At 33.7% G+C, this 72,089-nt stretch overlaps 2 protein-coding genes and 1 long non-coding RNA gene across 4 annotated transcripts; 1 reads left to right on the forward strand and 2 right to left on the reverse strand.

Moving 5' to 3' along the window:
• Window positions 1–3,471: 3,471 nt before the first annotated feature.
• On the reverse strand, window positions 3,472–6,108 carry LOC145031534 (putative Histone-lysine N-methyltransferase ATXR5). Its single transcript, XM_078980110.1, has 6 exons — window positions 5,479–6,108; window positions 5,304–5,384; window positions 4,350–4,579; window positions 4,165–4,265; window positions 3,874–4,086; window positions 3,472–3,796 (listed from the first exon to the last, which is right to left on the reverse strand). The coding sequence occupies exons 1-6, from the start codon at window positions 5,783–5,785 to the stop codon at window positions 3,637–3,639; spliced, it is 1,092 nt and encodes a 363-aa protein (XP_078836236.1). The 5' UTR covers window positions 5,786–6,108; the 3' UTR covers window positions 3,472–3,636.
• A 21,595-nt stretch (window positions 6,109–27,703) lies between these two features.
• On the forward strand, window positions 27,704–54,143 carry LOC145031535 (callose synthase 5-like). Of its 2 annotated transcripts, XM_078980113.1 has the most exons (36): window positions 27,704–27,943; window positions 28,224–28,500; window positions 28,683–28,783; window positions 45,632–45,753; window positions 45,849–45,945; window positions 46,029–46,139; window positions 46,312–46,446; window positions 46,527–46,622; window positions 46,723–46,941; window positions 47,052–47,189; window positions 47,272–47,427; window positions 47,526–47,654; window positions 47,724–47,838; window positions 47,931–48,274; window positions 48,376–48,428; window positions 48,511–48,571; window positions 48,660–48,741; window positions 48,828–48,877; window positions 48,984–49,070; window positions 49,181–49,303; window positions 49,386–49,476; window positions 49,571–49,659; window positions 49,749–49,909; window positions 49,990–50,113; window positions 50,193–50,492; window positions 50,573–50,724; window positions 50,798–50,907; window positions 50,988–51,113; window positions 51,208–51,276; window positions 51,364–51,553; window positions 51,648–51,759; window positions 51,860–52,095; window positions 52,191–52,274; window positions 52,375–52,487; window positions 52,569–52,798; window positions 52,878–54,143. In XM_078980113.1, exons 2-36 carry the CDS (start codon window positions 28,293–28,295, stop codon window positions 54,141–54,143), a joined length of 5,880 nt encoding a protein of 1,959 aa, XP_078836239.1. In that variant the 5' UTR covers window positions 27,704–27,943; window positions 28,224–28,292. The 2 variants fall into 2 exon arrangements, with proteins under 2 accessions (XP_078836239.1, XP_078836238.1); XM_078980112.1 differs by lacking the exons at window positions 27,704–27,943; window positions 28,224–28,500; window positions 28,683–28,783; ... (2 more) ...; window positions 46,029–46,139; window positions 46,312–46,446 and having other exon boundaries at window positions 46,530–46,622; window positions 50,193–50,287; window positions 50,381–50,492.
• LOC145031536 (uncharacterized) lies at window positions 52,467–53,011 on the reverse strand. The gene is made up of 2 exons (XR_013676967.1): window positions 52,892–53,011; window positions 52,467–52,810 (listed from the first exon to the last, which is right to left on the reverse strand). It is a non-coding gene; the product is annotated as an uncharacterized LOC145031536 (long non-coding RNA).
• Window positions 54,144–72,089: the final 17,946 nt, after the last annotated feature.

The following is a 72,089-nucleotide window of genomic DNA, read 5'->3' on the forward strand; positions in this document are numbered from 1 at the left end:
TGCCCACACCATGGCGATTCTGCATTTGATATTACTCTGATTTTGATACATTTGATACATTGATTTTGTTGAGATGTATGGATTATATTTGAAAATACAATTTCATCCAAGGTTATAAATAACATAAGGCGTGACTTAGCGGCAATGTCAAGCCTCAAGTTTTTTTGAGTCTTGGCGAGCCATGTCATTTGTAAAGCATGACATAAGGCGACAATTTTTTGTATAATTAATACTTTTATATGTATTTTCAACTATTATTTATTCTTATACATATATATGAGTTAAGGCGGCACTTTGGTAAAGATTGGTGGCAGGTACAAGCCTTGGAGTCATGACGAGCTTTTTAGAACCTTGATTTCATCTATTATAAAAACGAAAATTTTGGGACCATATTTTTGGATGTTACATTTATCCATTCCAAGGGATAGAGATTGCAAAAACTCAAACCCTAACAAGATTATGTCCATTAAAGTACACAATGCTCAGCCTAGTCATACTCATAGGCCACACCTGCACCAATTATGAAAGAAAATTACTAGAATGACGTGTGTACTTTGAATGAAACTCAATAATACGAATACTTCGAAAATGTAAAACAATCATTTTTATATAATGTTTTCTTGGAATAGATGTATTTACATTGTAAGATACTATTGATTAATACGATCATAATAATTCGCATGTCTGACTTTGTTCGCAAAATGCGTATTAAAATTTATTTGTAGAATGCTCAAAGAATATAGCAGGTGAAGACCCGAAGGTCTAAGCTAGCTTGTTTTAAGAATAAAAAAAAAATATAACTTCCAAACTCCAAGATTCCAAGCCAACTTAGACAAATGTTCTTCAGATGCTACGTTCTTCGAGCATCGTGTAAATAGATTTGATATGTATTTTGCCAAAAAGAATGAGATACAACATCCTTCTCGTTGTTTTGAAAAGAAAAAAAAACAAATACCTCCTTCATATTTTAATGTTGAAAACAATAAAAAATACCATAAACAATAGCAACATAAAAAACAAAAGAATTATGAAGCACAACAAAAAAAAGACCCAAACAAAAGATTTGTCAAATGTAAGTTTTTCTAAAAAAAGTTTGAGTTTTTTTTTTTTTTTTTGGAAAAAAGTTTTTTTTTTTTATATAAATATAGTGTAAAACTGGGAGATTATTCATAAACATGATTTAAGAGCTAAGATGAAATATATAAAAAAAAAAAATTTAAAAATTTTAAAGGTTAAAAAACCAATGTACATGGTCTTTTATGTAATAAACCATTTCTATTGAATGCATGTTTAGAATTTCCATCAATTAATTATACTCAACGATTTTAATACAAGAAACAAGTCATCTTAGGTGGGCTAGGTCAAAACCTAAATGTAGGGACCAAGTATGTTAAGTAGTAAAACTCAAGATAATATAAACCCTAGGGTTTTCCAAACCATTCTTCAATTATCTTTTGAAGAAGAAAAACAGAGCTAAACCATAGAATGTGAGCTAAAATCCAAAATCAAGCATTAGATATTGAAGATTAGTTGATGCACTTTACCAATCTTATCAATGAAGATCACCTAAGGTGAGCATCTTCTGTTGTAAGTGTTTAGTTTAAGATTTTGAGGTCCATTTGTGGATATTCTCCTTTGATCTCTTGAAAATGAAATTAGATGGAAAATCTAGTGTTATTAAGGTGTTAGGACATAAATTTTAATGTCTTGTATTCATTTGAATGAACATAAACCATTATAATAGGTCAAATTGATTTGAATGATAAAGTGGAATTTAATCATTTAATTAATTTTGAATTGAATTGCTATTATTTACGGAATATTTTCTATGTTATAACATTATTTTTAACACACTAAATCAATACTAAGTCATTAAAAGTCTTTCTCCAAGAGTTTGAACTAATTTGGAAATGTTTAGACGTTGTTTTGAGGTTTTTGCATGAAATTGGGTGAGTTGTGTATTTTACACGATTGTGTTAAATGAAAGCATTAAATGACACGGACGTGTAATTCCCATGTTTCACCCTTAAAATACAAGGTTTTCACCTTTGGTTCTCTGAAGGGTTTGGTTGCTTTCATTGGCGTCTTATGAATATATATATATATATATATATATATATATATATATATATATATATATATATATATATATATATATATATATATATATATATATATATATATATAAGAGTGTTTAAAAGATTTTTGGTACTAATTATGTTATAAGTGACCTTAATTACTATTTTGTGGTTAATTGGTGATGGTAATTTGCTTAATTATCAATTATAAGTATCATTTTTAAGAAGACGTATTGAGTTAACAATATATATGAACAAAGATGTGTGTGGAATGATTGTCACTTCTTTCTTGTTTTCCCATACATTGTGTATGTAGATAACTTTGTAATTATAGTGTGCAATGTATGTGTAGATTTGCTGTCCCTTTTTCTTGTTTCTCTACATCATGTAACTTTTTAATTATAGTGTGCAATGCATGTGGAGATCTGTTGTCACTTTTTCTTGTTTCTCTACATTATGTGCATAGATCACTTGGTACTTATAGTGTGACATACATGTGTAGATTGGTTGTCACCTATTTGGTTGAACCATACTTTCCTTTATACATCACTTGTACCATTGTCTGCAACATATGTGTTGATCGATTGTCATCAACGAGGTTGGACCCTACATGTGTGATTAGATCATATATTCATGGTGTACCTTGTGTGTGTAGATCACTCGTTGCCCATGAATTTTTAGTTGATTTATTCTTATGATGCTAATTGTCTATGAAACATTTTTGGTTTATAATTCGTTGATATTTACTCTTCCAATATTTTCTTTCAAACTCACTAGGTTTTTTCCTACATAACCTTCTATATGTTATGTCATGTGCTAGGTGAAGAATACACGGTTGAAAGAAAGAACTCTTCAACGATATTATTCTTTAAATCATGGTGTATTAAATATCTATGCAAGATGTGATCTCCAAAAAATTGCTTTGATTTTAATAGTTGCAACAATCGTATTCTTTAAATCATGGTGTATTAAACCTTTGTTTCTTTCTTCAAATTATAACCTCTATAAATTTTATTTATATATCTTTATGTCATTATTAAACATTGAATATATGAATAATCATACATTAATATTCACATTAAAATTTATTGTAATACTACAAATATACAAAATTCATAGCATAATAATAAAATAAAATTAGTGTTTTCATGTTCTCATTTTATTTAATGTTTTTATTTGAACAAATTTGATTGGTAGTTTTGAACTCAACCAAGCAACCTTACACGAATCTAATGATTGACTTCAAGTTTAGTGCCTAAACTCCAAATTCTTTGTCGATTTCGTGACACCCAAACAATTCAAGGTCAAAATACATTAATGACCATGTTATATGGTAACACTTAATAACAACAATATGTCATACCATGTAACAATTAAAAGTCGAATGTGTGCCTTAAAAGAAAATTCTGATAAATATAGATTCTTTTGATGACTTAAATGACAAAAATTCATCAACTGTTTACAAAGTAAATCTTTGGATTCTGAGAAAAAAGGGTCATATAAATTAATATATATATAATTTAATCGATAGGTTAATTAACCAGTGGAGATCATATTCCTATACGAAATGATGAGTTGGGTATTCATGTTCATACCCATTATAGTCATAGTATAACCTCTCACCCTTTGCAATATCACGAGTAGCAACCAAAAGGACCCTGCATTCTCCATTTACACTGTATCTCACACATTTCAGATTTTGCTTCTTCTTTGCTTCCCTGTAATATATCATATAAGTTTAAAAAAAAAAAAAACAATTAATACAATACGAAGAAGAAAAAAAAAAAAAACTTACGATGAAAAGTTATTTATTCCATTAATAAACCGGGCAATGTTGCCCCGTTTATCCGGGCAGATAACAAGACTCTTTGAAGGATCAGAAGCTAAAAGAAGAGTCATCATGCTATCACAATCATCAAGTTGGCGATTCTTTATATAATCAACATCACCAATGTATTCAGTTATCAATGTCATGTCCTTTATAACCCCATCAGCTTCCACAGTATAACTAAAAAAAAACACTTGTGTTACAACACATACTTCATATCCATAACAATCTTGGTTTTTAAGTTATTTACTTAATTACCCTTCACAAGAATCGAATACCACAAGCAATGGAGCACATTCACCTCTCTTCAACATACCCCTGCAGTACTCCAAGGTTTCTGTGTCTTCTTTTGAAAGAACCTTACACATGACCGATATAAATAACACAAATGATATTAAATGAAATTGAGATTTTTTTTATTTTTTTTCTTATCGTTTGAATACCTGCATTCCACCGTTTTCAAAAGATGACATATTTGCCCCTCGAGGAGCCATGTCAAAAGAGTAAGTGAGGTCATCACTGTATTCCATGTTGAGGGAGGTTAAAGCACAAGCTAGAGAGCGCATTTGTTCAAGCCTTTTGTCAGTATCATTGCTTGGAGTATATGGTAATAGTCTCCTCCTTTTTTTATGATGAACAATTGGACATGTTCTTCTCTTACGTCTTCTAGAATCTGCTAATGTTGTAATTAATATAGCAAAATCAAAATTCAAAAGCGATTGATAACAAATAAACAATAACATCTAGCTGTTTTGGGCTATGTGAAGAAGTGGTGAACCAATATAAAAGGTGCAAGAGTTTGAGAAGAGTTTACATATTGTATCATTATATAAACCTATTATCATGTTTATGATTAAAACAGTTGGGATAAAAGATACCCATGAAAATATATTAGATAAAAGGAGTTGTTTGAGTGAAGTAGTCTAGAATTATAAGGATAAAAAGATGCCCCCTAAATGCAAAAAAATAGTTCACTATCTGTCTAATATACATATTGTGTGAGATTTGTTTATGGAAAGGTTGAATAATTTGGGCATCCAATTTATGATGCTTACCTTAGGGAATTTGCAATAGTAAGCTGCAATCAGTTAATAGACATTGTAAATCTTTGGTTAGGTTTCAGATTGTCACTCCAAAAGGAAGAAAAACTTGTTGTGAGGTGATCTAATCACTGATGAACAAAATGTGTTTATAAAATCAAGAATAGTGGGATTGAAACAGAGTAGTGGTGCAACCCTAGTTGTTTATCGAATTCAAATAGTCTCACGATTTTTTCTGAGTAGGTTGGAAGAAGGGGGATTTGAAATCTGAACTTGCAGCGACCTCCAAAGTAGATGTTTGATCGATCGCTTCTAAGAGCATAGAGTTTATTACAGAAGCTGAAACAAAAAATATACCTTGAGGGGATATTCTCTTCACCGATGAAGCTGTGCATTTCTTTATCTTAAAGAAATCAAAAATTTTAGTCTGAGAGAAGCCTGAATTTATATCGGAAAACAAAATTAAAATCGCATTCATGCATACATACAATACAATGTGTATATAGAAAGAGGGAGGAATTGGATCAATTACTTTTAAGCGGCGGAGGTTGATGGGAGGAGCAGGCAGGGCAGAACCAGGGACCAATAGGAACACGAACAACGATAGGGCGGAGACATAGCATGTGGTAAGCTTTATCACATTTATCGCAGAGGAGGAGCTGGTGGTCACGGTCACCGGAGCCGCATTGATCGCAAACGGCGTCGCTGTAGTCTTCGTCGTCCGGCACCACCGCGTACTTGGCGTTGTTGATGATATCCTTTATAGACCTGTATTTCTTCGGTCTCCGTCGAGACGGAGATGGTTGGATTGAAGCGGAGCTGGATTCGGTGTCGGCCATAGCAATCGACTTTTTGGGAAAAATTGGGATTTTGGGAAGGGATTGGAGGGTTGATTTGGGAATAATGAGGATGCTGGCAGTGGAAGATTAGGAAGAAGAAGAAGAAGAAGAAGAAGGAGACGGAGGACTGTATCGCGGGGGAATTAGTTGAGGACAGAGATGGAACGACGTGGCGTATGATAATTCTTCATGTTAACGTGCGCCGACGGAAAACGCCGTGTACCACCACCGGAAAAACCGGGATGCTTCCAGCCATTGCGGCAATTTTACATGCAGAGAACGGTAAGTTTTTTACTTTTGCAAAATGCGTGTTGTCCGACACTTTTACCTAATTGGTAAATTGCACTTGGCAAAATATAATCATTTGATTTCAATAAATTTCATTAAATGAAAGTTGAAAATGGAAATCAATTTTTAAAAAGTTATGATCTACAAAATAAAAATACTAAACATTTAAAAAGCGTCTTTACTTCGTTAGGGATAATCGTAAAAATACCCAACTTGGTCCGATAGTATTTTTTTATGGGAAGTGATTCGTATACAACACATTTTTGTCATACACAACAATTCATGCATTATATAGTTGTTCAATACAACATTTTAAAGCACAAATTGTTGTATATGGAGAAAAATTGTTGTGTACGGATCAGTTTCCTTTTTTTATAGAGAATATGACTTATTAAGATAATTAACTTTTCTGTTTATTCATATTTGGGTAAAACAAAATTTATACACATCTTGGTAACGAATTTTTAGTAAGTGTTCACATATAACCATTATGACCTGCTGTGGCAGGTTACAACCGGTTATAATAGTCACATGTGAATATTTTCAACATGTTATTTATCTAGATGCATACAAAAAAAAATTACCCAAATATGAATAAACCAAAGGTAAGAGTAAATTATACGAATGACCCCTGTGGTTTGGAAATTTGTGTGTTTGTTCCTAAATTATTATTTTTTTAATTCGGATGGTCCCTACTGTTTATTTTTGTTACACGTTTGGTCCATGTATTACCTAAAAAGACTATTGTGTCATTATTAATTTTTTAATTAATTTTCTTAGTTATGTATTTATTTTTTATATATTTAAAAAAATTAATAGACCCTACATATATGTATCTCCTCAATCTAAACCTAAAACTACATTTAAGAAATTTAATCTAGGTCCCACCGGTCACCATCTCATCTCTCATCCTCCCCAACTTCTATTTCCTTTACATCTTTAGTGACATCGACGTCTTCACCATCATTTTTTTCGATTTTTCAACTCCGGCAAACCAACACCACAACCTACTGTCTCTTCATCGAATTTTCCACCACCGCAATTCAATGCATCATACCTTCTATTTCCTTTCCATCTTTTGTGGTGTTGATTCGTCAAAGATGAAGGATCGAAAAAAGAATAGATCATGAAAACGTCGATGTCACTAAAGATAAAAAGGAAACAGAAGTTTAGGAGGATAAGAGATGTGATGGTGACCGGTGGGACCCATACTAAATTTCTCAAATGTAGTTCCAAGTTTAAGGTGAAGAAGATATACAGATATGTGAAGTCTATTAATTTTTTTTAATATATAAAAAAATAAATACATAAATTAGAAAATTAATTAAAAAATTAATAAGGACACAATAGTCTTTTTAGGTAAGGCAGAAACCAAGCACGCAACAAAAATAGTAGAGATCATCCAAGTTTAAAAAGAGAGGGAGAGAGAGAGAGAGAGAGAGAGAGAGAGAGAGAGAGTTAGAGACCAAACACACAAATTCCTCCAAACCACAAGGACCAATCGTGTGATTTACTCTTACTTTTGGTTTTGTTCATATTTTGATAAATTTTTTTTGTACGCATCTAGGTAATGAACTTGTTGAAAATGTTCATATATGATCATTCTAACTGAATGCAACATGCTATAGCAGGTTATAATTGTCATATGTGAACACTTCCAAAAAATCCGTTACCTACATATATAAAAAAAAAAAATAGTTATCTAGATGTAAACAAACCGAAACGTTAATTACATTAATAAGTCAATAATCAATTTTTATATATATTTGAACAAAAATAAGCATTAATGTAGTTGATCTTACTACACTCGGATCTATTACAAAAAATAAATAAATAAAAAAAAATAAAAAATAAATAAATAAATAAAATTTTGAAATTATTTTATTACAAAATATACAAATTTTCTTTTAGTTTTCTAACATTTTTTTTTGTAAGGAATCAAAATAATGTAGCAATTCGTAACTAGTCATACTAAAAATTGGTAGTTATTTTATTAAAATGGGGGTGAACATAAAGTTAGTGGGGTAGTTTATTATTAAATGTATTTACGACTAATCTTTATAGGGATAATGACTTGAAAGGGTAACAAACTTTCGGTTTTTGTCACATTTAGTCACTAAACTTTTTTTCGTTATGTATTTGCCATTGAACTATTGAAACTGTTCACATTTTACCTTTATGACCGGCTGCTACCGGTCATAAGGGTAAAATGTGAACAGTTTTAATAGTTTAGTGGCAAATAGATAATGAAAAAAAGTTTGGTGACTAAATGTGAACAAAATCGAAAGTTCATTTCCCTCTAAAAAGTTCAATGACTAAATGTGAACAAACTTCTTATGTATTATGTTTTAGCAAAATTATTTATTTTTGTTTAATTTTAGCAACATTTGTTGATGAAGAAATCTATGAAATAAAAAAACAAAATGTAACATCCGGATTTCCAGGTATCATCATTTAAGTATTTTTCTTTTGAGTTAAGAAGAGAGACTCGACTAGTTAACGCCTCAACTCGTCGAGTAAGGTCGCGACTGATGACTCGGATTAATGAATGGACTCGACGAGTCGGTGAGGCGACTCGACGAGTTCGCGCTGTTGGCAAAAACCCTAAATCTTTGGGCTCGAGCCATATTTAAAGGCATTTATGGCCTTCAATTGCGACTACCTTTCCCATAAGTGAGAACCCTAGCGAGCTTGAGTGTGTAGAGTGAGAGGAAGAGCTATCTTGAGCTTTTTGGTGTGATAGATTTGGACCCTTCTAGGTTCAGAGAGCCGAGAATATGAAGTTTTAGTAGAGTAAACCTTGGGGTTCAAAGTTAGGAAGCATTTATGGTATATATAGTTACTTTCATCTTACACATAGATATAAAGTATTTTATATAAATTACATGTTATGTGTGTATATTATTTGAATACTTGCTATCTATACTGGATGAACGATTTTATACATGTTTTAAAAGATTTAAACGGTATATTTATTTTATATCTACAAATATGATGCGGATGAAACATGGGTAGATGAAATAGTTGGTGTGTGATGAAATAAAATGATGAGAGATAGGTGATGATAGAAAGGTGGTGATAATTAGGTAAATAGATGATGATGAATATGTGATGTAGAATGAAAGGAGATACCATAACCTTTACCAGCAATGTGGCGATGTAGTCATCTACTAGAGTATAGATGGCGACCACGGACTATTCTAGCCAACCCAGTGGAAACACCAGCAGACCCATAACCTGCAGGTGATGAATTACGAGTTCATACGATGTTGAAACTACGTATTCATGTGGTGATACTCTAACCCCTTACTATGAATTACGATTTCAGACGATGTTGTAACTACATATTCATGGGATGTCACAAATTTCGCATGCCAAACCAATGGTCATAATTCACATCAGTGAGAATGGTTCATTTTTTTTAACCAAAATCAGATTGGAAATTTTGATTTTTTATTTTGGAAAATGTCAAACCATTGGTTTTTTATTTCGGTTTTGGTTTTTTGTTTTTTTTTAAATATATTTTCAGGGTTTTGTTTTGTTTTTTTTTATTTCATAGATTTCTTTATCAACAAATGTTGCTACAATTTAACAAAAATAAATAATTTGCTAAAACATAATATAAGAGGAGGTTTGTTCACATTTAGTCATTAAACTTTTTAGAGGGAAACGAACTTTTGATTTTGTTCATATTTAGTCACTAAACTTTTTTTCGTTATCTGTTTACTATTGAACTATTGAAACTGTTCAAATTTTACCCTTATGACCGGCAGCCGGTCATAAGGGTAAAATGTGAACAGTTTCAATAGTTCAATGGCAAATAGATAACGAAAAAAAGTTTAGTGACTAAATGTGATAAAATTCGAAAGTTTGTTACCCTTTCAAGTCATTATCCCATCTTTATATGCATGTTAATATATGTTGTCATATCTTTTGTCATTGATTTCTACCACTATTTGTTAGTATGGTTATTCTTGAGTATCTAAATAGTTATAGTCCGAAGCTTTTTCCGAATCCGAATCATGATGTTTTTCAATATTGGATTTAAGAAAACAATTATACATATATAGAGAATTATAATTAATCAAGGAACCAATCTTTTTTCAATTTTTAGAATTTTTTTTATCAAAAAAATAAAAATACAGAAATTCATATTTTTTTATCATTTTTCCAATGATATCAAATTCGAAAAAAAAAATCATCAAATTTACAATGTGAATCTTTGAAAATTCACAATGTGATTCTAAATTCACACGGTGAATCCAAAAAAATATATTTAACATTCACAATGTTATGTTATGAATTTAAATATTTTTAATTTTTTTTTCGATAAAGAATAAATTCTAAAACTTAAAAAAAAATTGGTTCCTTGGAGAACCAATAATTATGGTTCTCTATCGAATTTTTTTTTTCCTTTCTCTTTATATATATATATATATATATATATATATATATATATATATATATATATATATATATATATATATATATATATATATATATATATATATGGTTTTATTCCCAATATGAAAAAGTCAAATAAAAAATTCCCAATATGAAAAAGTCAAATAAAAAATCTTTTGAAAAAAACTCCGTGACCCGGTTTGTCACGAGCCACACTTAACATCGTCGCCATAAAGATTTTTGAGCGTGCTTAAATATAACAACATGTTTATTATCCTATGTGTGGGAAACGAATACAATTATTGTTATTGTTGACTTTGTTGTACCGAAATCAATTTTAGATATACTTATTGATACAATATAACATTTATTTTCTATATATTTGATAAAAAATAATATGTTTCTCAAAAGTTGTTATTAGTCGATTCAAACAATGAATAACTCAACGTGCGCGTTTGGAAGACCGACTTTTTATGTTAACTTTGTTTTGTTGGTATTTAAATATCGATTTTAATTATGAAAAAACATGTGTTAAGCTAACCATTAAACTTAATAATAATAATAATAATAATAATAATAATAATAATAATAATAATAATAATTAAACGAGACCATTGATTATAGAGTTGATTACATAAATTGTCACTATGGTTGAAGTTATGCGATTTTTTCTCTTTGCGTTTTAATGAAGGACTTAAGCATGAGTATTCGCATTGCGGTGTAGTATGGTTTAAAGGCAAAACCATAATCTCACCATGAAAATTATAAACCGTGTTATGCAGTGTGGTTTGATGTTGGCAATTTGTACGGTTTATGCAGTTTGATGAGTGTGTTGTTATCTTAATATTCATATAAAGTTTATGGTGTCTCCAATTTGAGCAAGTTAATATGAATTTTGCAACACATTGCCTACATGTGAAATAAGATACACTTAAAAAACTCAAAATATTTTTTAGTGTCAAAGAAATAAGACAATGTTGAACATAAAATAATGCTCAAAGAGCTTACATAGTTACACTGAGTACTGGTGTACAAAAAAAAAGTTTTGTTTTACCAAGTGTGGACGAGGGAGCCCTACTTAACAATTCAAAATATTATTATGGTTACATACATAGATTTAGGATAATTGTTTATATAAGCTATGTTTTAAATAATTAATATTAATATGCGTTGCGGTGCGGTGTGGTTTGAACCGTGGTTATGAAAAACCGCAAACTGTACAACAAATATTTAAAATCGCGTTATGCAGTGTGGTTTGGTGCGGTTTTATGTGGTTTGATGCACATACCTAGACTTAAATGTGTGTTTTTGTTGCTTAACCATTATGAAATAACTTAAATATTCTTTATTTGAACTTTTTTAATTAATAAAATTAAATTATATATATATATATATATATATATATATATATATATATAGATAGAGAGAGGGGGGGGGGGGGGGGGGGAGGGAGGGAGAGAGATATGTAAGTTCAATTAAGAAAATAAAAAAAGTTGAAAAATTAATGAATCATTCTCAACCACTCATTTATTTTTGCCGCAAAAGTCTATATGGTACGGGCAGAAATGAGAAAGTAATACACATGTGTTTTCCAACAAAACATGTTTTCTTAAATTATGTTAATCATTATCTTACTATATACAAAAACATAGTTTTTTTTTTCATTTTAAAGAGTTATTTTTATCAAAAAATGATTTTAAGTATATCAAAATTCATAATTTTTTATTCTCTACAAATAAACATCCATATTGATATAGTTTTAAGATAAAATAAATTTTTTGTTTTTTTATAGTTTCAGTTATAGTTAATCATAAGTGAATAAAAATGCATCAGATTTTTACTACGGTACATTCGTTATTCAATTATGAACAAAAAATATGATTAATTATTTTTTACAGCTTAAGTATCATTCATATATGAATATAACATATAATAAACTTTTTACAGTTTACATCAACTCTCGTCACATGTTATATTAAAATATGAATAAAACACGTATTTGCTTTTCTTACAAGTTATATTCATATACGAAGAACACATTTATCATGATTTTGTTACAGTTCATTTGTTATTCGTATATAAATAAGAAGTTCATTTGTTATCATAATGAGTAATTAATTGACCATTTTCCATCAAATCACTTACAATGATTCCTTATATACAAATCGACCTTAGGGTTTCACTAAGCATGTGCTCCTTTTCTGTAATCTACGTCAAAAGAGTTTAGAAACTCGCATTGCCTATTTGTTCTTAGTGTACATTCTAATATTCAAATAACAATGGAAGTAACATTAATATGTTGTATATTATTCACATAACTCAAAGAATCTCTCACATGTGTGGGACAAAAATACTATAATGATGACATGGACGAAAAGCAATGTCTACAAATGCGTCAATGCTGCCCAATGTCAACCTGAAAGACTACCCATCAAGGTTTTCCATCAATGAACCATTTAGTATGAAAATTAAGCTTAAGATCATTCATCTCTTTTGACGTGTGAAGTTTGTATAAAGGACAAGACATGTATCATATCATCCTTCAAAAACCCAATAATTATGTTTCTTGGTCAAGATTAAGAGTCTCAATTGAAAAGTAACAAATTTAATATTCTTATCTTATGTGCATAAACATAACATACTGAGATAACTACCAAGTTTTCAACTTGAACATATTAGAGATGCACAACATGAAGCATTGCGTACGATATGATCATTTTCTTGATTAGAACAACACTTTATAAGGAGTTATAAAGAACATGTACCTAAGGGCTAGAGTACGAACACACTAAGAATATGTATATTAGACCACAACCTTACTAGCATTGTAATATTGGATTAAGTGTCTAAACCCATTACTATAATTGATATAAACTTGAATTGATAGTAGCACAATCATTTTCGGTTGCCCTCAAACCTAGCATTTACACATGATGATTTTTAGAGATAGAGGTTGATTTATTATTTGATTAATAAATTGAAATAAATAATTTACTAATATATTATGAGGATAATATATTAATTAAAAATAGTAATATTTAATTAATAATTAATTAGAATTAATTTCGGGATTAATGGAATTAATTAAAAGTGCAGGGTTTAAAGTGTAATTGTTCAATAATTGAACAAAAGACTCCAGAACCTTCCACTAAGAGGGTGGATGGTTTCTAGGGGATAATTTAGGGTTTATAGATTATCCCATGTGGATAAATATGAAACTGGATAATTTCCAATTTGAAATATTATTATTATATTCAGATTAGAGTTATTCAGGTTTTCCTTGTACCATTATATAAAAGACCATAGCCCTTGTATTTTCGGCCACTCATTCTCTAAGAGAGATATCCAAAATTTTGTCCTCCCCCTCCTCTCTTAATAATCTTCCTTCTTGCTACCTTGGGTATGAACCACTAAAGGCACGACATTTGTGTTGCTTGCTTCCAAAGCTTCTACAAGCCAATGATCATTATTATTTGCTATAATAACAATAAGATATGTGATCTTATGTTGGATTATGCATCTAAGTCCATAACTATAATTGGTACATACTTGAATTGATAGTAGCACAGTCCTTTTGGGTTGCCTTCAAATCTGGCAATTGAAACGAATGATTGTTATAGAGAGACAAATAATTTATTAATTTTTTACCTGGTTAATAAATCAATTAGAAAACAAAATAAATGATTTATTAATGTATTATGGAAATAATATATAAATTAGAAATCATATTATATAATTAATATTTAATTAGAAACTAATTTGAAATTAATTTTTGGATTAAATGAATTGGTTAAAACTGCAGGGACTAAAGGTGACAATGTTCAATAGTTGAGTATTGGGCAATTCTAGAACCTCCGTAATGAGGGGGAACGAAATCTAGAGTATCTCTAGGGTTGCCTTGGGCTCTAAGGGTGCCTTGGTGTAACATCCCAAAATTTAAGGCCAAAAATTTCATTTTTAATATAAGAAAACCTTTAATAACTTTGTTCCAGACATTGAAAACAATTCAATTAAAACAAATATCAGAGTCTAATCCCAAATATCACATAATGCAGAATAACATGGGTGAATGCGCTGCGATCATCCCAATATCCCTTTTCTTGAATATTGAAGATACCTGAAACCAAAATTGTAAACCGTAAGCACGAAGCTCAGTGAGTTCCCCATATACCACATACCATACATATCAATTGGGCCATACATGTCATATATATTGTGATCCATACATATCAAACATATTCATAATCAAGTAAGGTGCTATGTGCCAAACATAGTCTTGTCATTATGTCACGGGCCGCACGTGGTCTTTCTTGCCAAGCCTGGGGCCACCCCCTCGGTCTTACACACAAGAGCCAAGAACCACCTCCTGGTCTTCCATGCAAGCATCACAAAGACAACTAGCATGCATACTACTCTACTTAACTAATCAGCATACAGTATGCCAACAGCCACCTCCTGGTCTTTCATACATAATAGCATATAGTGTGCCAGAATCCACCTCCTGGTCTTTCATACATAATGCCTGGGGCTAACCCCTGGGTCTTCCTATTAAACATAAACTAAATGGGCTGACATTTCTGCCTTATACCCATACAAACAGTGAGGAGACTCACCTCACAAGCTGACTGTAGAACCTTGCGAATAAACCTCTCGTTGCTAGCCGGTGGATCCCCGAACTACTGGTCTCTCGACCCCCCGAGCTACCATTACCCAAAGTGACAATTAGACCAATTCAATAATACTCCTTAGGTTAAAATGACCATTTTACCCATAGTCTAAATTGGTCCATATCTAAGTCCCAAAGCCATAATACAAAAAGCCCCAACACTAGGTAGGCTTTCCAAGCCCACTAGTGGCCCACTAATGACCTAATTTGCTAAATTGGGCCCAATCCCTCTAATGGGCCTTACCCAAATTCCAAACATATTCTTGACCCAAACATATTCTAAATTGGGCCCAATCCCAAAAACCCAAAGTCCACTGCTTGGCCCAACCTAAGGCCCAAAACACACCAAGCTCATAACTGATGAGCACGTGGGGTGTACTCCTCTGTACGCTAAGCGTACTGACTGAAGGTGGTGTACGTTGTGTGTACTTAAATATACGTCCAACTGTAACCCCCGTAGATCCGGGCTAGTCAATTTAGAGACGATAAGCATCAAAAATGACTTTTTGATAGAAGAGTGTTTAGATTAAATAATCTTAACCAAGTTGTAGTATATGTCACAAGGTTACCGTACACATAAAGAATGCTGAAATTCGAGTTATAACGAATAAGTTATAACCTGTCGAAGTTTCGTGATAGAACCGGTACGAAACTGCGTGACGTAAATAGTGAATTTACGATAGAGCGATATTTAGCCTTCGTGATCTAAATGAAAGTCGTAGAATACGTTAAGCCGAGAGCGTACATAAAAAGAACGTCTAAATCTGACTTCGTATGAGGAAGTTGTGATTTTTCGAAGTTTCAACTTAGCGGTATGCATCCCAAAGTTCGAATATGAGATCAAGTGGTTTCTAGCCGAAACAATCTAAACGAGAATCAAAGATCTCGTCGATAGTAGTCCAACGGTAAAAAGACAGACGAAAACGGACGTCAGATTAAGGAGTTGTGAATTCCTAACGGAGTTTTCCTGTCCCGACCAACTAAAAATAATATAATAAAATTTAAATTCAAAATTAGCCGACAGATTCTAAACGAGAGTTGTAGAGCATAATCTTACCTACGCGTGGATATAAATGTTGGATTAGTGTCTAAGTCCATAACTATTTTGGTATGTACTTGACCCGATGGTGCATGGTCATTTTGGGTTGCCTTCATCAAAGCAACTTGATAGGATGAATTATGGAGAGAGAGGAGTAATTATGATTTATTAATATATTATATTATTATGAGAATAATATATTACATGAGAAATCATATTGTTCAATTAATATTAGTCAATAACTAATAAGAATAAATTTTATGGCTAAAAGACATTAATTAAACTTAAGGGACTAGAACTGTCAATTGTATGATAGTTGAATATTGGGCTAATGGACTCCATATTAGAGGGGTGGACGAATTCTATGGGGAAACCCATTAGAAATCATCCAAGGCCTCTAAGGAGGGAGTCCATGGGTTGCTTAGGGCCTAAGCAGTCAAATTAGGGTTTCATTGTTAGATAACCCTAATAGCCTCACTATTTAAAGGACCCTTGAGACTCAAAAAAGGGGGGAACTAATTCCTTAGGGTTTCTACACATTTTTGGGTGCCTCCTCTCTTATTATTCTTCATCCTCTTGCTCTTGGTGTTTGTGAGCCATTAGAGGAGTGACACTTGTGACTCTAAGCTTTCTAAAGCCAATTCAAAGGAGGATTTGAGATTGTTATTGCTACATAACAATCAAGGTAAGATCTAAACCCCAATCTTATGTTAATATGATTAATTGTATGCTAGATCTAGGGTTTATAGCTTTGGATATTCAATTGCATGTTCATTAGACAAACTAGATCCAAAAGCTATTAGTGTTTGCATGTACACCATAGGAATGATGTTTTGCTCAAAACCCATCAGTGGTATCAGAGCCATGGCTGTTTGTTTGATGTATTTGATGCTATTGTGAATTTTCGAAATTTAGGGTTTTCTGGGGGCTGAACTCGCCGAGTTCATGCTTGAATCGACGAGTTAGCTGGTCAAAAAGAGGGAAAATTGGGATTTTGTGCTATTTTGGTTTAGGATTATTACCAAAAACGTTTTTGATGAATAAAATCCGATTTTTATTGATTTTGGGTGAATATCCTTACCAAAATAGAAGATAATTACCAATTAATCAAATATTTGTTTCCTTATATGATTAGATTTAATTATTTGAATTATTTGGTGAATTATCTTGCAAGAATTTGGACTAGGTCAAATTAGATAACCACAAATTAATTGTTAATTGCCTTATTTGAATTTTGTGATCTAAAATATTATTGACAAAGTTTAGAAAAGTTTCAAATTAATCCCTTTAGGTTTTATAGTTTAAATTTGAACTTAAAAGTTTTTGTTTTTGAAATTTAAATAAGCTAAACCCTAATGTTTTGAAATGTTTCAAAACTTGCCCTCAAGTTTTGGAATTTAAAAGTTGATTAAAAGTTTAATTTAGGAATGTTAAATTCTAAAACCCTAGGCTTGTTTTGAAAAAGTTCAAATCACATCCTTATGGTTTTATTAATTAATTAAGGTGTATAATTAAAAGAGATTTAATAAATCCATAAAGTTTTGGTTCACATTTAGTTAAATTAAAAGTATAATTTATTAAATTAGACCACCTAGTATTTTAAAAGTGTAAAATACACCCTATACTATATATAACATTAAAAGTCTAGTATTATATATATGTATGAGTAAACAGTCAGTTTTACCGTTAGTAGGCCTCATTTTCAAAGTTGATCTATAAGGGGTGTTTAAGGAAATTGCGTATAAAATGGCGATTGAATGTGTATCCACTCTTACCCACCGCACTTTTGACTAGTGGAGGGTCGTTAGTCGAACGGGTAGGATAGGACAGAAACCTTCCATTATAAGTATAATGAAGTACAAAAGTAACTAAATGCTTTTACAAAATTCTCAATCTTAGTTACTTTAGGCAAAAGTGAATTGATGCAATTCCATGAAATTACACTTTGTGCCCTTGCGAAGATGTTAGTGGAGCGTGTGTGGTTTACCGGCACACTAAATGGTTCTAAGCAAAGTTAGCAAAGGGTGGCTCATTGTTTGTCATAGTTCGGTGGAGCATGTGTGGCTAATCGACACATCGAATAGGTGACTATAACATTGGGGGGACCATGTAAGTTTGCATGGTTATTCACACCCTGTTTTGTGATCATTGGCATCCCAGTCACAAATCGAGGGGCGTATCGAGATTTAAACATGCCATTGAAATGTTCAATGAATCTCAAAAGATCTAGGAATTTTCAATAGATTTAAAACTTAAATTTCTTTTTCGTTTTTCATGGTGGAAATTGGTAAATCGTCATTTACCTACCTTCAAATATTCTGCAATTAGATTACGGCATCACTTTTCTAGGTTGTAGAGTATTGTGTTGGGTCATAGCCTTAATATCTCATTTGGGTGATTTATTAAGGACTCAATCAATCAACTAACTTGAATTTTTCTCCTGTTTTGTAGATGTCAAAGTATGACAACTATGGTCTTCCCAAATCCTGTGGAATAAGCTTTTCACATGAAGATGATATTCCACGATTCAATCGAGGAACACAAGATCATGCTTCACTTCCTCCACCTCCTCCTATTGTTCTCCCTAACCCACAAGTTCAAAAGATTGAAAAGTTCAAACTCACTGAAGCCCTTTTGGCAAGTAAACATGAAGAATGAAAGTCAGTGTGTGCACACGTCCTAGAGATGAAGTCATACATTGATAGGTTAAGAATGTTGGGATCTGTTGTCTGTGAGGAGCTGGTTGTTGACTGGGTTCTTCAGTCACTTCCTGACGCATATAATGAGTTCGTAAGAGAGTACTATATGATGAACCACGACGTAACCCTCATCGATCTCACCTATATGCTTATTGCTGCTGAATCAGCAATGATTTAGTGCACTGGAAAAGCAAAGTTGATTGGTGGATCTGCCTTCCAGACCTCTATGGATATAGGCAATGGCAACGAAAGGCATGCCATTATCGAAAATTTTGATCATAAGATAATGGCAAAGTCAGAAGTAGTTCTGTGTGCTGTTCCAAAAGAGTCAATTTGCTTTTATTGCCAAGAGAAGGGGCATTGGAGACGAAGCTGCCCTATTTACCTAAGAGATCTAAGAGATGGGAGAGTCAAAATGTATGGCTCTACTTTAGGTAAAATCCATTAACTAACTCTTTTAAGTTCATATTCTAGATTCTTAATACATGATGTGATAAGATTGTATTTTAATGTTTTGTAGGATCGAAGAAAAGAAAGGAAGCTTAAGGAAGAAGTGAGCTGAATCTAATCGTGAAGAAATGGATTTAGATCGCATTACTCGAAGATTAGATTCTTAAGCTACTACTTGGAGTTAGAATAGATTGCTTAAGAATATGTAACAACATAGTTTTTCAATTGAATTACATTGTAAGGACAAATTTTTCCGCAATAAAATAAAATTTGATTTTATATTATTTATTTATCCTTGCAATGGCGTGTATGAAAAATTGATATTTGTAAGTTTCTATTATTAACTATAATGGATTTGATTCTTAATTATGTTATTTGTGGAGAAGTCAAGAATTTACCAAATAGGGAAAGTTTCTCATCGCCCAAGTTTCTAATGGACAGAAACTTTGAATGATACAACTTGGTTGCATGATGAATGAGAAATTTCATATTTGGAAATTAGACTAATTCATTGACAAATAGGGAAAGTTTCTCATCGCCCAAGTTTCTAATGGACAGAAACTTTGAATGATACAACTTGGTTGCATGATGAATGAGAAATTTCATATTTGGAAATTAGACTAATTCATTGACAAAGTGTCAAGTGATGGACTAGAAGATCGAGTACACACGGTTGTGTGTTGATCAAGTCCACCACAAGAGTGACAAAGATATTCGTCATGATTTACTAAAGGTTTAGTAAATATGATTATACTTATAAGATTAAGTGTAATTCCAAGTTGATTGAAAGAGTTTAAATTAATAGCAGAACGAATAAGAAGAATCAAATAGGCAGAAAGATAAAATTTTCTCTATTCTAATAAGAAGGGAGAGTACCTTTTTATTATGTTTTATGATAGGTCTTAATGATTAAGAACCATATCTCAATTGATCCTCTAAGTGAGCCTTAGTGTAATTGTATGTCTGAGAAGAGGAATCAAGAATTGAAGAAATGGTTAAATCAAGACGTCAATCATACTTCGTTCCAATATCAAGTCTTAGAGTTAAGATTGTGAATTGAGTGACAAGTCTTAAGAAGGTTTATAACATTCATCAAATGTGGAATTTGAAAAAGGTTTTCTTATTCTTGCACATTTGAAATTGGAAATTTGTGATGTCTTGGATAAAACAAAGACCAACTAGGGCCAATTTTGTGAAGTGTTTTGTCTTGATAAAAGCTGCACTAACTCTTGAATATTTGTTTGTCGAGAAATGTTTATTGACAAAAGAATCTTATATGTCAAGGAGCCAGTGGAAGTCTTAATGGTCTTGAAAAGTTTCAAGAACTAATCAAGAATAAACCTTATCGATCATCACTAGCACACGACTTGAGGTTTACAACCTATCGTGTTGACACTATCTTGTTTTTGTGCGGTTCCAAATGAGTTAATTATGCATGTGAGTTCTATGAGTTCTCATTTGAACGCATAAAAAGCAAGTACTTTGATCAATGAAAAGTACATTGATAGGAAAGGGTGAGCTGCTTAACTACTTCGAAGACATGGTGGGCAGCCATGTTACCATAAGGCAAGAGATCAAGATTGAGAAGGTTCGGTCCATATGAGTTTGGATTTGTCGCAAACTTTGGTTTTGACAAATTCGCATGGATAGAAACACATACACCATTAAAATCTAAGTGTCATAAGATTCCCTCCTTAATGAAGATGACTGTGAGGAAATGCTTTCATTAAGAGAGATTTTAAGAAGATAGTAACTGTGAAATTGTATTCTCGAATTCGATTATGGTTACAGTATCCCTTTCCATAATTCGAACTGTGAGAATTGGCAATTAGTCTGAATTGTTTAAGACACACATATGAGCTATCTAAGGCAAAGGTGTATAAGTTTAAGAAGCTTAGATAAAGGATTATCAAAGCATTAGGTATTAGAAATATGAACTTCAAAAATTCAATAAGTATTGCTTTCTGGAAGTTCAGTTGTTTTCTAAAACATGTCAAAGCTAGTGAGAGCATAAGTGTTATGCTTATATGATAATAATCATCATGATAATGGGAGAATAAATGTTGTGCTTGTATGATTATTAAGGCAAGTATTGCAAGTTAGCAATATTAATTATAGAAAACAAGAGTTATACTTTGCAAAGTCATAAGGATTGAATAGTTGTTTTGCTATAATTAAGGGAGAGAATATTATGCTTCATTTCAAATCTAAAGGATTAGGTTGTGGAATGTTAATAAATTTAGTCAAGGATACATAGCTTTTAAGATATTATGCATCGTATCCCATACGCTTCGGGTAAAGGATCGATTGCAGATGCTATAAAACTTGACCATTCTAAAATTTTCCAAATGTCTAGCACATTAAGAGGGAAAAAGGACAAGAATCTGTTTTTGCTATAATTAAACAACTATCAAAGGACGATCCAAAACTCGCTGAGGATTGGTTGCTTGTGAGTAGTTGGAAGTATGGTATTGGATGGACCATATCGACATTATTATGAATAGATAAGATTCTATGAAGAATGAATTGTCATATGAAAAATATGGAAATGTCTCCATATTGGGAGTTAGATATTGAGAATCTATATCTAGATTAGAAAATTTTATGCAAGAAGGATGTTAAAAGGAATGTACTTTGAGTGAGAGACATCATATCTATAGAATTGTTTCTGATAGAGATTAGCCAAGTCTTGATGATTTTGAGCTATGACTTTACGAAAGAATCATTGCATAAAATGTAAAAATCTAGCATAAGTAACAAGAATTTGATATTCTTATACTTATGATAAGGATTGGGAGTTGTGAAATGAGTATGATTGGAAATGTGTTCATTTGATCTATTTCACAAAGTAAGGACCGTAGGTAATCATTGTGTGTATGCTGAGAGCATGGGACAAGTGTAGTAATAATTCAAGTAAGAAGTTGATTACTCGAAACAACAAATAATGAGTAATCAATATGGTGATTAAATAAAATATTTTATTTATACCCAGGGTTTGAGGCCATATGGGATTAATATTATTCTTGTGTTTCACTTTGCATGTTTTGACTTCCTGAATAATTAAATTGGTTAAGAACAATCAAATTATTCGAACAGACCACAGTCGTTCATATGTTGGAAGTAGGTATGAATGAAGACTGTCGTGAATTGGTGTGTGGATTGTTTAAAGTGTATTAGACATAAGCAAATGTTTGTTGCAACGTTCATGAGTTCTTATGAATATGATTTGAGCATTGGATTAAAACCACACTCACTTGGATCACTTCATGGATTTTATCACGAGTGATTGGTGAGACGATAATATCTTATATTCTTGAAACTGAGATGTGTGAGTTGTATCTTGCGAGTCGGTTATACATTGATAATATGCAAATGCACCAGTAACTTGGTGTCATAAAACATATTGTTGTGTGTGATTCGGTGAGTGAGTGCAAGCAAGCATTGAATCAAAGTTTATCTGTTCCTTTTATCCAAAGTGGGATGAAAGCGATATTTGTGGGCCCCTCGATGATTTAGTGATGGCACCTAAGCGCTTGGCCAAGCCGAGACTAATTTGATGTGTTCAATTGTAGTCTGTTGTCTGTCGTCATAAATTGAAAATCGGGAAACAGTATAGAGAGAATGATTTAAATCCATGTCTCAGTCTATACGATATCTAGAATGAAGGAATATATGATCCCTTATCTAAAGGACACACTTCTGATAGAATCAGAGTTAACAACGGTTTTTGAAATCTACGATTGCGGATCAGGATCAAAAGTCATATGCATAATAGTTATTAGACTTATCCAAGTGGAAGACTGTTGGATTAGTGTCTAAGTCCATAACTATTTTGGTATGTACTTGACCCGATGGTGCATGGTCCTTTTGGGTTGTCTTCATCAAAGCAACTTGATAGGATGAATTATGGAGAGAGAGGAGTAATTATGATTTATTAATATATTATGAGAATAATATATTACAGGAGAAATCATATTGTTTAATTAATATTAGTCAATAATTAATAAGAATAAATTTCATGGCTAAAAGACATTAATTAAACTTAAGGGACTAGAACTGTCAATTGTATGATAGTTGAATATTGGGCTAATGGACTCCATATTAGAGGGGTAGACGAATTCTATGGGGAAACCCATTAGAAATCATCCAAGGCCTCTAAGGAGGGAGTCCATGGGTTGCTTAGGGCCTAAGCAGTCAAATTAGGGTTTCATTGTTAGATAACCCTAATAGCCTCACTATTTAAAGGACCCTTGAAACTTAAAAACGGGGGGGGGGGGGGGGGGGGGAACTAATTCCTTAGGGTTTCTACACGTTTTTGGGTGCCTCCTCTCTTATCATTCTTCATCCTCTTGCTCTTGGTGCTTGTGAGCCATTAAAGGAGTGACAGTTGTGACTCTAAGCTTTCTAAAGGCAATTCAAAGGAGGATTTGAGATTGTTATTGCTACATAACAATCAAGGTAAGATCTAAACCCCAATCTTATGTTAATATGATTAATTGTATGCTAGATCTAGGGTTTATAGCTGTGGATATTCAATTGCATGTTCATTAGACAAACTAGATCCAACAGCTATTAGGGTTTGCATGTACACCATAGGAATGATGTTTTGCTCAAAACCCATCAATAAAGAACGTCGAAAACGGAGTTTGTATGCGAGAATTATGATTTCCTGAAGTTCGAGGCATGCGTTCGGAAAGGGAACGCCTAACGTTCATTACTAGGCCTCGGATTGGCCATGTTGCCCTCTAGTCGCATAACCATCAGTTCTGAAGCTCGGTAAGCAATGACGCACCGGAGCGCGCTGCGTTCGTCCAAGGAACGCGCTACGTTCGGAGGCCAGCCTCACCCTATAAATAGAATGTGAGGCCAGCGAAGTTGTTTGCTAATTTCTTTCCTTTTATCCCCCTTAAACTTTCTTTTACTTGGGAAGTTATACCCCCGAAGCCTCGGTATCATCCCAAGACCTGAAGCAAGTCCCGAAGCCCCGAAGATCCCGAGAAATAGAGTCGTCAAGCCGAAACTCTGCCCGCGAGAAGTCCAGTTTTTGTGAATATCTCCCGGTTTCATCGAAGAATATTATTTTAGGAGCCGTAGAGCTGTCCGATAATTGTCTTATCAAGTGATCGTGTAGTTATTTTCTTCTACCGCATAAATATGAAGTATTTGCTATGAAATACGTGTTATGTGTTTATATGTTGTTTGTTTACTTGAGATGGTTGTTGAATGAAGGTTTTATATAGGTTTTTAAATGAGTTAGACTATATATGTAATTTATATCTACAAATATGTTGGGTAGAACATGGGTAGATGATATAGTTGGTGTGTGATGAAAGATGAGTTTAAAACAAAAACCATAAGCTTTGATACCACTGATGGGTTTTATACAAACAATCCTATGTGTGCATGCCACCCTAGAAATTGGATCTGTGTTTTCACTATTAGATACACAACATTATGAACACATGAAGAACCCTAGCATGCCCTTATCAATTTTGAAAATCATAAGTTGATATGGTTTACATACCTCTTGTTGTTATGTAGTAATAACAACTTAAATCTTGAATCCCCTTATCCTTGAAAACAAGTACCACAAGTGTAGTACTTCTAATGACTCACAAATACCAAGAGCAAATGGAGAGGAAAGAGAGAGAGAGAGAGAGAGAGAGAGAGGAGGCTGCAAAATTCAGCCTTAGGGTTCTCTTAGAAGCAAGTGGTCGAATTCTGTAGCCTAGGGGCCTTATTTATACTGTGAGCAGCTAGGGTTTCCTCCAGAACCCTAATGGACAACTTAGACATTAAGCAGCCCATGGAACCTTCTGGAATAAGGCCATGGACGAAAATATGATGGGCTCCCATCATAATTTCGTTCATCCCTTTGTCCCATTGGGTTTCCCAGCCCAAAATCCAACTATCACACATTTGACAGTTTAAGTCCCTTTATTCAGTTAATCTCTTTTAGTCACCAAATTAATTCTTAATTAATTTATGACTAATATTAATTAAATAACATGATTTCTTTTTTAATACATTATTCTTTTAATATATTAATAAACCATAATAACCTTTTTATCTATTATTTCTCCAGTCAAGTTGCTTTGGTGAAGGCAACCCAAAAGGACCATGCACAACTGGGTCAAGTACTTACCAAATATGGTTACGGGCTTAGACACTAATCCAACAAGTTGCCAAAACACCTCACGAGATGTGGATATGGAAGGTTCCCTCGTTAACACATATCAATGTTTGGGGCTGTGAAACTTTTGTTAGACGAGAGACTCACAACAAACTTGAAGCTCATAGTGAGGGATGTATTTTCATCGGCTATCTACATAAGTCCTTGGAATATTTGTTCTACAGACCTAGTGAGAACATGGTCTTTGTAGCACAATAGATCAAGGAGTACAAAACCAAACCCTAAGTCTAAATCATGACCTAAAAGCTCAATAGATCAAACATGGTTGAATGGGAGTGACCAAGATCCCATTTTATGGTCCACAAAGCTCATAAATGATGAGAGACACTCCTCATGAGGTCTGAAGTTGTTCAAACTCCCTAGATCCAAGGTTAAGGGACAAAACTCATCCAAATTCACAAGATAGATCTAACAAAAGGATCAATAATGTTTAGACTTTATACCTTCTGGAAGATGTTAAAGAAGAGTAGAGTCTGGATCTATAATCAATGGACTCCAAGCACACCTTCCAAGTTCTCCTTCTTCACCAAAAGCACACTAAAACTATCACTTCAAACTTCAAGGATCATACTAGGGGCTAGGGTTTCGAATTTAGAGAAGGAAAGGGTGAAGGTTGAGCATGTAGAGGCTCTTAAGAGATTAGAGCCTTTAAATAAGCCTCATAACCCCACAATTAGGGTTTGAACTCTGTGCACCTACGCCCTGCGTAACCAAAATTCACGCCCTACGTAGAACGTAAAGTGCATGCAGGGCGTAAAGTGCTCGCATGTACATAATGAATTACGCCATGTGTAAGTTGCTTCACAAATTAAGCTTAAAATAACTTAAAGAAATGTACGTGGGAACTAGGTGTTACACGCCACTACTTTAGAGCAAATTAAATTTGGAGCCCCAAATCATAAAAATGGAAAACCAAAAGAAGTTGAATTAGTCGACACTCTTGGCCCAAGCACAACTAGGCCTTACGAGTGCTATGTTCGAGGACATTTGGAATCTTTTTATGTTTGGTTAGTTTTCTTGTCTGTTTCATTATAGTTACGATATTGTTTTGTCGATTTACGCAGATTGCATAATGTTTTATTTTCTAATAAATTGTAATAGAATATGATGTATTTTGTGTTTTATGAGTATTTTATTTTTATATAATGATAACTATATAGGCATGTATGTGATGAAACAACAAAACAACAAACTTTAGAAAAGAGTCATTTTCTATAAAGAAAAAATGCCGTTTTTCTACCTAATTAAAAGGAGTTTTAATTATATAAATTTAATTTTGTTTTAAGTTTAAATCAAGACGAGTCTTTTGAAAACAATTTCATGAAAAAAAGAGTTTTTGAATATGGGATCAATCGAAAAACTTAGTAATAAAACCAAAGTTCTAAACACTCGTCATAACATGTAACGACTCTAAGATTTTTATTTGTCGTCAAACTTTAACAAAATATCTTCTTAACTCAAATATATATATATATATATATATATATATATATATATATATATATATATATATATATATATATATATATATATATATATATATATATAGTCAAGATCAAATAAGAAGAAATTTTTTGGTAGGAAGGTAAGAAATTTTTTATATACATAGTTTCTTAGGAAAAAAATGAAATGAATCATTAGATGATTCAAAAGTAAGATGATTCACAAGGAAAAAATCCGGAAAAAACAATTTTATGATTCATTTTTAGGTAAATCTAAAAAAAAATCACTTTTATGACAATTTTAGTGAATATCAACAAAAGCATCGTAAAAATGAATCATCGAAATGTTTTTTCGGGATTTTTTTTGTGAATCATGTTATTATTGATTCATCTAATGATTCATTTATTTTGTTCACCAAAAAGATAAGTCGAAAAAATTTTTTTCTTACAAACAACATTAATCGTCACGTTTAAAAAAGCTTAAGGTTGAACATTACCGTCAAATCACACGTAACATTATTTAGAACCTTAAAAAAATCTAACGAATTTTTTTTTTTTTTTTTTTTTTGGGTAAACTTAAGTCTCATGTCATCCTTTGAAAAACTTGTCAAATATCTTGCAGCTCAACACAGTAAAAAGTTGATAGTAAAAGGGTATGTTATGTAAATTTTAACAAAAGAAAAGAAAGTGGAGGATATTACTGATTTCAACCATACGTCCATAGAAGGTCCCCCGAAAACCTCTCATTCCTCAAACGCCTCCCACAACAACACGAGTCCTCACTTTAAGCAAGCTTCCTCCAGTTCTCTCTGTATCACTGAAAAATATGAAGCAGCTTTTCAATGCTCCGTTTGCATTCATCCATTTCCCACTTCACTCTCCATCTCTCTCCCTCCAGTTTTTTCCACAAATTTCAATTGCAAGAGACCGAAATAAGATTAGCATCGTCAACAACGCACAAACTTTTCATCATTTAGGTGACTTACCCGGTTAATTCGGATCCTTGATGTATTTTCTATATGAGATAAATTCTTAGTGCGCGTTTTGGTCTTTGATTGTGTGAGCGTCGACTTGTGTTGATTTCTAAGAATTAATTCGCTGGAAGTTCTGGATCTGATTTTGTTTAATCTAGCTATACTGTACTACGGACAGTGAATGTTGAATGATTAGTTTTCTCGATTTTTTGCGTAATTTTTTTTGTGTAGATTTGGTGTTCGTTTAGTGGAATCAATTATGTTTTGGTGGTGAATCGTGTAGGGATATTGAAGAGATAGAGAGAAGGTGAGACTAGAATAAGCATCAACAGGGAAGAAGACGAGAAGTGCAATGGCGTCGTCGTCGTCGACGCAATCCACTGAAACAGGCGGCTCATCGGCGCCGGCGTTAATGAGGCGACCTTCTCGCAGCGTTGCCGCGACGGTGACTACGGAGGTTTTTGACAGCGAGGTCGTTCCTTCGTCCCTGCAACAAATTGCTCCGATCCTCCGTGTCGCCAACGAAATTGAACATGAACGACCTCGCGTTGCTTATCTCTGTATGTCTTCTCTCTCATCCTTGAACTCAAATTCACTATTGCTATGAATTTCCATGGATTGTTTCATCTTAAATTCATCAAATAATTTTGATTCCACTGTGCCATTAGTTCTGAACTTCGGATTACTGTTGCTTACAAATCATAACAATTAACTACTCGTGATTTTATTTTTCTATGAAAAGGTCGTTCATATGCATTTGAGAAAGCTGATAGGTTGGATCGTAGCTCTAGTGGTCGAGGTGTTCGACAGTTCAAGACGACACTCCTACAACGTTTGGAACGGGTACACATCTTTCTAGTTTAAATCATTTCTTTGTAATATAGTATGTTATATTAATATTTTTGACAATAAAATAAAAATACATTGAATATAAATTATAAATACTCTTCGAACAAATATAATGGGGAATAAGGGAAAAAAAAACAATAATTATGTTTTATTTATGCTATATTTAGCGTATTAACTGAAAAACTAGTTGATAGCTGAAAAGCTAGCTGTTAAATAAAAAGCTAGTTGTTAAATAAAAATATAGCTGATAAAAAACAACGTGTGGTAAAACTAGTTAAAAATTAGTTGATAAAAAATAAAATTACATAAAAGGACATGTAAGGGTATGTGTTTCTATAATTAATTAATAACTGTATTTGGAAAATTTTAAAAAATCTTCTAAAAAGCTAGTCTAAATAGCTTTTCAAAAAGCTAGTTTATAAGCTATTTTTTGGTTTACCAAACACGACAACATAAAAAAACTCGAAAAATCAGCTAGTTGTAATGCGCCAAACACAGTCTTAGTTTGAAACGTCAAAATAGTTAATACCAATTTATGCACATAATTAATACCAATTTATGCACAACTAATTTGACTATATTATTATTATTAAAATTTGACTATATTATTATTATTAAAAATCAAATTTATAAACTACTCATATTAATCTTTAAGATATACAAAATGATATACTTAAGTTGGTCGATTTCTTTGTAGCTATATTTTCTTTTTCTTTTCTAAAAACCTACAAATTGTAAATTAAAATATTCCACAAAATATAAAAACTTATATTATAGAAAGAAACACACGAATCTTGATTCGAACTATAATAAGTTACTAACATATTAAAACTACAAAAAAGTCTACATAAATCACCATCGTCGGTGGTAATAATAACAAAGTAAAAAAGAAGCGATATACATACAACATTTCCATTAAAATATTATATTTAATAGGATGCTTAAATTCTTTGAAATAAACTAGTAAAGAGGTTGCGGCTACGCTGCTTTGGGGTATTACGGGAAAAATCGGCAAACTTTAAAAGATATATGTTGAAATTGTAAATCACCACAAATAAGGGAGAAAGTCGACAACCCCTAAAATTAGATGTCAAAAGTGTACAACCAAAAGAATGAACACTACCGGAGAAAATTAAAAAATGTTGTGACAATAATGTTAAAGTTGTCAAAGTTTGGAAAATATGGTGACCAAATTCAAAAGGAGGTTTTTTTTTTCTTTTTTATATCAAAATGTAAAAGTTTTTAGTACAAGGACGAAAAATATCAAATTCATAAAAGATTTATGGCAAAAACATAAAAAATGTAAAACTTTTGACTGTAAGGACTAAAAATGTCAAACTCACTAAAAATTTGTGGCAAAAGCCAAAAGACAGAAAAATTCAATCAAAACACAAAAATATAAAAGTTTTGAATTTAAGGACAAACAATATTAAATACACCAAAGATTAGTGGTAAAAACCTAAAACCCAAAAAGATACTATTCCAAATTTCATTTCTTTAATATATATATATATATATATATATATATATATATATATATATATATATATATATATATATATATATATATATATATATATATATTCAAACAACATCACCTAGGAATCCTTTGTTAATATATCGATCTTGATTAAGATTCTATAAACAAAAAATATCATGATCACATTGGTATTGCTTTTGAAGCAAGGTATATTCTTAAATTTTAGTACCCTAAATATGATCGTAAGATATTACCCTAATCTAATCCTTCATCATTAGTCTTTATACTATTTTAGTTTTCTAAATTATAAGAAATATGTCATTTATGCTAAAAGCACCCCATGCATAATATTAAAAAGTTGTCTATATATCTTAAAATTGAGCCAAATTTTTTCATGCATTCGACTCGAAATCGAATATCGCATATTGTAGGAAACTTAAGCATCACAACTTCATCGATACATTCACCTCGAATTAAGCAAACCATCACAACTACATGATAGTTCCTTTGTGATTTCGTGCTTTTAATTGTACTTGATCATGATGATTTTATTATTTTCTGTTTAACATGTTTTCTTTATAATTGTTGCAGTTTGCATTAATAGGAAATTATAATTACCACTTAAATAGTTAATTTTGATTCTGTCATTAATGTTTTAATCAACATCAAATTATAGTAAATACTATGCAAACAAGACCTAACGGGAAAACTTGAAAACTAGTTCATTTTAGTATGATCTTATGATCCTTGTCATTGATCATGATTCTAATCTTTCCACCACAATCTTGTAAAACATAAAATGAGCTAGGTGAAATCTCAATCTTGTAAAACATAAACCATAGTCGTTATCCAAGCCTTTTTTTGCCTCAAAACTAAGGCCCGCAATAACATGTTCCTTCCCTCCGCTCTAAGCTACGACCCAATGCGTTTGTCCCAACCTTTAGCTAATACTGAAGAATATGATTCTCTCAACCCTGAAAACGTGGTCTAAGTGTTTCAAAATATGAGCCTTGACCATAATGTTCACACTTGATGGTATATAGACACGATGGCGAATTCTCATTACATTATTGATATAGATATGTTCTACAAACCCTTGCGTTAGAGTTCTATGTGTAATGTTTTTGTTGGAAATAATCACAATATTATAATATAAGGTCGGGTAGCGCTAACATTCAACTCCTTTCCAAAACTTTTCATCTTAACAACACATTTTACACCACTACAAATTTAAAACTTGACTAATATTCGTCAAGTTACAAAGATATAATCAAGTTCCCTTTGAATTTAACCTGTATAAATAGAAGATCACAATTCACAATACTTGGGATGGCAATGATATGATCTTTCTGATCTTAGTCCCATAACTGGTTATGAAGCTATATCATAAATTTGTCTATGTGCTATCGGACCCCCGGTTAGTTGATATAGCCATATTATTTGGGGGCATGACCTTGGGTGTTGGGTATCTTTGTTTATGATATTTTCGGGTTAAAAATAGTCTTTGGATTTTACATTTTCTAAAGCCCAATCAATCTCATCTAAATAATAACTTGATTTTTGTAATAATTATAAATTGTAACATCATCGTCAACAAGTTTATATCTAAAAAATGTTACATAATCACACCATACAATGTTTAAAGTATCCGACAATTCAATGTACTGTCGACTTGGAGATTACATAACGAAATGCTAGAGGGACTTAATTCTTGTGATTTTAGTTTTTAATTATTAGGTATATTAGGATAATATTATGGATTAGGATACCACCAATCATAATGTTTCATCAAATTAATCAAAGCCCTCAATCATTTATATGTTTTTAATTATGTGCTTTATCCATCCGTCTATTTCACGTAGACTTAGAAAATGTATCATGTCGTGTCAGGGTGAAACATTAAATGGATTGAGATACATTGACCCTAACTTAGGGGTGGGCATTTGGATCTTAGGATTGGACCGGATAAAGAACTAGACCTGCATCGGACATGCTAGCCTTAACAGGTCTGGTCCAAGGTCAACCAATTTCTGTAAAACCGATCTAGTCTAAGAGTCGGTCGGGTTCGACTCGGTTCGATTTGGTCCAAATGCTCACCTTTATATCCAAGAACCGAAACATGGACCTAAACCTAATAAGCCTCAATAGGTTCAGTTCAAGGTTTATGAATTTCTAAAAAACCATTCCGATCCAAGAGTCGGTCTGGTCCAAATGCTCACCCCTACCCTAGTTGACCCGTTTAAGTTTCATATTGTGTTGTGTCAACCAATTTATTTTCATGTCGGGTTTTGAGTTAGGGTTTACAAAAGTAGATTTGTTGTGTCATGTCGGCTTGAAACACTCAACGAAGGCCTCCCCGATATATCTTGCAACATCTTTAATAACATGCTCTTACTTCGTCTTTCCTTTAATAAGTCATCAAATTTGATGCTTTTTTGATATCCAGTTGCTATGGGGGAGCAAGAGTTGGGCATGTAGAATTATGAAATTCATAGTAAGTTGAGAGGGGAAAATAGAAAGAGTATGATTTGGGGATGTCAACCCAACACGACATGTGTCAACCGTATAGATTAAACCTTAAAAAACTCATTCAACCAGAGAAAAATTTAAATATTTCAATAAAAATCAGGTTATTCCGTGGGTTAACCAGGTATGTTTGATGCGAGTATGGTTTCTATAACTCTTCTTGAATCATAATGATTAAGATTAGGGAGTTATTTTGTAATGAAGCCTCACACACCCTTTTTCATGTAGGAGGAGATGTGAGATGGGAATAAAACACAAATATACACATACTAAATCTGGTTCCCATAACTCTTCTTGCACCAAAATGCTTAAGAGTAACGAGGTTTGTAATGAAGCCTCATACATCCTTTTTTCATGTGGGAGGAGATGTGAGATGAGAATAAAACACAAATGTACACATACTAAATCTGGTTCCATAACTATTCTTGCAACAAAATGCTTAAGAGTAGTGAGTTATTTTGTAATGAAACCGCATACACCCTTTTCATGTGGGAGAAGATGTAAGATGGGAATAAAACACAAATGTACACATACTAAATCTCTATTTTCCTTCTTTCTTATATAATATAATATATTTGTAAATATATAAAATTTATAAAAAATTATATATTATTCAATGTGTCATATTCGAATTGAAAGTGTTGACCATAGTCCTACCTGTTTAATTTTGTGTCGTCTCGTGTCAACCTGTTTACTTAAACGTGTCGAAATCTCTTACCTAAACCTGTTTATTTTATGTTAGGATGTTGTGTCAGCTTTTGCCACTTCTAATTTTACGCGCTATAGCTTTTTCTCAAACCATGTTCAGCCAGCAGCTCTCTCTTGCTTAACTTTAACAAAAAAAAAAGCTTTATAATAAATTTAAGCTTTTTAAATTGATTTTCTATGTCACAAAAAACTTTTGTTAGGTGATACACGGTGTAAATAAGAATATATCATTGATGCCATTTCATTTTTATCTATGCAATGATTTGAATTTGTTCAATCCAACATATATTAGACGTCACATATTTTATATCTCAAAGTCGTTTTGTTTTTATATCGCTATACGTTTACTATACTTCATACTACTAAAATATGAGGTTCTATAGACATTCGAAGCAACATGATTCTAACAAAGTACATGTCATTTTATGTTGAACCTAATACTCTAAATATCATCTGACTATAAAATTAGTTACATCATTGTAATCATCATAAATCATAGACTTAAACAAAAAAAACATTTTTAATTTATCTCGATACAGATATCAACAAAATATAGAATTCGGTCAATTTCTTATCCAATTTTACAAAAATAGATTTCTAGCTTTTTACAAAATTGTTTTTTACATATTCGTTTTCGTTTATGTAGGGTTGTAAAAACATTTACAAATTATTTCTTTTACATTTTCAATTTTAAAGCCATAATACTTTTACGTATAACTAAACATAATTTTATTGTAATTTATGTTTTGCCTATTATATATAAACAAATTTTCTAAGTAAAAATAATTGCAAATACTATGTGATCCTTGATAATTTCTCTCAATGTGGTTGGATATCTAGTCATCTTTAGTTTTTTGTTTTTCGTGAATTAAATATGAAATTTGAGTTTTAGATGTAATTGAACGTGAGCTTTATGGAATTTCATTTATAGACGAAAATCCAGATATTTCGCAAACTTTTGAAATTTCACAAGGCTATTTATTACAAAACCTATAATTAAATCTTACACCATTTTATTCATAAAAACACTTTCACAACAATAAGCTATTCCACACATTGGTAAATTCCATAAAATCTGTTGGCCAACATGTAATTAACCCCAACAATTTTGTGTTCATTAGTTGGGTTATATACATTAAAATCCTAATATTTTCAATGATTTGATAAAAAAGTTTTAATTTTTTTTTTTTTTTTTTTTTTTTTTTTTTTTTTTTTTTCAGTAAAATCATAACTACAAGTAGTTTTTGATACACTTGTTATTTTTTGTCAGTTACTCGGTAATTAGGGCTTTACTGTTAAAAAATAAAGTTTAAGACTTTCTTGTCAAATTGTGAATTAAAACTTTACTGTCAAAAAAATAAAGTTTAAGACTTTCTAATCAAATCGTTGAAAATATTTGGACTTTAGTGTATACATCCTTTTTTTTTATTAGGAATTTAATGATATGTCTTTAAACATAAGAGTTATTGGAATATTAGGTGTAAGACCTATGTACTATACAGATTGATTAAATTTTTTTTAATATTAATGTGTAACATTTACCATTTCTTAAAGTAAAAATTTGGAATATATACAAACAAAATGATGAATAAGTAAGTAATTCAATCTATACGGTTGACAGAATAATTTATATTCAGAAGTCATTACTTGATCATAATGACCTTTATACCTTTCAACACAATGCAGCAAAAGGGAACAAAATTCGTGTAGGTTAAACTCGTGGAGCTCACACCACCTGTTAAAGCAACTTATGATGAATTCAAGCCACCATACTAGTGCCTAAAACTACAACAAACCATCCCTAAGAAAATAGTTAAACATTAATAAGTCTAACAACAAAGGAACCACTAAGACCCATGATATTTTTAAAATTCATCAACGCTCATCCGAAAGCCATAAACATAAGTAAAAGCCTTCACATATCAACATATATACCAAGATTTTTCAAAATTTTCAACAACTTGAATATCGAGGGAAAGCACCATAAATACATTGCATTTTAAAAGATTTTATTTTCACACCTTTATAATAGCTAAAATTCGCATTCTCATGATTCTTGATTGAGTGATTATTCTTTAGTTTTTTTAAAGTAAAACAACTAACATTATATAAATGTTTAATTTATATTGATTCAAACAAAATTTGGTTATATATAATCAAAATGAATAAATTATATTTTTATAAATTACAAGTCGAAGCTGAATCATAGTCATATACTTACAATCTTTTTATAAATTATATCATTAAGCAATTATTACTAAATTAAGTATTCGAATACAATTAACTCAAATTAAATTTTATATTATTAAAACACAAATTACATTAATAACATATTTAAATAAATAATACTAAACAATCGGTTATAATCAATTGGCATATGGCTTGATTAATTTAATGATATGGCAATAAAATAAAAATGGAAAAAATAAGAAAATGACATGTGGAAACAAAATTACTCTAAATTAATGAGAAAATTACATGTGTCAAGATTAAGAAGAATGTGCCATTTGGTAAAAATATCTTTATTTATTAGGATATATGAATAATCTGCTCCGATAAGCTAAATCCTACTGAAATCCTTAACGTTTGCTTCTTGTTAAATAATTTTTTTAATCTCAATAAAACGACAATGAAAAAAACGGAGATAATCAAGGAAGAAAGAACCAAGGTTGTGTTGGTTTTTTGCAGTCCTAAAAATGAAGAACTAAAAAACCAGAAAAGATGAAACTGCCCTTCTTACCCTTTCTCCATAATCACACCTTTTTGATTAGGCGTGTGTTGTTTGCGTTTATATAATCTATCCTATCTTTTCAGTTCAAAATTTGACGACGAACAAAGAAGAAAGCTTTACAAGTCTTCTCATACTATCACTCTCTCTTTTACATTTATTTCCCTGGTCATGATTGTAGCATAGTAAAGATGATGATGGTAAGAAAAACAGTGGTATGACGACAAAAATCACAATTGAAAGTTCTTGGGATAGGAATCGGGTCTCATGAGGCTGATAAAATTATTTGTTTCTAGGGAAACCAAGATTATACACTAAAATCCCAATATTTTCAATGATTTGACAAGAATGTCTTAATCTTTATTTTTTTGATAGTAAAGTTTTAATTCACAATTTGACAAGAAAGTCCTAAACTTTTTTTCTTAATAGTAAATCCCTAATTACCGGTTAACTGGCAAAAAATGATAAGTGTGTTAAAAACTGTCGGTAGTTAAGACTTTACTATCAAACAAATAAAGTTTAGAACTTTATTGTCAAATCGTTGAAAATATTGGGACTTTAGTGTATATACCACTCCCTAGTTACCGTTAATTTGGGAAGACATTTTGAAAATTAGTTATAGGTTGGTTTCATTGGTTTCTAGTAATAAAAGATGGTTTGGCATAGGTTATATGCGACCTGGATAATATAAATCGGCGTATTCTAACACACCCAACAAATCTAACACTCTTATTCATATTCGATTTCTTATTGGTTTTACTCTCGAACTATTGGGTTTACCAACATCTTGACCTCATCAGTGTTGTAAAAAAATTATACAAGTACTCAATGCTTACTTAGAACTCGATCATTGACCGAGGGAGTTTCTAGACAATCAGTCAAAATACTTTTGGACTCGGTAAAACTCATACCAACTTGGTATATACATAAACTCACTCAAAATTGACAAAAAAATGTCTAAAAAGTAAGTTTTTACTTGATCTAACCTTACAACTAAGGTATCATATACATTTCTCTCTCTTTCTCTCTATCTCTCATACACACACATACAAACACACACACACACCCCTTACATTCGTATGAATTAATGACACCATGCTCTTTCTTGTATTTCATATATTTCGGTTGTGGGATGAGATTTGGAAGTTTTACTTTATGACATATGTTGGTTGGTTGAAGCTTTCCTTCTTGTATATAGTTTGGGGTTATAGGAAGATAAAGAATAAGTGAATATGATAAGAGATGGTTGGCTTTTTTACTTTAGGTTATAGGTAAATATGTTGCTCCACGATCAAGATCCCTGGCACTTCCAGAAGGAACTACGACCCACAACAAGTCCTTTGTCCATCAGCTTCCTGTTGCTAGGGCAGTGCATGCGTCCTTGCAGACATAAAACTAACATCAACTTGCTTTGCACTCATGATTTGACCAACCTTAAATTCTCCGCTACTAAGGAGGACTCCAACGGATCCTTGAGAAACACAACGGGAAAACTTCCTAACCCCGAGTACTTCAATGGTAGCCTACATTCATTTGATTTTGTAGTAGAAAACCTACATCAAAACCTCGCACACTTGAATTGCAGATTCTTTTGATGCATAATACTGAAATCACAAAAATCAATTAGACATATAATCCTCTAAGTAGAATACCCAGTTCTCCCCCACTTAGGGTTCAAAGTACCACCGACTAACGTCTGCAAACAATAAAGCCTCAGTTTGGCTCAACCATATACATACCAACCTTGGCTCTCGGGATGCATAACACAACACAAGATGAACCTTCGGATAATAATAAGCCAATCATAAGGAAACTCAGAATTCTCAAATGGAGACCTCGAAAATCTTCCCTATCATCGTCGCCTTATTCCTAGCAAAGTCAAACAAAATATCATTGGATTGATGATGTGTCATACGAACCGAACTTCATGCAATCAAAACTTGCATTTGGAGAAATGATTCACAACCTCATCTTCTTCTAAAAATTCAAGAATATCTTGCAGATGCTCAAGTAATAGTTTCGACCAACCCATCATATCAATAGAACCCTCCTACCCGAATCAGGAACATCTTGTTACCTCTTTGGATACACCCGATCTTCTCACAAATTGCGTCACATATCCGACTCGCGAAATAATCTTCACCTATACCACCGAACCAAAAGAACAGTAGAATCTCAGACATTCCTTTGTTGCGAGACAAAACAAATTTATTGTGAACCAGACTTTACCCCCTTACGACAAGAACTGATGCGGAGGACACCCTCCCTTTCTTTTACCTATCGACCGACACACACATCCAATCCTTTCTCCCCCAAACACAAGAGGCTGGAAGAACATAACCTCGTCGTAGATAACAACATCCCAAACCATCGGTCGGCCACCCATCCTTAGACAGTAATCCTCAGGTCGATCATCACCTTCGATTCCTGCATGAGACTTACGACTCAACCTGGCACTACTTCGAACAAGGTCTTCAAAACCTTAAGATTAAATAACTCGCATAGATCTATACCCTGCAAGTCTATACTGCCATGACCACTTAGGCCCAGACTAATACTAATTTCACCCTTATCAGAGCAACCATAACCAAAAGACCGACAACATGAGGATGGACTATAACTAACCCTACTGTCACACCACACTATCTACCAACAACCAGTTCCCTAACAGTATTGTGACTTTTCTTGATCCTCATACGGATCCTATGCTTCTAGTAGTACGAGCCAATACTACTTTCCACTCATATTCGTATATGTTTCAGGAATCATCCCAAAGTTCTAGGTCATTATTCCCGACGACAGGTAGGTGTACTAACACACACCTAGCGCTCAAAAGAGCCACAAGATACACTTCCTAGATTCTCATCCTAGGATTCCATCCACACATATGTATGCACTAGTAATACCATAAAACCTTTCATATGTTACTAAGAACTCTACCATACCCTGCTATCATGTTGGCAAAACAAAAAAACTTTTATCAATATCAACCAACCATCATACGAATACTAACCAATGCCATTAGAATTAGGCAGTCCTTCAACAGAGAGATCCAACACTACAATGATTGGACTCAAACAAGAGTTGCACCATATGCCAAACCAAGCAATTTGGGAACATCTAATCCTAGGGGAATGCAACCCTAACGTACTCGTACAATAGTTAACTAACATCAACATAGGTTTCAAACAACACAAAAAAATCAACAGTCAAACAATAAATCTACCAGGAAATACCTAGGCTATAAGGCATCTCAAATATTAGGCGACTCTAACATGAAATTCCTTATAGATCCTTATCTTATCCACTAACATGCATTTCTAACAATTACCATATCAACAAATATATACAAATAATATGCATATTTTGGGAACCATTTTCTTGTTCGAGCTCCAGCTGACTAGACACATCACATCTTCCTTGTTAAAACTAAAGTCGTGTCAGAGATCCACGTTCACGAACCCAGGGCAACAGTCAGACAAGAACATGACAAAGAACTGAGTTCATGTCTTTGGCCTAACTATTTTTCTTAAATTCTTTTTTAAAATGTCTTTGAAAATTCTCGGATCCTAGTTTGAGTTTGGATTCATACGAGTGTTTATCTAAATCCCTCAAACCAGAGCTCTGATACCAACTTGTAACGTCCTAAATTTCAGAATATTTGTTTTATTTAAAAAAAAAGAATGAACACCCGCTTTAATGAATTTACTTTCAAGTCAAACCATTTACTCATAAATCAGAATTCAAAATAAGTGTTATAAAACATTGTGGAATCTTGAATCATAAAACGATTGATATGCATATGTACAGTCCCGCCTTCGCCATCCAATAAGTACCTGAAAAACATTTAATATAAAACTATAAGTCAAAGCTGAGTGAGTTTCCCAAAATACTCCTCACAACAATACACATACAATGCATGCATATATGAGCCTTCAACTTGCCTATACCGCCTTGCAAGGCCTACATGATGACTAGATCGCTCTCCCGAGCCTACTGTCTAACCGAACCGCATCGTAAGGCATACATTATAGTTGGACCGCTCTATTGGGCATATAGTCCGACTGGACCACCTCGCAAGGCCTACAGTACACATGGACTGCCAAGGTATCTTGGCATATAACATAAAGTAGGACCGCCTCAACCCAACCATAATATATCGACACATGCAAACAAATAAACAATAACCATCAAATATACCAATCTAAAATATCACTATAATATACCAATATCCTACATATAAGGATATATACTGCAATATAAAGTATAGTGAAAACTCACTCGAGCTAACTAGTAGAAGCTCAACATCAAACCTCAACAACAGAATAGGTAACATCGACTACCTAATGTGAAACTGAGACTAGTTCTTAGCTAAACACTCAATTCTACAAAGGTTTGTCCAAAAATCAAAACTTTCAAAAATTAACGGTCAATGATCAAAGTCAACACTATGAGCAACGACACACAACGCCCCCTTACAGGCGCCCAACGCATACTACAAGAAAAAATAGTAGAGATCTATCTTAAATTCAAGCACTTATTAGAAAACTCCAAAAGTGTGCCACGCTAAGGAAAAGCACATCACGTGCAGGTTGAATCTAAAGGGCTAAGTGACTTAATCAGTTAAGTCAATCCCCCAAATTACAGATCTGAATTCCCATATGGTCAAAATGGATAAAGTTTCCAACTTTATCCGTCCGTCAATCCATTCCAAAACAACCACGATCTATACTTTAAGTCTCAAAAAGTCCAAGAATGCATTTTTTTCAACTTAATCTCTTAAGTCCAAGCCTCTAACTTTCGGATAGGAAACAACATGGTGTCAAGCTGGATAAAGTTTCCAATTTTACCCATTACGATTTCACAAACTTACAAGATCTAGACTTTAATGCACAAAAATGACCAAAAGGACTAAAATAACATTCATGGATAAAATAACATACATAAGATGTCTACTTTACAAGTCCAAATGATCCACTAAACAATTCTAAGCTCTCAAAAAGGAGTAACTCATTAACAAAATGGGACCAAAAGTGCATAAAAGGGACCATTAGCAAGATCTAACAACTAGAAAGGAAAGGTTGAAGCTTTATACTTACAAAAGCCTAGAAAATATGTGAACTTTATTGATCCAAACTGGAGACAACATCCCTTACAACCAAAAATAATTTATTGTAGCTTCACTCCAAGAATGAGATATAAGCCTCTAAAAATGTTTTCAAGCTCAAAATTAGAGAAGAGAGGCTAGGGTTTCACTTGGGATAATTATAGAGGTGATGAAGGTTGAAAAATGACAAACCCTAAAGGTTAACGAACTTTAAATACCCTCAAAAACCCTAAAAAATGCAACCCACTGGGCCACAAGCACTCTTTACTCACTAAAGGGCGCTCCGCGCTTCCTATAATTTCCTGATTGTTCTCGGTTTTCAGCTTCAGCTTCAAATAGTCATAACTTCTTCGTTCTAACTTCGTTTCTAGTGATTTGTATATGTACACAAAGATATTGAAAAGCCCCACAATCCTATATACTTATTTTTGAATTAAAACATACCTAACTAAAATCATTAATCCATGCAAGAAGCCCGATGTATCATATTTCTCATTTTACCCTTTTGCTTTAAAGTATAATTCGATTGCTTCAACCACTTAACCAAGATTATCAATATCCAATAAGATCTAAAATTTATTCTCTTGAAGCCCAAGATCATTACTTAATGAAAATACAGTCTGGTATCCTGAAATTAGAAACATCTTTAAACTAGGTGTTACATGGTACTTTGGGAACATGGACCTCTCAAGTATCAACCCATCTAAAATGATATTTAATCATAATCAAGAGATAAATTTTAAGTTAATTCAAACATATAAAATTGGTCTAAGTGATAATCAAAGCTTATTAAACTGCTTACGTAAACCCCCACTTTAAAATCCATTCAGAAACATGTCCTTAGATCAAGTAAGGATGTCCACGACAAGAAATCATAACATCAAACAAAATATTGCATTTCTTATACATATAGTATCCAAGAAATATATATATATATATATATATATATATATATATATATATATATATATATATAATATTGCATATAATGGAAATACAAAATCAAAGTAAATCATATAATAGGGACATGTGTTCTAGAAGTAGAGTAGTCACCTTAATGCTAATGCAATTACAAGTTATTACTTAAGTTACAAACGACTAGGAAACTTAATATTCATATATAGAAGTTTAATTAGACATAAACATAATTCTTTTACTCCTATTATTAAGTAAATTATAATTAGCGAAACTTCCGAAGTCACAAAAACTTGCTAAGCCAACTTCCAAACAAAAGGAAGCTTAATCTTCATAAAGACTTTCTAACCATTATACTTTCTAAAAAGAGAGGGAGAATTATGATTAAATGTAAATTATATCTATTGTGTGAATATATAACAAATTTCTAGCAATTGCATTTTCAAAATCAATGATTGTGATTAATAAATGAATATTATTATTCCTTTTAAATAAAAAATATATAGAACTTTCAATTTTAAACCACTTAAAGGATAATATGGTCCTTTTTTATACATTTGACTTATGGAAAAGGGAATTCTTGCATTTAGTTTTGACCTATTTTATAATCAATTCTAAATTCAAAATCAATCTTAATTTCCAATGCTTATTATCACGATAATCCCGTTTCATAATATGATTTCATTCTCTAATTTATGATTCTTATAAATTAAATTTATTTAAATCAATGTTATAGAATCTGATTTCATTCTTTAAGAATAACAAATTTACATGAAACAAATTTAAATAAGTAATAATCAAATTTCATTCTTTAATAACTAAACTATTACGATAAAACCGGTGACGTACATGAAACATTCTATGATAATAAATGAGAATGTGTGAGAATGATACGAGAATGAGATACAATTTCACATCAAAAATTTTGATATTATTTTATGAGAATGGAAGAAATAACATTCTTAAATAATAAAAAACATTGAATATGTTCTTAACAAATATTTTGTCATAATGAAACGAACATGAATGAGGCTGAAAAATTCATCATATAATGAAAATGTCATGTTCACATATAATGGGATTGAAAGAATTATCAATGAATGTATACTAAAAGAGTATCATGCGAAAATGGAATGAACATAGAGAACATTCTTTGAGAACGAAAAGAATCAATCCAATTCTTCCTTCTTAAAATCGACTTGTCGATCCAAGAACATAGGTGTTGAATAATTTGAGATAAATATCCCCATAAAATGTATAAGTTGATCTCGGTTGTGGTGATGGGCGAATTGAAATCATCATCAAAGCATGTATTCAAAAAGAGTATTATGCCAAAATAGAATGAAAATAAATAACAATGAAGAGAATGAAGCCCATCTTTCCTTCTTGAAATGGAGTAGTAGGTTCAAGAAAATAGACGTCAATTGATTTGAGATGAACCGCCCCAAAAAATGTAGAAGAAAATCTAGGATTTGATAATGGAGTGGTTGGCGGTTTACGTATGGTGATGTTGTGACGGATAACAGTGTAGGATTGTGTAGGATTGGTAGGAGTGTTTTATCGCGACAAAACAAGATGATGGTGACTGTAACTATTGTGGTGGCATAAGGATGATGAAGCTAGGGTTATGGAAGTGATTATAACTGATGAAATCTTCCACAATGTGATATGATTTAACTTCTTTAATTCTAGAAATTTAATTAAGGTTATTTAATTAACTGATTAATGGAAAGTATAATTATATTATGCAATTTGAATAATTTACTCCTCTCAAGTGATGGTCAAATGGAGCCAAATCAAATAACAATTAAATTCCAATGTTAGTTGATCGATTTTAATTGGACTGATCGGTTTGAAGTTTGAGCTCGATCTGTTAATTTCTGCACATTATAACATAAAGTTTAAAACTACTTTTATTATGGCGTCAAGTTCCTTTTTGGATAGAAATGAGTAAAAGAGAAAGAACAAGAAAAGATGTATAATGAGTTTTTTTCAATAATAGAAATCAAAAACGATTTTGTTGTTCGTTTTGTCTTTCAAATATATCACTATGATTAGGATTAGACAATGAGAGAAAGTAAGAAAAATGTTTTATAAGGCTATCTAGTATACACATCACGCCACAACATGATGTTAAGATGGACGATCAACCATAGTGTGCATATCACCCCCGAGATACATGAAGTTGAGGTTGCATGGTCTCTCATGTGTTGCTCACGCTCGAACACACCTTTTCTTCCTCCTTTTTATCACTTCTTTCTTTTTTGCTTCATCTTCATTCTCGGCATAGCATCCATTGAACACCACCCCCATTATTAGTGGTTTGAAGATGGTGTTGAGATGGTCGAGAGAGGAGACGACATGGATAAGGGATAACAAGATATGGAGTGGCGTGATATGTATACCTCATATCTTGAAGATAAGAATTTCTTATATTACATCTTTCTTATAGTGATCGATATTTATATAGTAAAGACCAATATTGTCAAGATCGGGATTTTACACAATATCATTTAACGTTTTGCGCGAGATCATGATCTCTATATTGGATTGGGATCGTAATATCATACCAATATGAACTCATATTCAAATTTTCTTGTAAGGTATTGGGTGTGCAATATATATTATAGCTTGATGTTGATTAAGACGTTGATATGAAATTAACTTTAAGTTTTCAAACACAACCCATAATTTTTGTTGATGCAAACAGTAAAAATTAGGAAGAAAACATCTTAATTACAGAAAGAAACAAGATTATTATGATCATATACAACTTAAGTCTTAAGATCACAAATGAGATAGGTCACACGATATTCCATTTGTGAGAAATTAAGCATCGCAAGTTGGATCACACTTTTGATATTCCCTTTGCTTTTTAATTTACATTTATTTCGGGGGGGGGGGGGGGGGGGGGGCACTCGGAGTGTTTGGTGGGGGGGAGTGCAAAAATAAATGTTAGAAACCAAAACACATAATTTTTACCAAATCACTAGTAATTTGTTTGTTTGTTTATTTTTTTTTTTTCCTAATTCGAACAAAATGTAAATTATGTGGGAGGACCAAAAAGCCAAAAAAAGAACACGTTGAACGACGACGTTCCTCTTTTCGTATTATACGCCAGAAATGGAGGGAGTATATATTTGATTAAAATGGGAGGGGGTTTCAGTACCATATTTGTTCGTACTCGAAAGCACAAAATGCACGAAGGGATTATAATGCTGTACAATTTCGGTTCATAATCTGAAATCTCAGTTTTGATTTGCACTGTTCGCTTTCATTATGCGATTATCTCGTATTCTCGTTTGCCTAACTACGAATTGAAACCCTAACACCCTATTCCGAACAACATCAACTGAAACCGGGAGTGTGGTTTATCAGGAGAATGCCTCAAGTCTCGCAGCTCGTGTCAACAAGACGGATGCGCGGGAAATCGAGGTCTACTACAAACAATACTATGAGAAATATGTCATGGCACTTGATCAGGGCGAAAAAGCAGATAGGTATATCCATCGATCATTTTATTTTATTATGTTCATGGATGAAAAAGTGAGCAAACGTTTCTTATAGTTGTTGTTCATGTTGTTTTGATTATCAGAGGCCAATTGGGGAAAGCTTACCAGGTGGCCGGAATTCTGTATGAAGTCCTCTGCTCGGTTAACAAGTCGGATATGGCGGAAGAAGTTCCCGCTGACGTCAGTTTCACTGTCCTTCTTCCCTTGAGCTAATTGCTTTTGTTTTTTTATACCTCATAATGTCGGTGATTCTTTGTGTTTAGATCATTGCATCAGCTAGAGATATCGAAGCAAAACAGAGTATATACGCACCTTACAACATTCTACCCCTTGATTCCGCTGGCGAGTCACAGTGCATCATGCAGTTCGAAGAGGTACTCTCTCTGTTTAGTCTCTGTTTCGTTTTCTTTTCTAAGGAGTTAATATGCCACATGATTTGTATTGTGAATAATGAATTACAGGAGATCTCTCTCTGTATACAGATGAATATAGAAATAATTGTTACTTAACTTGGTTTTTTTACTTTTATATTTTCTCACACTACAGATTAAGGCATCAGTGTCTGCTCTACGTAACACAAGCGGTTTAAATTGGCCCACCTCAGCTGACGAGGATCCACATAGACAAACATCAGGACAACTGGATCTCCTTGATTGGCTAAGAGCAACATTTGGGTTTCAGGCATGTAATGACACATCAGCATCATCACTAACTTCCATTATTTAAGTTATCTTTTAACATATGTTTGAAAATATCTCCAGAGAGACAATGTCAGAAACCAGAGGGAGCATTTGATCTTGCAACTAGCACATCCTCAAGCAAGACTTAAACACAAGTCCTCTGAATCTGCCAACAAGGCAAGAACATGAACGCACCTCATATAAATCTTACCTTTCACTTTTGACTATTTGACTTCTAAGTTCTAACTTCTAACTTCTAACCACTGTTATTATGCAGCTTGATGATCGAGCTGTGGATGAAGTTATGACAAAACTTTTTAAAAACTATAAAACCTGGTGCAAGTACATGGGAAGGAGACACAGCATAAAGCTCCCTAAAGTAAAACAAGAAGTTCAACAGAGAAAAATACTTTATATGGGCCTATATCTTCTTATATGGGGTGAAGCAGCTAATGTTCGCTTCATGCCAGAGTGTCTATGCTACATCTTTCACCATGTAAGTATTTCATTTGTCTGTAACAAATAACAATTCATCTAACTGATTTATATTTTATAGTTATACATTAATTGAATTAACAACTGGATATATATTATATATCCTTTCAGATGGCATATGAACTTCAAGGCCTGTTAGCTGGAAATGTTACTGCTGTGACTGCAGAAAACATCAAACCTGCATATGGTAATAAGGACGAGGCGTTTCTTCGCAAAGTTATAACTCCAATTTATCAAGTCATAGACACGGTATAGTCAATAAGTCAATAAGTCAATGAGTCAAACTTTGTTTTGTTACTTTTTAGACTTAATGCTTGTTGTTATGCTATAGGAAGCGAAAAGGAGTAGAAATGGAAAGGCTCCTTACTCAGAGTGGTGCAATTATGATGATCTTAATGAATATTTCTGGTCACCTAATTGTTTTTCTTTGAGTTGGCCTATGCGTAATAGTGATGAATTTTTTAAATCAATACGCGACACAAAGCAGGTTTTTCATCTCTGTGTATTTACATCATGGTTGTATTGTAGTCTTAAACGCTTAAAGATTATTTTTTTGATTAATAATTTATGAATATGCAATATCAGGGAAAAAAACAACGAACTCATCAACAGCCTGTCAGCATGCAAAAATCATATTTTGTTGAGACACGATCTTTTTGGCATAACTTTCGAAGTTTTGATCGTTTGTGGACATTTCTCATACTTGTTCTTCAGGTAATAAACAGATGAGATTAAAAAAAAATCAAATTTACGAAATGTAATTGAATTTTTTTTCAAATGTAGGTTTTGTTGATTATTGCATGGGATGATACTTCAGTATTGGAGATCTTTGACATGCATGTCTTATATAAAATATCCAGTATTTTCATTACAGCAGCAGCTCTTCGTTTCATTCAAAGTATGTTCATGTTTATTCTCTCTCTTATTGCAATATATAAAAATAAACAGTTATTGTTATTATTTTTATTGAAATAAATATTCATTCTGTAGGTATATTGGACCTTGTTTTGAACCACCCAGGGTATCGTAGATGGAAGTTTACTGATGTTTTGAGGGTGTATTTAAAGATTATTATAAGTCTTGGATGGACTATTATTCTTCCAGTTTGTTATGCACAAGAAGCTGACCCTAAGGCACTACTTTTTGGGAAACTAAAAGATTATAGTTCTTTTCTTGATAATTTAAAAGGCATTCCTCCTTTATATATTATAGCTGTGGCTTTATACTTGCTGCCAAATTTACTAGCAGCAGGTTTGTTTATATTTCCTATGCTTCGAAGATGGATTGAGAATTCTGATTGGCTTATTGTAAGATTCTTCCTATGGTGGTCACAGGTACATCATATAACTATAATCTTTATTCTTGAAGTTCCATTTTTACCCTTTTACCCACAACTATGAAGTTCCATTTTTACCCTTTGTCTTATTCTCTGCAGCCAAGAATCTATGTGGGGAGGGGAATGCATGAAAGTCAGTTTGCCCTTATAAAGTATGTACATAGTTTTTTATTTGTTTACTTCATACTATTTTTTACACAGAAGATCATTATTTCACTTTTATAATATGTATAGGTATACTCTCTTTTGGGTGGTTCTTCTATGTTCGAAATTTGCCTTTAGCTTTTTCATTCAGGTATTTACTAATACACTCTCGCTAAATTTGTGATATTTTTAGATAAAATAGAAAATTACTGTAGTAATGTTATTCTGTTTTTCAATAGATAAAACCACTAGTTGAGCCGACAAAAGATATTATGAACATCGATCAAGTTGAATATGCATGGCATGAATTCTTCCCAAATGGTATTCAGTGACCTTTAGATTTTGCTTATTATTATTATTATTATTATTTTCTTTTTCACTTTTTATAATGCATTATGCATGTGCAGCTAAAGGTAACTTTGGAGCTATTCTTGCCCTCTGGACGCCTGTTATATTGGTGTGTTATGTTAAACCATCCTATAATTTGATTAAAATTCTCATATTTTTTGTCACTAAGTTTTTTGTTCATTTGCATGAATATGACATATTTATTAATTACACAGGTTTACTTTATGGACACTCAAATATGGTATGCTATATATGCAACTTTATGTGGTGGAGTTATTGGGGCCTTTGATCGTTTGGGAGAGGTACAATACTTCAATATTTGTTAAAAATTAAACATTTCCTGAAATATCACTTAGATAAAATATGAAAATGACATAAAAATAATCTTTATTTATGTTTTTTTTTCTCACAGATTCGAACTTTGATCATGCTAAGGTCCCGCTTCCAGTCTATCCCAGGCGCCTTTAATGCAAATTTAGTGCCTTCAGATAGAAGTAAGAGTAGATGGTATTCTCTGGTTAAGCATTTCCAACAGGTATTTTCTGTTTTCTTATAGATGTAATATTTAAAAAAATTCAAATGATAAATGTGAAAATGTTGTTCTTATGTAAAATTAGGTTACACCTGACAAGAGAACCGAAGCAGCAAAGTTTGCTCAGTTATGGAATGAAGTTGTATGTAGTTTCCGTGAAGAAGATCTCATAAGTGACAGGAAAGACCGTTTGACTTTGACCAATTTTGACTTTTTCTTTTTTCATTAAAGTAAAGAGTTGAAACTTAACTGGTTGTACTTTTGCTTATTACAGGGAGATGGACCTGATGCTAGTTCCATATTCTTCAGATCCTACCCTTATAGTAGTTCAATGGCCCCCATTTTTGCTTGCTAGCAAGGTTAGTTTAGTCTTTTTAATTACTATCCATATTCCATCTGTTTAATGCCTACTGTGACTGATATTACCATTTTACCCTTTCTGGCTTAGATCCCAGTGGCACTTGATATGGCAGCTCAGTTTAAATACAAGGACTCTGACCTCTGGAAGCGTATATGTGCTGATGAATATATGAAGTGTGCTATTATTGAATGCTATGAAACCTTCAAACGCATCCTCAATACTGTGATTGTAGGAGATGCTGAAAAAAGGTTGATTATATTACTTTTTGAATATACTTTTTAGAAACCTTTATTCAGTCACTTAATTATTTATTATTTCATGATGACAGGATTATTGGGATTATAATTAAAGAAGTTGAAAATAGCATATCAAAAAACTCCTTACTTACCAACTTCAGGATGAGTTCTCTACCTACTCTTTGCGCCAAGTTTGTGAAGCTTGTAGAAATGTTGGTGGGTAACCAAGTCCTTTCACATAAAAGTAGTTAAATTAACAAACTCATTTAACATAATTTTTTTGTTTATATTGCAGAAAAATGCTGATGAATCAAAGCACAACACTGTAGTTTTGCTACTCCAGGATATGTTAGAAGTAGTTACCCGTGATATGATGGTCAATGAAATTCGGTTGGTGAATTTGACTAATCTGTTTAATATGGAATATTTATTTTCCTGTTTTGACCTAACAGAGAATAATAAGGAGTTATTTGATTATTTCAGTGAATTGGCAGAACTTGGACAGGATTCTGGAAGGCAACTTTTTGAAAAAGTCACGGATTCAGAGCATGCTATTGCATTTCCTCCTCCAGTAACCTCACAATGGGAAGAACAGGTTATACTTATTTCTATTCAACTACTTTAATAATAGTCTAAAGTTTGAATTTTCGCCATTTATTTGTTATGATTACACAGATAAAGCGGCTTTATCTCCTTCTCACAGTTAAGGAATCTGCCATGGATGTGCCTAGAAACCTTGAAGCAAGACGAAGGATCATGTTTTTTACAAACTCATTGTTCATGAATATGCCACGTGCACCTCGAGTCCGCAAAATGTTATCATTTAGGTGAAAAAAAAATACATAATTTAAAACACATTTGGCTCTTATTAATACAGATTACTTTCATTTAAAATTGCAGTGTCATGACCCCTTACTATAGTGAAGAGACAGTCTATTCAAAGAGTGACCTCGATATGGAAAATGAAGATGGTATATCCATCAAATATTACCTCCGAAAAATCTTCCCAGGTTTTAAAATCTAACTTTTATTATATTACTTTCTTATAAGTCCAAATGCTTTAATAATCCTGTTATTTTACTTTCTTCAGATGAATGGGAAAATTTCATGGAGCGTATTGATTGTAAAGAAGACTCCGGAATTTTTGAAAGCGATGAAAACATTTTACAGCTTAGACATTGGGTCTCCTTAAGAGGACAAACACTTTGCAGAACAAGTGATATGAAATTAATAATTTGAATTAAATACTTTCATCCATGTTATGATTATTTCTAATGAGGTTTGGTTTTGTTTTGTTTTGTTTTGTTCAGTTAGAGGGATGATGTACTACAGAAGGGCGTTGAAGCTTCAAGCTTTCCTTGACATGGCTAATGAGCAAGGTAAGAATAAATATTTTAGCTCCTTAATTTTAATTTTATAATTAACATTAATTTCGAGTTAAATCTATCTATATGCAAATCATGCAGAAATGTTGGAAGGTTATAAAGCTATCAGCATTCCATCAGAAGATGAGAAGAAAAGTCAAAGCTCATTGAATGCTCGATTAGAGGCTATTGCTGATATGAAGTTCACTTATGTAGCAACATGTCAAATGTATGGTAACCAAAAGCGCACAGGAGATCGTCGCGCAACAGATATTTTAAATTTAATGGTTAAGTAAGTATTCTTAGCAAAAAAAATAAAAATAAAAATCTCACATTTTTTTTTATGGCTGATTAATTTAACTAATTTGCTCCTGATATGTTTTTAGTAATCCATCTCTTCGTGTGGCCTATATTGATGAAGTTGAAGAAAGAGAAGGAGGAAAATCACAAAAGGTGTACTATTCTGTCTTGGTTAAAGCTGTTGAGAATCTTGATCAGGTGATTTGAGTTCATATTTTTCTCATTTTTCTTAAAAAAAAATTCACTTTGTAAAACTTCGTGGCGAATTCATGTATTTTTTTTTTTTTTTTTTTTGAAGGAAATTTACAGGATAAGATTACCTGGGAATCCAAAAATAGGAGAAGGGAAGCCTGAGAATCAAAACCATGCCATAATCTTTACAAGAGGCGAAGCTCTTCAGACTATTGACATGAATCAAGACAACTATTTGGAAGAAGCTTTCAAAATGAGGAACCTTCTAGAAGAATTTAATGAAGATCACGGAGTCCGATCTCCAACAATTTTGGGTGTTCGCGAACATATCTTTACAGGAAGGTCAGAAAAATTCAATTATGTTTTGTTAGATAGTTGTTAATTGAATCAAGGTCTGATAGAATATAAACTCATATTTTTACAACACTTAACTGCAGTGTTTCTTCTTTAGCGTGGTTTATGTCAAATCAAGAAACAAGCTTTGTCACAATTGGTCAACGTGTTCTCGCAAGACCTTTAAAGTATGTTTCGCTTTTCTTTGTAATGTTACAAAGTAATTATAGGATGAGATAATTTTAATTTATCATTTTTTTATTTACAAATTCATTACACATCATTTAGGGTTCGGTTCCACTACGGGCATCCAGACGTGTTCGATAGAATTTTCCACATCACACGAGGTGGCATCAGTAAAGCTTCAAAAGGCATCAATCTAAGCGAAGACATCTTTGCAGGTATACATACATACACATTCAACAAACATCAACCTACTTTCAAGAAATATATAACATGTATCTTACAATATTGACACGTAGGATTCAACTCAACACTCAGACGAGGCAATATAACTCACCATGAATACATACAAGTCGGAAAAGGGAGAGACGTCGGTCTTAACCAGATCTCACTTTTCGAAGCAAAAGTTGCATGTGGTAATGGCGAACAGACGTTGAGTCGCGATATTTACAGATTAGGCCATCGTTTTGATTTCTTCCGGATGCTTTCTTGTTTCTATACCACGACAGGCTTCTACGTTAGCTCAATGGTACCATAATATCTGTATATATATGTGTGTGTAACAGTGTAAGTGTCTAAAAAAAATGACAAATTATCTTATGTTTCAGATGGTGATGCTTACTGTGTATGCGTTCTTATACGGGAGATTATATCTCTGTTTAAGTGGATTAGAAAAAGCGATTATGAAATCAGCAAAGATGCAAGGAGATAAAGCTTTGAAAGCAGCCATGGCTTCTCAATCTGTAGTTCAACTTGGTCTTTTAATGGCGTTACCGATGATTATGGAGATCGGACTCGAAAGAGGCTTCAGAACTGCACTCGGTGACCTAATAATCATGAACCTCCAGCTCTCCGCTGTCTTCTTCACCTTCTCTCTCGGCACCAAACTTCACTATTTCGGTCGCACAATTCTCCACGGCGGCGCCAAATACAGAGCCACCGGACGCGGCTTCGTTGTCCGACACGAGAAGTTCGCAGAAAACTACAGAATGTATTCCCGGAGTCATTTCACGAAAGGAATGGAACTGATGATTCTCCTCATTGTTTACAACGCGTACGGATCCGCATTCTCCGATGGCAACGTGTACATATTCCTAACCATCTCAATGTGGTTCCTAGTCGTGTCGTGGCTGTTCGCCCCTTTTCTTTTCAACCCATCCGGATTCGAATGGCAGAAAATCGTTGAAGACTGGGACGACTGGTCAGCGTGGATCAGCAACCACGGCGGAATCGGTGTTCCGGCGAACAAAAGCTGGGAATCGTGGTGGGAGGAAGAACAGGACCACCTCCGATCCACCGGTACAGGTGGTCGTCTGACGGAAATCCTCCTCTCTCTTCGATTCTTCATCTACCAATACGGTATCGTTTACCACCTCAAAGTCGTCCAAAACGATAAATCAATCTTAGTGTACGCTCTCTCATGGCTCGTAATCGTTTTCGTTATCGCATTACTGAAAATCGTGTCCATGGGTAGAAAGAAATTCAGCGCGGATTTCCAATTAATGTTTCGTCTTCTTAAACTATGTTTATTTGTTGGATTCGTCGTTGCACTCACGATGATGTTTCAGTTGGCCGGACTCACAATCGGCGATCTATTCGCGAGCTTACTTGCGTTCTTGCCGACGGGATGGGCGATTCTGCAGATAGCACAAGCGTGTCGGCCGGCGGTGAGGGTGTTGGGGATGTGGGGGTCGGTGAAGGCGTTAGGGCGAGGGTATGAGTATTTAATGGGTGTCTTGATTTTTACTCCGGTGGCTATTCTTGCGTGGTTCCCGATGGTGTATGATTTTCAAACCAGGTTGCTTTTTAACCAGGCTTTCAGCAGAGGGTTACAGATCCAACGTATTTTAGCCGGTGGTAAGAAAAACCATTAAACCAGTAACATGAATACACGTGGAGGGTGAAAGTGAAACCGAAAGAAGCTTAAATGCTGTCAATAACTGAGGACGTGACATGTGTCCTTGAGATGACGTGGCATTAGAGCATGGAGGGTTGAAGTTTATTTGATGAAAAATGCTTGATGCCATGATAAGCTTAGTCAAAACAACTCATGAAGGTTTCAAAGTCAGCTATAATGTGAGTGATTTTTTGGATTTGGGATTAAACCTTTTCTTCTATTTCATTGCAACAAATTATACTACTAAATCATTATTTTTGAATGATTTTGGTGGTTATAATTTGTAAACCGGAAATTTTGTTCTTATTCTTATAGTTAAACTATAATATGGGCTTGATGTTGAAGAAATAGATCAACATGCATTGGACAATTTTGTGTGTTGATTAGAAGCATCTTTTTTGTGTAATATGCTTTTCTTTCCTATGCAGCCCATGATAACAATGTAATTTATCTTTAATCATCATAGCAATGTACTAACAATTCATTACCTGTAATAGCAACTTACTTACCTTTCTTTATAAATAATAGTGATGTGTAACACACAAAATGAAGTGCTATTATTGGTAGGAAATATAAATATGTCTCTATTACATGTAAAGAGATGAAAATACATTGTTATTGCTGATTATGGAAGTGATCATGCAAAATAGTCTCAACTAGATGCAATTTTGAAGCTCCTCTGGCTTTTTGTTGTAAGCATGGCCGATCTAAACATATTTTGGGTCCGGGATAAGTATAGCCACAACCTTTATAAAAACAACAACTAAAAGAAGAAAAACATTTCTTTTTAGGTTTTTAAGATGCAAAATCATTTGTAATACCATCAAAGTCTATTTTGTCTAACCTATATTTTTCTATACATGATATTCTCAATGCATTCAACCTTTCTTACGTTAATTACTATAGGTAATTACTAGGTAAGGCATCAACAAAGTCCAAATTTTAAACGACAAACACCATTAGCTTCATGTTTTTGATGGATGATATTAGTATTTTTAATTGGTTTAAAAACAGGTCCAATTATTCTAAGGTTGATTGGTCTTTATGGTGTATGACCATATTATCAAACATCTTGTTGTAATGTGGCTCTAAGCTTCTCGCTTATTGCCCATTTTGTTTTTTCTAATATATTCATTTGTCGTTAAAAAAAAGAAGGCGCCTGATCACACAAGGCAGCAAGGCATGACCTTGAATAAATTATTCACACGACTAACAAGGTGTCGATTCGTTCCTGATGTGTGATTCATGGCCCTAATTTGTACCGGACATTGTGCTTAATTCTCAGATGCATTTAGCGTTCCCAACAACCTTCCCATTAGTTTCTTGGGCTAATTTGATATTGATTTAATTTGGCTCGGACCCTTAACAAATATACATGTAAATTAAAATTTTTTATATACATATACTATAGCCATATATTTTAGGCCCCTTAAGGAGAAGAGAGTTTTTTCCTTCCAACCCACTCATCACTACCATATCAACTTTTCTATTTTCTTTTTCTTCTATCTTTCCTACTCCATAACATACGAAAATTCTATCTTTCCCAATCCATTTTCCATATTATTTTTTTTTATTTAATCAAATTAGAAAATATAAATTAAAATAAAAATATTTTTTCATTTCTTTTCACTAATTTCAAAAAAATTCTAAAATAATATTAAAAATAACATTTAATATTCTTTTTTATTTAATTAAATTGGAAAATATAAATTAACTATTTATTATCTAGAGTTGGAATTAACTATTGAGATTTTCTAATATGTGCCATAAGGGCACACATAAGAAGTATTAATTATAAAAAAATATTACCATAATTAAATTCGAAATACATTTATTATGAAAATTATTAATGCACTTCACATTTAATTATGATAATATTTCTTATAATTAATGTATTTTATAATTAATTATGATAATATATATCATCAATTAATGTTTCTTATATGTGCCCTTAAGGCACATATTAGAAAATCCCTTGACTATTTATTATCTAGAGTTGGAATGTAGACATGTTTAATGTAATCAGTAAGATCGGATCGAAGTTGGTGGTTGCTTTCAACATTGCTTATATCATGTATTATTTCTTCGTCATCAACTTCGTCGGTGGAAGTGGGGGTGGGGGGGGGGGGGGGGGGTTGGGCTGATACACATGAGATATCGCAGCACCCTCATCTTTCAATATCATATTGTGTAGTATAATACACACATACATTATATTTGTTGTTTTCTTCACCCTTATAGCTCGTGCAAACATTTTTAATATGTCCCAACGTCCTTTAAGTACCCCAAAAGCACGTTCTACGTCATTTCTTGCTGATTCTCGTGCCTCCTTGAACCGTATCCTTTTTTCGGTTACTGGAAATGGATATGCCTTCACAAATACAACCTATGATGGATATATTGCATCTGCAAGATATTAACCATGTTTGTAGTGTTCACCATTCAGATAAAATGAACAATCGGGTCCTATTCCATGACATTTTTCATCAAACAATGGTGATTGGTAGAGGACGTTTAAATCGTTGTTAAAACCGGCTACACCATAGAATGCATGCCAAAACCATAAATCTTGTAACGTCATCGCTTCTAGTATCATTGATGGATACTGATGGCCACCCCTCATGTATTGGTCTCTCAATTCTATTGGACAATTCCTCCAATTCTAATGTGTGCAGTCAATGATACCAAGCATTCCAGGGATTCCATGTCTAGCTTCATGTACTTCATAAAAGAGTTGAATGCCAGTGGATGTTGGACGGTGTAAATATTCAACCTTATACATTTGGACAACACCATAGCAAAAGTTTTCAAGAGTTTCACGATAAGTTCTTTCTGACATATTAAGATACCCATCTAATGAGTATGGGTTATAACCCTTCGCTAATTGACGTATTGTAAATGTGATTTTTTGTAGCACACTGAAACTTCTTTGATTTTTTGCATCCCATGTTGTTTGAAAATAAGGATGATTCGTCTCCAAGTCACCAACAAGTCGCATAAACAAACCTTTGCTCATACGAAACTTTTTGCGGAATTGCGCGTGCCACAGGTTGAATCATCTACAAAATAATTTCGGATCAACAATCGTTCAGCCTCTAAACGATCTATGTGGATTGTGTTTCTTCTTTGAATGATGCTTGAACTAGCATTGTTCTGAAGAAGCTGTTGTGTAGTACGAGACAATACATGTAACAAATTATTGTTGATAAGTTCATCCTCAAATGATGAACTATCATCGTTAACTTCCATTACTATTTTTTGAACATTTGAATTCATTTTGAAAATAGAGAAAATATAGAAAATGAAACATACATACATATATATATATATATATATATATACATATATATATATATATATATATATATATATATATATAATGAAACAAGCATAACTGTATATAGATAATAAAACAAGGATACATATAGAGAATCTTAATAAAAATAAAAATAAAAATAAAATAAAATAAAAATAAAAATAAAAAACATAATAATAAAGAGAAAAATTCTCCAGTCAAATGATGCCGACATTTTGAACTTCACGGGTTCAAAATGTCCAATAGTTTTAATAAGCAGACTGATTTTTGACAACACTTGGTGTAAGGAAAAAAATGGTAAAAACTTGAAACAAAGTTAATGATACGGAAACATGTTGTAACGGTCGAAGTTGAGGTAATTACTTTTTCTCCCAAGAAGAGTGTGACCTTTCGGTAGGGTCCAGATCAGCAATTGGCATTCGAGACCTTGAGACAAAAAATTATGCAAGGCCCTAATTCTGGCGCTACCCGAGGGATTAGATGATTTTATAGTGTATTGTGACGCTTCTATTTCAGGTATGGGAGCTGTTATGATGTAGCGGGGTCATGTGATTGCTTACGCCTCGAGGCAGATGAAGCCTCGTGAGGCGAATTACCCTAATCATGACTTGGAATTGGGGGTGGTGGTGTTTGTCCTCAAGATTTGGAGGCATTATTTATATGGAGTTCGATGCACTATCTTCACTGATCACAAGAGTTTGAAGTACTTGATGGATCAACAGAATCTGAATATGCGGCAGAGGAGATGGTTAGATGTGGTGAAAGATTATGGCTGTGAGATTTTGTATATCCCGGGAAGGCCAATGTGGTGGCCGATGCTTTGAGCTGTAAAATGGCAGATGCTCTGATCTGAGATGTTTTCTTGAGGATGACAATCACCTCACCTTTGATGGATATGAGCAAGGGGGCATAGGTGGAGGGTTTGAAAAAGGATAATTGGAAGACTGAGCGAATTCGGGGGCATATTCCATTGTTTGTTCGAGAAAGCCGGGGATTATTGACTTAATGTGGCAAGAATTGGGTTCCGACATTTGGGGGAGTGAGGCAAAAGATCTTGGAGGAGGTGAAGTCAAAGTTTTCTATCCATCCGGGGCTACGAAGATGTACCGAGACTTGAAATTGAGCTATTGGTGGCACTGCATGAAGATGGAAGTTGCTTTGTTTGTTGAGCGGTTTTTAGCCTGCAGGAAGGTCAAAGCCGAGTATCAGAGGCCTCACGACAAGGTTCAACCATTACCCAACCCCAAATGCAAATGGGAGGAGATCACCATGGACTTTATCACGAAGTTGCCTAGGACGACGCGAGGTGTTGATTCCATTTGGGTTATTGTGGATAGGTTGAACAAAAGTGCTAATTTTATTCCGATTTTCAAGAGTATCTCTACCGAGAAATTAGCAGATGTTTATGTGAGGGAAGTGGTGGTTGGGCACGGAGTACCGGTATCTGTGGTCTCGGACCGCGATGTTCGATTCACCTCCAGATTCTGGAGGAAGTTTCATGAGGATTTGGGTACTCAGTTGCATTTTAGCACTGCTTACCACCCTAGACTGATGGTCAGAGCGAGCGGATGATCCAGACGCTCGAGGATATGCTTCGATCATGCATGTTAGACTTTGGAGGGAGTTGGGACACTTACCTTCCACTAGTAGAGTTCTCATACATCAATAGTTATCTTGCTAGTATTGACCGAAACCCTATTAGAGATGTGGTATGGTCGGAGGTGTAGGAATCCAGTTTGTTGGGGAGAAGTTGCACATCGAGTCATGGGAAGCAAAAAAGTGGTGCTTAAGACCACTGAATTGATTCAGCAGGTGTGCAATAGACCGCGGATTTGACAGAGCCATCAGAAAAGCTATGTTGACCGACGCCGATCAAATATCGAGTTTCAAGTGGAAGATTCTATGTTGCTGAAGGTGTCCCCTTGGAATGGTGTCATTCGGTTTCGGAAGAGGGGCAAGCTGGGGCCTCGATTCATTGGTCCATTTAGGATTTTTGTCCGAGTTGGCAGGGTTACTTATCGGTTGGATCATTCGGATGAGCTAAGTCGGGTCCATAACACCTTCCATGTGTCTCAACTGCGGAAATGTGTATCCGATGAGGCTGTGGTTATTTCATTGGATGATATTTAGGTGGATGAGAGCCTGAACCATGATGAGAAGCCCATTTTAGTTTTGGATAGAAAAGACTAAATCTCTATGGAACAAAGTGGTGAATCTAGTAAAGTTGCAATGGCAGCACCGAAGGGGCTCCGAATGGACTTGGGAGTTGGAGGACAAGATGAGAGCTCATTATCCAGATCTATTCGCATCAGCAGACTTCGAGGACGAAGACTAATCCAAGTGGGGGATATTTGTAATATCGAAGTTGAGGTAATTACTTTTTCTCCCTTGAATGATTTTTTCTTTGCTAAAAGGCCCTACGTACGTTGGGCATACATTGGCGTACACTTAGTGTACTGGGGGAAGGTTGGTCATGGGTATGCACCATGTACGCGGGACGTACCAAGCAGTACGCGGGGCGTACATGGATCATGACTAAAACCCTAATTTTAGGGCAAGACCCATATTTAAACACTTTTATGTTGCTTGGACCTTACCCTAGTCAGCCTCCATAGTCTATTATCGTCCCAAAATCTCCAGATTCTCTTGAGAGTGTAGTCCTTGAGCGTAAAAGTGTTTTGGTGGCCATTTTAAGTGGGTTTCAAGAAGAAGAAGAAGGTGGTGATCATGCCTTGGATGTTATCGCCTCAAAACTCGCACTTCGAGAACTTAGCATAAAGCCGTTCTTGCCTCAAAACCCCCCAGAAGCTCGCGAAGATGATGCTCCCTGGTCTTGGAATACACCAGGATATCATCAATTAACACAATAACTGAGCGATCGAGCATCGACTTGCATACCCGATTCATCAAATCCATAAATACTGTTGGCTCATTGGCAAGCCCAAACGGCATCATCACGAACTCGTAATGCCCATAATGAGTCTGGAACACGATCTTCTCCACATCCTCCTCCCTCACCTTGACCTGATGGTACCCAAAACTCAGATCTATATTGGAGAACCAAGATGCTCCCTGCAACTGATCAAAGAGATCATCAATCTGCAGAAGGGGATAACGGTTCTTCACCGTCAACTTGTTCAACTCCCTATAATCGATGCACATCCGATGCGAACCATCCTTCTTTTTGACAAAAAGAATCGGTGCTCCCCACGGAGAACTGCTTGGACGGATGAACTGCTTTCCTAGAAGCTCCTACAGCTGAGATGGCAGCTCCTGCATCTCAGGCGGTGCCAATCGGTACGAAGCCTTGACAATACACACCTGACACAAGGTCGATCCTGAACTCAACCTACCTCTCAGGAGACACACCGGGTAACTCCTCCGAAAATACATCAACAAATTCTCCGACAACCGAAATATCAGCAACTGACACATGATCCCTAACCCACATATCCACCACATAAGCCAAATAACCTGCACAACAATGTTGAATATACTACCGAGCCTTGGCTTCCGAACAAAATCTAGAACCCAAACTGGTGTCCTCTCCATAAATAACCAGTTCTCCCATTCTTGGGGTTTGAACTACCACCCGCTGGCCCTCGCAGTCGATCATGACACCGAAACGGCTCAGCCAGTCTACACCCACATTCACACAGACATGCCCCATAGGAATCATAATCAAATCGATCGGAAAGGACACCCCGAAGATCTCTAAAATGCATCCTTGATAAAACAAAGAAGAAGAAACCCCGTGTTCGTTGGTGATAGAAACTTGCAACAGACATTCCAACTCCCCCATGGGAAAAACAGATTCCCTACTGAAGTACCGAGAAACAAAAGACTGAATCACACCCGAGAAACAAACTCCCTACTGAAGTACCGAGAAACACACACACACACACACACACACACACATATATATATATATATATATATATATATATATATATATATATATATATATATATATATATATATTGCCGCAAAACACTTAAACGTACCGGCAGAAATGAATAACGAATAAACATGTGTTTTTCTAATCAAACATGTTTCCTTAAACTATGCTAATCATTATTCTAATATACACAAAAACATACTTTTTTTGTTTTATTTTTAGAAAGTTATTTTTATCGAAAAATTATTTTAGATATATCAAAATTTATAATTTTTTTATTCTTTATAAATAGACATCCATATTGATGTAGTTTTAAGATAAAATATTTTTTTTAGAGTTTTAGCTCTCGTTATTTATAAGTGAATAAAAATCTATTAGAATTTTATTACAATACATTTGTTATTCACTTATGATTAAAACTTTTTTTTTTTTTTTTTTTTTTTTTTTTATAGTTTAAGTATCGTTCATATATGAATATGACACGTAATAAAGTTTTCTTATTTAAAATATATTTTTTAAATCATCTTTTGTCATATATCTACCATAATAAATAAGAATGATTTTATCACATGCCATATTCTCCTTCATTTTGACACTTGTCATTTTTTAGATTTTTTAGATTTATTTAATATCCAATTGTTATTTTTATAGTTTTTTTTATTCAAAATCTCACCTATTAAATATCACCTCATATTAGTTAATTTTATGGATATATTAATTAATGTACATAATAGTTTTTTATTTTTGAATTCATCTTTCTATTAATATATTAATTAATGTATATGTATATTAATATAGATATTACATTCCATTTGTGAATTCATATTAATTAATTTTATTAGTATAGATTAATTAGGACCAAATTACATAAATAGTCCATACGGTTTACCAAAAGGTCACAAACTCAATCGTTACTTATTTTTTTATTTTTTTATGAACATGGTTTTTGTGGTTACAAATTTTTTTTTTTAACTCGTGTAATACACTGGTTTCACACTTAGTTCTATTTATATATAAATGAAACGTGTATTAATTATCGTCATATTTTATATTCGTATATAAATAAAACATTTATCAGATTCTTTGTTATAGTTAATTTATTATTCATATATGAATACGTAGTATAAATGATACTTAAACTGTAAAAAAAATTAATTATATATTTTTATTCAGAAGTGAATAACGAATGTACTGTAGCAAAAAATTGATTTATTTTTATTCACTTATGAATAACGATAGTTGAATTGAACTCTTTATATAAAATAAAATTTTCTTTTCTTCTGATGACTCTTAAGACGAGATATTTGTAATCTGTGTAAAGTGTTTCTAACAACTGATTTCGACAAACATTTCTTGGAATTCTCTATTTGTTTCAAACAACTAAAGATTAGTTTACTCAAAACTCTATTTATGAGATCGTGCATTCTAAGTCATTTATGTTGTACTATTACCTCAAAATCATAAAACTTAACAGTTAGTATTTATTTAGTTCCATTTTCTTTTGAAATGATATAAAGGTACTCGTAAAATAATTGAGGTGCAAGGTGACACAAAATGCACATGTGAGCATGCTCGTGACCATTATCAAATCAAATGGTTGACCTAATAGAGTAATAGTAGTGCATGTGACCAAACCGCCCCATTCATTCCACCTTTTTTTTTTTTGCCGTAGTGTATTTCCGAGTAGAATGTTTTAGCTTGGAAGAAATATTTGATTATTAATTAAATATTAATTTTTTTATATTGATAAAATAAATGAATTCATCACTTTGGTTGATCACGGGATTATAAGTTGGGCGCCTAATAAACTGGGAATAATGTCATTAAGATTTAAGAAATATTTTTTACCAGTTAATTAAGTATTTATTATGATACCCTAGATACAATTCTTATAAAAATATATCTTATTGTGTCCTTTGACATCATCTTTGGCTCATTATTGGGGATGCAAAGAGTCATTATTAGGGATGCAAAGAGCGTCGTTATTGGTGAATATTTCCATCTCTCCAATATCCATACTCATCATTGTTCTTTCCCTATATAATCACTCGCGGGTTCGGGTGAAAAAATCTATACTGGTACGGAGAACCCAGTGGATACCATATACTAAAAATAACTCACACCAAAAAATTCTTAGTCTTCTATAACATATTCACAAAACGAACTTAGTGAAAAAATGTGTATGATCCACAACTAAAATGAACATATATTTACTCACGCAACCCTGTAATTGATTGTTTGTAATTGATTGTTTCTCGAAGGATAAGGGAAAAAATTCTTGATCCAACATCGACTTAGAATGAGAACAATGTGCTTCAAAGTCACCTGATAAAAATATCCCGTGAAAACTCTGTAGGAAATGTGGTCGGGCAAGAGTAATTTTAGGATCAATTGTGACATCCCCAAATTCACGATCATTTTAAAAATTTTATTTATGCTTATTTGAAAATCAGAGTATTCATTTTTAAAAAATAATATTGCGGAATTTGTTCCTAAAAAAATATGATAAACATATTATCAAAGCATTACCGAAGAATTATATTTTGTTTATATTAAAACTTTCGGATGTCATCGTTAATACAAAAATATAAACATACATAGACCTTACATTCATTTATACTACTGATCTACATCTCCTTTAATCTTTCAGTGTAATGTAGCTTCATATCGACACTTGTGATACAAATAAACTGAGTGTGTCATGTTAGGAAACCTGGTGAGTACATACTACATAGGAATTTCAATTCCACAATGTTATATATATATATATATATATATATATATATATATATATATATATATATATATATATATGTTTAGATTATTCTATTCTAACTAATTATTGTGCAGATATCGTATGCTATGAGAATTACTAAGAGAATAAGTTGTTTAACAATGCGAATACGTTCAACCTTACAAAAATATCGTCATTTTTATGCATTCTCGCTAATTATTATTTATTTTTGTTCTCACACATCGTTTTTCACTCATTTTCATTATGACAGAATACGACCCAATAAAACATTTTGACAACATTCTGACAGAAATGAGAATAATAATAGTAAGTGTATAATAACCTTATAGACGATTTAATTATCGAGAATGTGTGTTAATGACAATAATTATGTAAGATTGAACATATTTATATTATTAAACAACATATTTTCTTTATAGTTCTCATAGCATACGATATCCGCACAATAATTAGTTAGAATACTTGAACCTCTCTCTCTCTCTCTCTCTCTCTCTATATATATATATATATATATATATATATATATATATATATATATATATATATGTTTTAGAACTCACAACATATACAATTCCACCTCATATAAAAAATTTCACCCCAACTTGTCGATCCTCACGACAACACGATCTATACTCTCGGATCTAAAATTAACCTCTTTACCAAATCCATACTCCGGATCGGGTATGTTTAATCCATGTTCCCAGATCAATAACTATGCCAATTCCATCCTCTAGGGACAATTCTAATCCATGCTCTCGGATTAATGAAAAATAACTATGTCCTCTTCATACTCTTAGACTAAGGACAAATGACTATGTCTAATCCATACTCTCGGATCGATGACAGATCTTAATGTTATACCCTGCGTGTATATCTCACTCGTACTCATAAGGAGATACTACCCAATATTCCTCTTAATTAATTTAGGTTTACTCTGTACCCTAAATCATCATATATTATCATATATGGTCTTAACACGTATTTCAGATAATATCAAATATTTCACATATAAACACATATTTAATACTTTTATTAAAATTGATGATTTCAAAACTCTTTGATCGTTTAGATCTTTCACAAGTATGATAAAAGAAATCTAACAGTTTAAGAACGAAATAAGAAAGAACACAGAACAGAATCAAATATGAGCTTATGATTCAAAACTGAGTCACGCCTCAGCAGAGCTCGATGAAGAACTTCCGCTGTAGAGGCGAGCTAGGGTTTACAAGCAATGAAAACAAAAACAATAAAAGCGATACTTTCTAAGTCTGCATGCATGCAGCTTATATACTTAAACCCTAATACAAAATAATGCACGGCTGGACAGGCCCAATACCGACATTCAAACTAGGCTATGGACCAAGCCCATGACGCAATCCACTAGACTCAACAATCTCCCCCTTTGCGTCAAATGAGGTGAGAGATTATTTCTTTTGAGCAGGTCTCACCGTCTTGATAACTTTAAACAATTTAGGAATAATAGCGAGAAGAGTTTGTCAGAATAGAATGTACCACCTCAACATGTCGACGAACAGCTTTTTATCAGCAGCACTGTTCTGGTCGCACCTCTGTATGATCTCCAAGATATGCTCAAGACAAGATGTCGAGAAGATGTGTTTGTCAACAAGAGCGAACATACATTTTTGACCTTCGCCCCTGAGAAACATGACCGTGTGATACTTGGAATCTATCTTCCCTTTGATCATGGAATTAACATTGCCAGCTCTGCCCATGGGTTTGATTGTTGGTCGCTTGTGTATGATAGAGTCAATTTCCTGGTCCATCTTCGCTACCTCATGTATGTAGAAAACAAGCATACGCTTGACATGATCGATTATTAGTTGATACTCCTGAGGATTTGACAGAAGAATGTTGTTGAGGAGTATCCAGTCATGGGGGTTGAGATTCGGTAGATCAGCAAGGGAAAAATGGTGAACTGAGCCTTCGGTTCCTCTAGTCACTCTGAATTTGACATTGATAAATTTGCCTGCTGAATAGGGCTTCATCACCTTGACGGTGGTTATCTTCTTTGAGCTCCAAGTCTGGTATTGAGGTTGAGCAAACTCCAAGTAAAACTCTAACAGATCCCTATCTACCTTCGGGTATGGAGATGGAATGGCAGCCTTCGAGTTGAAACAATGGAAAATGAATGCCTTTCGATTGATAGACATATCAAACTACGCATCCTTGGAGTTTTCAAGGCTAAATGACATTATTGGCTCGAGCCATAGAACAACAGGCTCGTCAATTACACACCTCTGAAGTGAATGTTTTGTCCACTCAGGGAACATGGCCTTTTTCTTTTCTAGAAGTTCCGCCTCCTTTCGCTTCTGTTCTAGCTCAGCTCGTTGCTTCATGGAAATTTATTCAGTTTGCTTTTCAGAAGTGTTAACCTTTGGGACAGGCTTCTTGGGAATGTCGACATAGACATCATCTTCGTTGTCTGTATCGTCTTCACCAATTTTCTTCTTTTTCTTATCCTTGTTACTAACTGAAGGTTCATTACCCTTCGGTTCAGCAGTTGGTTTGGAGCTAGATGAAGGAGGTTGATTCGTCTCTTGCTTCAACTTTTTCTCTCCCCCTTGTTGCGGATGGACTCCAGTCACCGGAACACCCTCGATACGGCTGAGAACATCCAGTGCCGGTCTAAGCTTGTCTATGAAATGCCTTCGGATGGTGATAGTGATAAGTGGATCGTGACCTTCAATAAGATGAAGAAGGATGGAGTGAATATCTGCAACAGAACTCCGCATAACCTCCCTTTCTGACTTGAGGTCATCAATCTCTTGCAATTTGAGCTGAGTTGTGCGTTTGGCAAGCTCATCCATAATTCCATTTTCCATAGCTAAGTCTGCTTGCAGTTGAGTTAAGCGTTCGTTGACATTAGCATGGAACTTATCATTTTCCTGTTCAATACCAAGGTGTGACATCCCCATTTTTATGGACAGAAAAGACCGATTTGTTTATGCTTTGTTTTAATCAGAGTAATCTTTTAAAGAAAATGGTTGCGGAATTTGTTCCCAAAACAAGATAAGATAATAACTTATCAAAACATTTCTCAAAGAGAATGTATTTTCATTTAATAATAAAACCTCGGGATGTCATGTTCCGATACAGACATATAAGCATAAACAGAACTTATATTTAATTACACAATTGATTTATATCTCCTTTAAATCTCTCTGTGAAATATGTCTTCGTATTAATACCTGTGATACAAAGAAAACTGAGTGGGTCAGGCTTGGGAGCCTGGTGAGCATATAGGGTTTTCATCCCATAATGTTATATCATATATTTATAAATATAGAACATTTAAACTTGTACAATTTCACCATATAAAGGCAAATCTTATCCCACCCCCATCGATCCTCACAACCACACGATCTAAACTCTCATAACTAAAATTTTCCTCTGTACCCGATCCCTACTCACGGACCTAAAACTATTATCTTCACCCGATCCATACTCAAGGATCTAAAACTAACCTTTTCACCTGATCCATACTCATGGATCTAAAACTAACCTCCTGATCTGATCCATACTCCCGGATCAGTAATTGTACCCAATCCATACTTCCGGAATAAGGACAATTAACTATACCCTAATCCTGATTTGATCCATACTCCCGGATCAATAACTGTACCCAATCCATACTCCCGGACTAAGGACAATTAACTTAGTCTTAATCCATACTCCCGGACTAATAACAAGTTTTATCTCTTTACCTGATCCATACTCCCGGATCTAAACTAACCTCTTGGTCTAATCCATACTCGCTGAATAACTAGATCAACAACAACAACATCGGAGCCTCTCATCTGTTTATCAGACATCAACTATCTACCCATGTTCTACCCAACATATTAGTAGATAAAAATATATATTTTTATACATAGTTTAAAACCTGTATAACATTCTCATTCAATACCTATTCCACATAACAGATGAGGCATACCCACATAACACGTATTTCATAGAGAATAAATCAGATCTATGAGATAGAAGAAAGTAAATATACATTCACGCATATAACAACAAAATATACACATAACACATATTTTATACTAAATGCTTAATAATTATGCGTTAGAAGAAAGTAACCACACACTCACTTGATTAGAAGATGATCGGACAGCACTACGACTTGTAGAAGTAGTATTCTTCGGCAGATCTGGAAGATCTTTACAAAAACCGGACTCCTCGTGGGCAGAGCTTCGGCTCGGGAATCACACTTCTCGGGATCTTCGGGGCCTCGGGACTTGCTTCGGGGCTCGGGAATGATACCGGGGCTTCGAGATGTTTCTTGCACGAAAAGCGATGCAAAAACGCGAGAAAACGGGAAGAAATGAGCAAACTACTCGGCTGCCCTCGACACCCTTTTATAGGGGCTGGAAGGCCGATTTACACGGGGCGTAATCTTAGGTTATGCGGGGCGTAACCTGGATAAGCCCGGTGACTCCCCCCTTGGATAATATCGAAAATTTATATTTAAATAAAATATCGAAAATATTTAATAAACTTCAAAAATTCATATCTTCCTCATACGAACTCCGTTTTTGACGTTCTTTATATCCCCGCGTAGGTGAGACTACGATCTACAACTTTAATTTAGACTCCATCGGCTAATTTTGATTTATTTTTATTATTTATTTTTAGTAGGCCGGGACAGGAAAACTCCGTTATAAAATCATAACTTCTTTATCCGACGTCCGTTTTCGCCTATATTTTTATCGTTTTACTCCTATTAACGAGACCTTCGATTCTCATTTAAATTGTTTTGGCTAAAAACAGCTCGGTCTCAAATCGAGCATTCGGGCTGCATACCGCTAAGTCGAAACTTCGAAAATCATAACTTCCTCATACGAAGTCAGATTTGGGCGTTCTTTTTATGCACGCTCATGGTTTAATGTATTCTACGACTTTCATTTAGATTGATAAGGCTAAATATCTCTCTAATGTAAATTCACTTTTTACGTCGCGCTGTGTCGTGCCGGTTGTGTCGCGAAACTTCGATAGGTCATAACTTCTTCGTTATAACTCGGATTTCGGAGTTCTTTATATGCACGGAAACCTTGTAACATATACTATAACTTAATTAAGATTAATCCTTCAAATTAATCTTCCATCAAATAGTCATTTTTGATGCTTAACGTCTCTAATTGACTAGCCCGGATCTACGGGCGTTACACAAGGCGTGCCGCTTCAACCTTCGAGCACTCAGACTGAAGAGTCTGTTAAAGAGTCTCTACAGAAGAATTGATAGTTGCAACATTCTTGGCAGCAACAACCTGCAAAGAATCTAAAAATAGGTGAGCCTGGGAAACTAATTTATCGACTTTTGCGGTCGCTTCCTTGTACTCCTTAGTAGAGGCATCAACAGCACGAGAGGCCTGTTGACATTGGGAAGTGGAGGCTTCAATACCCTTGGCTGCATCAGATAAAGAGGCTGAATGTTCAGCAACAATCGAAGAGAACAGGGCCTTTAATGCAGCATCTGAATAGGATCCTGAGGAAGAGGAGGAAAGCAGTTGATCGAGCTTGTCATTTACCGCTTTGAGATGACGTTTGGTGATAGGCTCATCGTCATCATCCTCACTTTGTACTCGATAAGGACTGAAGTATGTGGAGTCGAACTCCAAGTCCTCACCGCCCAAAATCAGTGTTGTTTCTATAGAAGGTGTTGGAGATAGGGGTTTTGAAGAAGGTGGAGGTTTGGTTGTTAATTGAGGTTCGGTTGTTAAAGGAGGTTTGGTTGTAAAAGTAGGTTCGGTTACAGGTGGTTTGAGAATAGTGAATGTAGGTTTTGTAGTGGTGGTAGAGGTTGTATCTGTGAAAATGGGAGTGGGAATAGGTATTGAAGTGAAGGGTTGAGAGGTGGTTGTTTGAGTGATAGGAGGGATAGAAACAAGAATTGTAACAGCTGGAGGTTAGGGAGGCAAGGAACAAACTGAAAGTTCTGGAGTAGAGGAGCGAGGTGGAGTATCCCCTCGGCCCGAAGCCTCTTCATCAGAAATTTCGTTCTCAGAATCTGTAGATGGAGCGTTCTTCTGCGTAGGAGGAACATATTCTGAATCCGAATCGCTTGAGGATTGAAGAATAAGTCTCCTAGCAGGCTTCTTTTGCTTTTTGAATTGAGGTTGAGAAGGAGCAGCTTTATCAGTTTTCCTCTTCTTGGGGTCTTCCCCTCGGATGGTTTTTACCGGTCCCTCCTTCTGCGATTCAGGCTTCTTGCCCCTTTTGGCTGGTTTGTCAGCCTCTTCAATGGAGCGAAGCATTGTGGGAGTAAGATCACGTGGACCAACGGATTTATGTTTCCTGTACTGTTGAAGAAGTTTGCTTGATGCTGAGATACAACCGACCATGTTTTCAGGAATAGAACCGATGTATGAGAATTTTGTGGGATCAGTGACGATGATCTTCATCAATTGCTTTCTGAGATACAATGGATTTATGTCTTTTGCAGTTGATTCTGACTCAATTGCTTTCTGAGGCTCATCAAACAAGAGCATGAATTGGTCGAAAAGATTCAAGATGGAGATACAAAGGATTTATGTCTTTTGCAGTTGATTCTGAGTGAATTGCTTTCTGAGGCTCATCAAACAAGAGCATGAATTGGTCGAAAAGATTCAAGATGGATATAGTAACCTGACTATTCTTTGGAAATATGTCTTGTGATGCATCTTTGGTTGTTCTTAATTTCTTAACATAACTATCGTCAAAAGTGACATAGTATGTTTCTTCAATTTTCTTCGAGTGTTTATTGAGAACTCTATATGCCTTGGAGTTCAGGGAGTAGCCTAAGAAAATTCCTTCGTCCGCCTTAGCATCGAACTTGTTTCGATTCTCTTTGGAGTTGAAAATGAAGCATCTAGAACCGAACACATGAAAGAATTTCACATTTGGTTTTCGATTGTTCAAGATCTCATAAGGAGTAGTGGAGAACCGTTTATTCAAGTAAGATCGGTTATGAGTGTAACATGTAGCCGCAATTGCATCAGCCCAGAAGTATAATGGCAAGGATGCGAAGCATAACATGGTGCGAGCGGCTTCACAAAGGGATCGATTTCTCCTTTCAACAATGTCGTTTTGTTGTGGGGTATATGGAGCTGAGAAGTTGTGAGTCATCCCCTTTTCACCAAGAAAACATTCAAAATCTTTGTTTTTGAATTCCAGGCCATTATCGCTCCTTATATTACGAACAATTTTTCTGATCTGCGTTTCTATCTGTTTAATGAAGAGCTTGAGCTTTGGTGCAACTTCAGACTTTTGCTTGAGAAAGAAGGTCCATGTGAACCTTGAGAAATCGTCTACTATAACTAGAATATATTTGTTTCCTCCAATGCTTTCGATGGATGATGGACCACATAGATCAATATGCAGTAACTCCAATGGTTCTATTACCTTAGTGTTGATTATTGAAGGATGGCTCTGCCGACTCTGCTTTCCCATTTCACACGCTGCACAGAGATGTTCTTTATTGAATTTCAGAACTGGCAGCCCTTGAACATGATCACCTAAAACTAATTTGTTGATGTCCTTGAAGTTCAGGTGAGAGAGTCTTCTGTGCCATATCCAACTTTCATAGGAGTTAGCCTTTGTGAGTAAACAGACTGCTAGTTTACCTCTTATCGGATTGAGGTTCAGTGGATACATTTCTCCTTTTCGCTTGGATTTTAATAGAACGTTGCTTGACTTCTTCTCGACAATTTTTGAGCCTTCATCGACGAATGATACTTTTAACCCGGTACCAACCACCAACTGTGATACGATGACGAGATTGTGTTGGAGCGCTTCAACATATGCAACCTTCCTTATAGAGAATTCGCAGTTAGTGATCATTCTGTAGCCTTTAATAGTTCCAAAAGAGTTGTTTCCATACTTTACAATATCGCCATCTTTGAGAGAGCGAAACTCCCTTAGTTCCTCCTTCCTTCCTGTCATGTGACACAAGTAG

Source organism: Lactuca saligna, chromosome 2 (genome assembly GCF_052625555.1).
Source record: "Lactuca saligna cultivar CGN05327 chromosome 2, ASM5262555v1, whole genome shotgun sequence".
Classification (NCBI taxonomy): domain Eukaryota; kingdom Viridiplantae; phylum Streptophyta; class Magnoliopsida; order Asterales; family Asteraceae; genus Lactuca; species Lactuca saligna.

What these genes read in the sequence shown, in the direction of transcription:
- LOC145031534 (XM_078980110.1), bottom strand. Translation starts at nt 5,785, where the DNA reads ATGGCCGACACCGAATCCAGCTCCGCTTCAATCCAACCATCTCCGTCT. An exon ending in TCAACCTCCGCCGCTTAAAA is followed by an intron (nt 5,385 to 5,478) that starts GTAATTGATCCA and finishes ATATAAATTCAG; the next exon opens with GCTTCTCTCAGACTAAAATT. An exon ending in GAAGAGAATATCCCCTCAAG is followed by an intron (nt 4,580 to 5,303) that starts GTATATTTTTTG and finishes CAACATTAGCAG; the next exon opens with ATTCTAGAAGACGTAAGAGA.
- LOC145031535 (XM_078980113.1), top strand. Translation starts at nt 28,293, where the DNA reads ATGGCGTCGTCGTCGTCGACGCAATCCACTGAAACAGGCGGCTCATCG. An exon ending in CCTTTGATCGTTTGGGAGAG is followed by an intron (nt 49,071 to 49,180) that starts GTACAATACTTC and finishes TTTTTCTCACAG; the next exon opens with ATTCGAACTTTGATCATGCT. An exon ending in CTGTTGAGAATCTTGATCAG is followed by an intron (nt 51,760 to 51,859) that starts GTGATTTGAGTT and finishes TTTTTTTTGAAG; the next exon opens with GAAATTTACAGGATAAGATT.